The sequence below is a fragment of the Sminthopsis crassicaudata genome, chromosome 2 (assembly GCF_048593235.1).
Source record: "Sminthopsis crassicaudata isolate SCR6 chromosome 2, ASM4859323v1, whole genome shotgun sequence".
Taxonomy (NCBI): Eukaryota; Metazoa; Chordata; class Mammalia; order Dasyuromorphia; family Dasyuridae; genus Sminthopsis; species Sminthopsis crassicaudata.
In genome coordinates, this window is record NC_133618.1 from 237,127,406 (window position 1) to 237,199,494 (window position 72,089).

Consider the following 72,089-nt stretch of genomic DNA (forward strand, 5'->3'; position numbering starts at 1 on the left):
ATTCTAGATTTGGCACTATAGCACCCCTAGTTGCTCCCATGAATGTTTCAAAATGACATATAAGATCCTCCTTGAGTTTCCACCTATTTTTCCAGGCTTACTAGCCCTCTTTGCACAGATGCTGGACTAGGTTTCCTTCTTGCTTTTGTCTCCCTGTTGAACCCTTGAGCTTCCTTCAAGGTTCACAATTTACTTCTTACTGCAGGAAACTTTCCATGTTAGTGCACTCTCTCCATCCTTGTTACCTTGTATTTATTTACTCATTTGTGTAAAATGTTGAATCTTCCAGTAGAATGTAAGCTTCTTAAGGGCTGAGCCCATTTCTTCCTCCCTCTCCCTTTTCACTTATATCTTCAGAGACTGATACAATGCTTTAAACATTTGAAAAACTTAATTTTTGTTGAATTTAATTAAAATGAATTGGACCTTATACTTCCAAAGGAGTGAGTGGGTTTAGTTTAGGTGACTTTATAAATCCTGTCCACATCAAAATCTATGATCCCAGGAACCTGGTCCCTAGAAATATTTGTAACAATATCTCTTTAAGGAGTATTTGTTGAATAAATGACTGAAATACATTCTACCTGGATGACCTCATGAAGCATTATTACCATGGTCTACTGTAGAAGCCCTTAGGGTTGATGACATAAAGGGATTCAGGGCAATGGGAATATAGTATGGCAGCATTTCCTATTTATGATGAATTTTTTTTTAATATTGATGTCTTATAATCAGTGTTAAAGTAACTTCAGTAGGAATTATGAAAATCTAAAAGGTCTAAATAAGGACTTTTTAGATTTTCATAATTCCTACTGAAGTTAGGAGTTAAAAGTTTCTCTGAAGTGTGGTCCTCTAAGGACATGAATCAACAATATGCAAAAATTCATCTTATAGTTTTGTCCAACTTCCAGGATCTTAGAATGGCTCAAGGCTCAGGATGCAGCTTTTATAAATGTTTCTAGCCCTGTCCCCATCTACAGTGTCTAAAATCCCGTAAATTTAGAGGTGGATGGAGACTATCTAGTTCTAGTAATCCAGCCCCTTCATTTTATAGATGAGGAAACCCAGGGACAGAGAAGACAAGTTATTTGTGCAAAATCACACAGTTACTGGTTGAGCCAAATTTAGATAGAATTCAGATCTCCTCATTCCCAGTCAGCTGTGCCACTCAACTGTTTAACTTCTTTATAGTTGGAGGCCTTTAAAATTATTACAGGCTACTGAGTGAGATCCTGCTGAGTGAATTATGAGAGCCTCTGCCTCTTTGCCGCCTTGGATCAGCTGACCCCTTTCTTGCTGGCACTTCTTTACAATCATTAACATTTAAAGTGAGAAAGAGGAAAATAGCTTCCGGATCTTCTCTCTTCCTCCTTCCCCTCCCCTTCCCTGTTTCTCCTCCCCCTCCTCTTCCCCTTTTTCATCCTTTCCCCCCCATCCTCTTCCCCTCCTCTCTCTTGTCAGGTATTGCCATGCTTGAACAGATGTGACCAACTCATTTCCATGGTATAAGGATCACTTCTTTTTAATGAAAGGATTCAGTTCATATAGTCTCTTTTTGGAGCACAGTAGCCTTTTTAAGTAGGCAGTTGGCTTTTCTGGCTAATGAACTCTACACCAGGGTTTTTCCATTTTACCAAAATAAGATAAGATAAGAATATACTGCTGATTCAAAAGGGCTTAATAAAATATGCTCAGCCTAGGTAAGCTCCGACTCATACAGTGATTGCTCTGTTAACTTTCATGTCTTATGCCAGTAGCAAATAAGCATTTCCCCACCCTTACTTTTTTTTTTTTTTTTTTTAATACTGGGGATTGATGGAATCATGAAATTCCTGAGATTTATATGTCATTTTCTCCCATATTCAAAATTAAACTGAACCCCAAACTAAAACTATATAGGTTCTTTCAAAAAAAAAAAGGATACGTAGTATACAAATATGAAGGAATATTATTGCATCCTAAGAAACGACAAACATGAAGATTCAGGGAAGCATAGTTAGACTCATATGAAGTCACACAGAGTGAAGAAAGCAGTATCAGAACAATTTATATAAAGTACACAGTTGAGTCATTGCCTTTATTAATGGCATAATCATACACAAAAGTACAAGCTCAGGACACAGAAACAAATAGAATGTTTGAAAATTATTATTTTATTAAAAGTCAAGCTATAGTCTTTCAACACATAATCTGTATCACAATTGGCAATTTGAGGGCTTAGGTATGTTAATTTTGAATTTTTTTCTTTGAATGTTCATTTTCTTGAATGGCTAAGTTTAGAATTTTTTAAAAAGTTAAAAAATTGTGCATTAAAATTATTGGATAAATATGTATACATAAAAAAAAGTTTTAAAAAAGGGAAAGGGAGAAGGCTAGAAATTGGAGAATGTGTGAGGGTGTAGAAGGGCTAGTTTAAAACTGTGTCAGAACCATATAGATTTACTCCCAGCATGGTGCAGGCTTTTTGACTAAGGGTAACATAACAACCAGGTGTTAGGCCTCAACCCCACTTCAGCTATTGTTTGGTGCCATCACATGGATTAATCCCCTCTGTCAGTCCAGCCAGAGATGCTCTTGGAAAGAAAGGCCTGCATAGCATCACAAATGTCAGATCCTGCTTTGATACACTTTATCTTTCCTTATCCCTTCAGACTCACCATGACTACTCTGCCTGACAAGCCCCCAGAATGCTTTAGAATCCATGTATGTGGACTGACAATCTGGTTGAGAGGGGGAAGGGGAATCTTTCATTTCTTTACTTTTTTTTTTCTTTTTCTTTTTTCTTCTCTCTTTTTTTTTTTTTTTTTTTTTTTGACAGCAATCATTGTTGATCTGATAAGACTTTTCAGGGGATCAAATTACAAACTGTGAGTCCCAGGAGTCAGTGATTCATTAGGAGTTATCCTTTGGTTACAGGAAGTAAACAGCTTCTGAGCTATGCATTTTCCATGTAAATATGCCACAGTCCACTAGTCTTGTCTGAGGTGTGACTTTTTATTTGGAGTGGATGGGGGAGGTAATGCATTATATTGCCTTGGATTTCTAATGCAAAACTACAAAATATTTGGGATCTAAAATATATGATGATAGACAATAATAATTCATATAATGCTTTGATAAGGTTTACTAAATATTTTTTTCATAACTGTACAAATAAGACAACTATAATCCCCTTTTCACAGAGGAAGAGCCCTCCCAGACAAGTTAAGTAACTAGGATCACGTGGCTGCTGTCAGAAAAAGATTCAAATTTGAGTCTCAGTTACCTAATTCCAAGACTGAAACTTGTACTATAAACATCACTGTCGTGTCTATCCACACACATAGTTCATACAAGTTTCTATTTTAAGAAGGCAGAATGGAGTGGTGGATGGAAAGTTAAAAGCTCTCAGAGCCAGGAAGACCTGAGGGTTTGAACTCAGGTCATTTGATGTATTGATTGTGTTTCTAGGCAAGCCACCTAATTTATTTTGGCAATTTCTAAGATGATAAGATGTAGAGAAGGTACCACTCTGCACTGATATCTATCAGTGCAATGGGACTTAACTCTCTGGATACTTCTATACCCATGAAATCACAAGCCTTGTCTCTAATATTCATGCCCACTTGCTGTTTATTTTAAAAAGGAAATGGCTGGTTCATTTCCTCTGTTTATGGATTATAGAATTTACAATTCTTCATTAGAGATGAATAAGCAGATGCAAAGAGTCTAAGGGACTTTCTCAAGATCACATGGGTAATAAAAAAGTGTTTGAACCAAGGTTCTCCAAATTGAATATTCTTTCCACTATATGTTTCATAAATTTTCTAGTGAAAGTCCAGAGAAACAACAAAAAAAAAATGTAATTTTCAGAAGTCTGCCCCAAATCTCAACATGAACTTTGTACTTGAAGATGTTATAGGGAGATTCTGAAAAAATAACATCCATTCTAACCATTTAAAAATCATTTATGAAAATAACTAATCTTTCTTTATTCCCACTAATACATGGCTAAAGTCAAATAATTCTCATTTCCTCTCTCTTTTTCACTTTCATTAATTATAAAAGTTACCACCCTATGCCTTTTTATAACAATTTTTCTTTTTCTACCTAAATGTGTGACATATTAAAGTTGGAGTTTGGTTTAATTTAAATTTATTTTCTGACAATATGTGGTTATCTTATTATTCTAGAATAGAGAAAATGAACATCAAGCCTCTTACATGTTACTATTATGATGTTATCCTGGAAATTGTCCAAGTCAAAGTGATTGATTAAATCCAAATAATCACTTAAATGATATCTTAAGAAGAACTTGTTTTTTAATAATAACAATATACATTTATGAAGTACCTTATAGCTTACAAAATGTTTCCACACTACATGCCTACACTACAATCCTGTGAGGTCAAATTATTATTTTAATTTTACAGATGAGGAAACTGGAGCTTCTCAAGTGACCTGCTCCAGATTATATAACTTGGAAAACCTAGATTCAATCCTAGGTCTTCTGCCTCCAAATTAACACTCTTTTTACTCCATGAGGCATCTTTTATCAAATTTTTGATGCCATCTATTCTTTCCATAAAACAAAACTTTTAGAAATCCTAATATTTAAATATTAGAACAGACTGATTTCTAATTCTCTTTTTATTATTTTATTTTTCTCAGTTACGTGCAAAACAATTTTTTACACTTGTTTTTAAAACTTTCTAGTTTCTCTCCCTTCCTTCCTCTCCCATCTCCATTAGGAAGGCATATGTGAAGTCTAATTCACCCTTAATAACAACCAGTTTAATTAACAGAAACTAAACCTTAAATTGGAAATTGAGGGGTTGCCCATCAATTGGGCTGAACAATTGGGCCCATTAGTAGCTGAACAATTTGTGGTATATGATTGTGAGAGAATACTATTTTGCCATAAGAAATGACAAAGCAGGATGGTTTTTAAAAAACCTGAGTTCATCCACAGTGAAATGAGCAGAACAAGGAGAACATTATATACAGCAAAAGCAATATGTAAAGAATGACCGACTGTGAAAAATTCAGCTATTCTGATCAAGATGACAATCCAAGAGGAATCATGATGAAAAATGCTACTTACTTAGAGAGAGAAAGAACTGAGGAATTCTAAGTACTGGTTGAAACATACTTTTTAAAAGCTATGTTTCTTGTTTTATTATTGTTGAGGGGCAGTGGTTTTGTGTTTGTTTTTGTAACATGGCTAATAGGGAAATAAGTTTTGCATGATTTCATATGTATAATTACTCTCATATTGCTTACTTTCCCAATGGTGGGGGAGAAGTAGAAGGAAGGAGAGAATTTAGAACTCAAAAAGTTTTTCAAAATAATAAATGTTAAAAACTCAACATTTTGATGATATAAAAAAGAAATCAAACATAAAATATATTAATGACTAAAATTAATGACCTATTTTCTTATTGTGACTGGTAATACCTTTCTTTTTGAGAAAAAAACAGTATAGGAGGATTCAGTATACTTGAAAGTTTGTATTTAAATTTAAATCTTTAATAGTGAAAAGTGTACTGCTATTCCAAAAACCATTATTTAAAGCATGGAGGAATAAACTTCTTCAGCCCTTGACTTTTTACTTTAGTTGGCTAAAACTTTAGGAAGTACAGCATACATTATTAGGTCTAGAAGGGATTTTGGAGATCGGATCAAATCTCAGCTGAGAAAAGAAACTAAGTCTCAGAGAAGTAAAGCAGTTTGCTCAGGGACAGGGGGACAAAGAAAGTAGGAGACAGAGTCTTATGCTTTGCCAAAATCATTATTTCAGATATCAAGAAATAAGCTACTTATTATATATGTTCTTCTAGATCTTTTAAAATAATTGAATCCTCTATATTTAAAAAAAATTTCTATATGGAATATTAGAATTATTCAATCAGCTCCAACTTTTAGCTAGTATATTATCTCATTTAATCTAAAAACTTGTTTTTCTTTAAAAAAAGTTACCTTCCTAACACTGATAAAAAGAGTCATCAAGTTAGACTCAAAATAGAAGTGGAATGAGTAGTAAATACACTGAAGTTAAATCATTAATTGATTCAACTACATAGTTGATCTATTATATTCTTTCAATGGAATTTTTTTGTTTAAAGAGGATTATGTGAAATCATAACTAAAGCTTCATTAACTTGGAGTGATTTATTTTTTGGTAACCAGATGTTTGGTTATAGCTGATAAAGCATGAAAAACTGCATTCTTGGCTGTTTATTTTTCAAGGGTGTGTTAGGTAACAATGACAAATATTATGGGGCTGCATTACTCCTCCTTACTGACATGCTTGTGACTGATCTTTTTTTATCAGATGAAGTGGAAACTTACATACCAAAAAAGGAAAATACATTCTAAAGAATATCTTTGTGTGGGACAGCCTGGTAACAACAAAAAACAATAGGTAACAACTAGTTAGAAAAAGATTTTGAAAATATTAGAAAGTCAATTGTTATATTTCTCTTTAAAAGAAAAAAAAAAAAAGGCTAATCCTTCCCCCATTATTTCAGCTCCAGATTAAAAAGTACAATAATTTAAAAAAGAAAATAAAGCCAGTCTTCAAAAAGCTATGTACACTAGAACATCTATATAGCCTTGTAATTAATGAGAATACTGAGAAGGAATTTCAGAATGGAAATTAATTAAAAGGTTAGATTCTATATAATTTCTTATTTGTTCATTATTTAAAAAAAAAAAAAAAGCCAAAAAAAAAAAAAAACCCCAGTAAAAGTCCACAACTCTTCAAATCTGATTGAATAAGATCAGAGGAATTTCATGAAGCAAACAACTAAATCATTTGTGTTAAGCAATGAAAAAAAATCAGGAAATGACAACAGGAAATGTTCTGAAGACAAAATGCATAAGAAGAGCCCAGATCACTGCATACATTATGCAAATCTAATCAAATGATTTTGCAGATGAAATGCAAAGAACTGAGTCACCTTTGTCACTAACAACAGTCAGTCTTATGCCTGCTCTGAAAATTGGAGAAGGATTCCTAATCTAAATTCTGCACACAATTGCTAAATCAAATTCCAGCTCCAGGTGATTAGTCAGTTAACAAATTAAATTACCCAGGCTATAGTTTACCAGGCACTAAGCAGGCAGGATTGGGCAACTGGGTACACAGTTCAATGATGACTTATGCAAAAATGAGCATTGAAAAGCCTCAGGCTTATTTCTTACTCCATAGTATGGGAGCCTATTTTAATTTTCATATCAGTTGGGTCAAAATGTATCAACCTAAAGACATTAAATCAATGCTGAATGCATTCTGTCCTTTGTAACTCATAGATAACAGTATCTTTAGACTATCTTCAATCAATTTACAGCAACCCAAAAATGTAACTTAATCTTTCAGGAATTGCTAAAAAGGAGGTAGAAATGTCAAGGTTTTTCCTAGTTAAAATTTATATAGATATATAGATAGAGATATATAGATAAATCATTTCCAGGAAAGGAAATGGTAATGTTCTGATCATTTTGTTCGATCCAAAGTCAGCTTTTCAAAAGTAAGACTGGTGCTATATCAGATGGGAAGGCTGAGGAGGGGAAAAAAATTAAAAACCCACAGAATTTATCATAATAAGCAAAGAGAAGAATTAGCTGGAAGTAGAATGTATCATGATATCATTGTTTTTCTCTGCATTCTTTTAATGTGAACTTAGTACCCTGTTCTATTATGTAGAAACCCTGACATTCCAAGGTTAGACTAGTTTAACTAGTGCTCTGCACATAGTAGGTTTTTAATAAATATTTGCTGGATTGAATTAGATTCACAGCTTACTTTCTATTTGCAATAAATGAACTTTATATTTGAAAGGGAATTTGTGGGAATTCTTCAGATGTTTGACTTCATCATCATTCATAGCACTCCAGTTAATTCTGTATTCTGTGTTTAAAATGAAGGCTTAACTTAATGAGTCTTGTTTTGGAAATAAACACATTGTTATGATGAATTAAAGACCTGTATTAGGGTGGATATGATTTAGAAATTTTGTAATATATATATAAACACTTGCATCAAACCAGCCAGCCTCTTTTTTTTTTTAATTAACTGATATTAATGTTCAGATACTTTTTTGTATCTTGTTGCTGAAAAAAAATTTTTTTACATTTCAGCATGTTACAATAAATTTATTACTTATATAGGAAAACAAAATAAATCATGATGTTCTCTACCACATATGATGCCAGTAAATAATAACTTCTGGTCTTATCTTTGGGTCTTGTCTGAGCTCAGGTTCCACATGCACTACTTGCCTGAAAGAAGAATAAAGCAAACATGGATCAAATACAGACCACTTATGCTGAGCTATGTAATATATAACACAATACCAGTTAGTTGGAAAGTGAAAAGTTTAGTCAATTAAATGTTTTGGGCTTTTTTTTTTTTTTTTTAAGATATAAAGTCAATAAATGAATTTGACCACTTTCCTTTTCAGATCATGGACCTGGAAGAAAACTTAGACATCATTTAGAGAGGAAAGTGAGACTGAGAGATATTATGATTTGCCCAGGCTCACAGAAAAAAACAAATAAAACTTTTTTGATTGCACCTTCTGTAGGAGCCTTTCTTGAATTCTCCATACCCGTAGCTGCCAGTGTCTTCCCATTTGAGATTGTCTTCATTTCCTTGATATATATCATTATAAAATCCTAATTTTTATATATCTCTCCCTTAAAAACATGAACTCCTGGAAGGCAGAGGTTGTTTTTTTCTTTCTTTCTATCTCTGGAATTTGCATGGGGTAAACACTTAGGTGGGTGGTCAGGTAGCTCAGTGAATAGAGTGCAAGAGTCAGAAAGACCTGAGTTCAAGTTGTGCTTCAGACACTTACCACATGTATGACCCTGGAAGAGTCATTTAACCTTGTTTGCTTCATTTTTTTTTTTTTTTTAATTTGCAAAATGAACTGGAGAAGAAAATGGAAAACCATTCCAGTATCTTTGCCAAGAAAACTCCAGATGGGATCATGATGAATCATACACTACTGAAATGACACGACAGTATCCTCATTGCAAAGGCTAAGTATTGTTTATCAGATTGAACTGTTAAATTAAGTGGAAGAGATGGAACTGGAATCCAGTTCCTCTTAGGATTTTGTTGGGATGGGAATTTTAAGTCCAGAAACTCCTTTCTGTTTTGGATGCAGAACAACTCCTGGGTAATTTTAAAAAGAAGAGTTATAACAAAATAACAAATAAGAACAAGAGAATAACAAAATAACAAAAATTATATTAAAGTCTAGGCTTGGAGCTACTCTCTGGATATAGGAACCAGAGGGTAATGAAAAGACCTTTTATGTAGGATTTTGGACACCAAACATCTAGTCTCCTGTTTACCATTAACTATGTATGTGACTTTAAGGACTATTCATCATGTTCTAGGTAGAGTACTAGATTTGGAATCAGAGAATCCAGGGTTCAAATTCTGCCCCTGATACTTGTTAACTATGTGTTTGTGGACAAGTTATTTTGTGTCTCTGAACTCAGGCAACTCTCTAAGATTACTAGTAATAAATAGGCCAGTGGAAGAAGTTTTGAGACTTTAGAAATTATAATCCTTTGATTAATAAAATACATACTTTCTGTTAATTTAGTAATCTGTAACATGGATAATAATGTACAACCTACTAACCTCTCAGAGTTACAATGAAGATAAAAAAGATAATCAGACAGTCAATGAGTAAGTATTGAGCACCTGCTATATGTACCACATAGTGAATACATAGGATATTATAAGAACAAAAGACATACTCAGTTCTTGCTTTCAAAAAGCATTAAACAGGTGAAATAATTAATATGCAGCATTTTGTAATGATGCCAATAATTAGGGACTAATATGATATAATGTGTACTTAAGTTCTGAAAGCATTAGTAGAGAATTAAGGAGTCCCAGGGGTTTGATGCCATGTTTATGGAAGGGACAGGACTTGAGCGAATGAGTAGGATTTGCATAGGCTTTTGGGAAGGTTGTACCATCCTAAGATTGAGAGCTAGGAACAATTTAAGAGAGCATTTAATGCAACCTCCTCATTTTATAGAGACTCAAGGAAGAGAAATTATTCCATCTTTCCTACTTCCTATCTATGTGACCTTAAGAAAGTCATCCAACCTCTTTGTATCTTAGTTTTTTCATCTGCAAAATGACGTGGTTCTTTGAACTTGATGACCACTAAGGCATCTTTCAACTTTAAATGTATGATCCTAGGATTTGTTCAAGGACTTGCAGCTAGTGATTAGCAGTACCTGGACCTGAACCAACTAGGAAATAGAAAAGCATTCTAGGTAAGGGAAGCAAAATAAATGACAGAAATGACAATAAGTAAGGCATATAGAAATATGGTGAGGAAAACATCCTGCCTTGAAGCAGAGGGTACTAATCAGGAAGCAGTGGGAAATGGAATGGGACAGCTAGGTAAAGAGCAGATAATGAAAAGCTAGGAAAACCAGCTAGGTAGAGGAATTTTGGACTTGATGCCATGTGGAAAAGAGTCATTACATGGGTTTAGGCAGAGGAATAACATGAAGAAAATAACATATTTAAAAATAACTACCCTCACAGTAACATGCAAGATAGGTTAGGGAAATGTGAGAATGTTCTGAAAAGTTTATTTTGATTAATCTTACTAGTATGAACTGTCTACTTCTGCCCTTGGGCTTGGTTTTTAAGAGAGAGAAGTCAGACATAAGGGGGCTGGGCTACATGGCTGGAGAGAATCCTAAAAATAGTAGTAGCCAGCATTTATATAGCATTCTAAACTTTGCAAAGCCCTTTACATGTGTTATTTCATCTGATTCATCCAACTTGATGGGGTGGTAGGAGGAAATCCTACTAGTAAGAGACAAAGACCAACAGGGAGATAGACTTCTTATAGAAGGAGAGAAGAAGCTGTTGCTAAATGGAAACTCAGAAGGTAAGGATGCTTGGTACTCAAGTGAGCCATGAAGGCAGAACAACCCTGGCTTACCCCTTTATTTGGTATTGTGAGTCATATGGGCTATAGGGTTGATTCCTTAATACTCTTGAGTTCTTCCTTCTATAGGGAAACTACCCTCTGTGTTCTTCTAGATTATAGAAATCTCTGAGAAGATAGAGGATCACCACAGAGTAGAGTTAGTTGATTCTTTAGCAATTTTAAATTCTTTCATATAGGGAACACACCTAGGCTAATATTGTAAGTTTAGAGGAATGTGCTTGTTTATGTGTGTGTGTGTATTATATATTGTTAAGTCATTTGTTACTTTATAATCTACTCACCATCCTCCTGTTTGGGGTTTTCTTGGTAGAGATACTGGAGTGTTTTGCTATTTTCTTCTTCTGTTCATTTTACTGATGGAAAAGCTGACATGCCCAGTGTACATAGCTTGTGTCTAAGGTTTTATTGGAACTCAGAAAGAGAAATATTTTTGGTTCCAAGCCTGGTGCTCTATCCACTAAACCATGTAGCTGCCCTTTATATAGTATATACATATTTGACATCTATAATTATAAATCTAGAGGACAGACACATATACACACTCCTCCAGATTTAAAGTAATACATATTATATATATATATAGTATACTTTTGTGTACATTATATGTACACATATGTAACATATTTTATCATAAATCTGAGGATACACACACACACACACACACACACACATATATATATATATATTCCTCTAGACTTATGGTAATATACATTATATGTTTGTATATATATATATATGCATATATATACACACATACACATACACACACACACACACACACACACACATATATATATATATATATATATATATATAGAGAGAGAGAGAATGCCCTTGTATATATTATATACATATGTAACACATTATAAATCTAGAGGATACACATATACATATACACCTCTAGACTTATAGTAATATACATTTATATATGTAGTATACTACTTGTGTATATTATATACATATGTAACTTATTATAAACCTAGAGGGGACATAAACATATATATACTTCTCCAATTTAAAGTAATATGCATTATACATATACATATATAGAGAGCATATCCCTATGTATATTATATGCATATGCAACCTCACAAATCTAGAGACACACATACACATATATTCCTCTAGACTTATATGATATATATTTGAATATATATCTAAAACATACATGCATATGCACACATGCACATATATTCTTTGTTTAGTTGAGAGAGAAGGAAGGGCCACTAAATGGTGCAGTGGATGGATCACAGACCCTGGAGTCAGGAGGATCTGAGTTTAAGTCCAGCTTCGAATACTTAACACTTTCTAGCTGTGTGACCCTGGGCAAGTCACTTAACCCCAATTGCCTTTCAAAAAAGGGGGGAGGGGAAGGAGAGTTGTCTTAATTATTTATGAGCTAAGGTGCTTTTTGGTGTGTTTTATATTGGTATAAATAAAAATCTGTCCAACATTTGATATTTTATTAGCCTGAGTGATTGCATAGAAGCCGAGAGTCCTTTTATAGTGAAGTCAAACTTTAATCTTAGCAGGGGAAATTCTGAGATGTAACCAAAGAGGTTATTGTGAAATACATTCATCAACATTATCCTCGTCTTCCTTCACCCCCCAAAAAAGTATCTGGTTTGTATTAATTCAGACCGATAGTTCAGAGTCATTTAGTTATATTCATATAGATCTTTAAGTGTATAAGGTATGTTTGTCTCAAGTCTGTGAGATAAAATGTGCAATTATTCTTATCCCAGTTTTTAGGTACTGAGACATAGGAGGTAGATTAAATACCTTGTCCATGGTCTCAAAGATAATAACTGTTGGAGCCATCTTAAACCCAGGTGTTCAGACTTCAAGTCTGGTAGCCTTTACCTGCTCTGGCGACTGCCTTATTATCTTTAAATTGGTGGAAAAAGAGAGACATGGTGGGAAGAATGGTGGGGGAGAAGTTCTGCAAACACTCTGCTGGTTAGAACAGTAACATAGTTAGGGTAACTGTTTTAGTTACCTTGCCTTCCCTGCACCACCAAGTGCTGCCTGCCTCAAAATGTTCATTCCTAGGTTTAGTAATCATTCCTTTCAAATAAACCTTTTCTGCTTGACTATTGGAAGGCTCTCTTTCATTATTTTCTGTTGATGCCCTCTTTTTCTCCTTCCATTTTCTTTCATTTGCTCTAGGCTAAAACTCTCACTTCAGAAAAGAGCACTGAAATATGTAGATAAAACTCCATTAGACTAACTCCAAAGGAATGACTTTCCCAATATTTTTTTTTTTTTTTTGTCCTGGAATCAGTTGCCCAGAGGCAATTGAAGGTAGTCAGAACTAGGAATTTAGAGCCCTGGGTCTAAGGGTTGCCTCCTCTGCCTGTGTACCTCTGAGCACATAATGTAATTTCTCTATGTCTAAATTTCCTCATTTGTAAATTAAAGGGGTTGGATTAAATTAAATAATTTCTATAATTCTGATACCAAATGGATAAAAATGTTTTTATTATACAACAACTTTAAATTTATTCATATAATTGAAAAAAAAACACTTATAAAAATACCTAATATTGGACAGCTAGGTTGTACAGTGGTTAGAGTATCAGTCCTAGAGTTGGGAAGATGAGCCTTCCTATATTAAAATCTAGCCTCAGATACTTATTAGATGCGTGACCCTGGGCAAGTCATTTAATCCTGATTGCCTCAGTTGCCTCCTATATAAAATGTCTTAGAGAAGGAAATAGCAAACTGCTTCAGTATCTTTGTCAGGAAAATCCCAAGTGGGATCATGAAGAGTCAGATGTAACTGAACATCTACTAATATTTTCAAGGCCATGTGTTAGATAAATGCTAGGGATGCAAAGATGAAAAATCACAGAGTTCCTGCTTTCAATTAGTTTGCATCTCCAATATAAAAGCTTATAACATTCTGCTTTGAGGTTATACTTTGCAGAAGTGAATGTTGTGTTAGGTAGAAGTAAGTACATTTTTAGGAGTAATACTTTCAAATTAGGCCTTACAAGCATCTCTTCAATATGAACTAAAATCCCATTGTTTGTTTGGGGCAATTGAGGTTAGGTGACTTGTCCAGAGTTACACATTTTATAAGTATCTGAAGACAGATTTGAACTCATATCTTCCTGACTCCAGGGCTGGGACTTTAAGAGGGGAGACAACATGCAAATAATCATGTATGTACAATGTGTGTGTGTGTGTGAGAGAGAGAGAGAGAGAGAGAGAGAGAGAATCAAAAGTCCTGTTATAGTTTTAAACTAATAAAATATTGTTTATATTTTCAGCAATTAAGATTTAAAACCTCCATAAGCCTTTTGACTTATGCATCTATACCCCCAACATGTATCTATATCTGTATCATGTATCTATACTCCCAACCCCCCCCATACACACAGTGTAAATGAAAGGTAGTATCAGAATAATCAGGGAAAATAAGGTTGAATTTGATAACTTCTAAGGTTCTTTCCAACTTAAATTTATGGAGGAGATGACATTCAAGTTGGTCCTTGGAAGAAGGAAGATACTTCAAGAGAAAAGGAACCAGTGGAATCTCATAGAAAGGCAAGACCTAGTTTCCATTCATATCTTCAGAAGACATATTTCACTGTGGACAAACTTTTGTCATATCACTATAATTTTTTCCCCTTTTCAAAAATTGGATAATACCTGTGGAACTGACACCTATAATTGCAAGAATCAAAAGAAATAATGTATGTTAAGTACTTTGCACATCCTTCCCAGATCTATAAATTCAGTTGATATTGTGGTCATTTCTTTTTTGGCTCATCATTCATATCAGCCCCCAAGACTCTCTTTTCCTCCTCTCCTTGCTTTTACTTTTTTTTTTTTTTTTTCCCTGAGGCAATTGGAGTTAAGTGACTTGCCTAGGGTTACACAGCTAGGAAGTGTTAAGTGTCCAAGCTTGAATTTGAACTCAAGTCCTCTTGACTTGAGGGCTTATATTTTATCCACTGTGCCATCTAGCTACCCCTCTTTTCCCCTCTCCTTTCTAAATGTTCTTTCTCTTATTGACTACATGATTTCAATTATCTTCTCAATGACTCCAAGAGCTATACATCCTATTTTCCCTTGAGCTCCAGTCCTACATCATTACCAAATATCTACTAGATTTTTTGAAATGGATGTCCAACAGCATCTTACACTCAACACATCTAAAATGGGATGGATTGCCCTTTCCCCAAACCCATTTTTCTTCCTAACGTTAGCATGTCTGACAAGGTCACCACCATCCTTTCAGTCTACCATATTTATAACCACAGAGTTATCCTGAACTCATCTTCACCAGCAATAGCTAAGAAGAGCTCAGGCAACCATCTGTCTACTCTTTGCCATTTTGTCTCACCCCCCAATACTTTTTTTATTTGTCCATAACATCTCTCCAACCTTTTTCTTCCAGTGGCTATCCCTCAACATCTGTTGCTTAGACTGTTGTTATAATTTTCAGGTTGGTCATCCTGCCTCCAGTCTTGCTTGTCTTACAAGCCATACTCCACAAGCTGCAAAGTGATAAATTGAAGCCTATGTGATGAAGTGACCCAATCGAGATACCACAGATAGTTGGGGCACCTAGGTGGTACAGTAGATAAAGGACTGGACACGGAGTTAAGAAGACTTGATCAAGTTCATTTAGTTTAATAGCTGAGAGATCCTGAACAAGTCACTTAACCTGTTTCAATATTCTCATCTGTAAAATGGGGATAATAATAGCACAGTACTTCAAAGGGTTGTTGTGGAAATAAAGTGAAATTATATTATTTAAGAAGCACTTTTGTAAACTTTAAGGCATGATATATATATTTGGTTTTATTATTATTATTAAAATGCCAATTATTGATGCCAAATCTAGAGCTCATCCCATAAAATCGGGATGATCAACTGTGAATGATTTTGCTATTCTGAGCGATACAATGATCCAAGACTACTCCAAAGGACTGATGATAAAAAATGTTTTCTATACCCACAGAAAGAACTGATGGTGTCGGAATACAGATTGAAGTATTTTTTTAAACTTTATTTTTCTTTCTTTTTTTTGGGGGGGGAGGAGATCTATGTTTTCTTTCATAACATGACTTATGGAAATGTTTTACATAACATCACATGTGCCTTCTCAATGTGGGGAGGAGAGGAGGGAGGAAAGGAGAGAATAGGGAGCTCAAAGTTTTTTTAAAAATATGAAAAAAATTATTTCACATGTAACTGGAAGAATAAAATATGTATTTATAAACAAACAAAAAAAGAAGTCTAACATTTCAAATTAACTATCAGCAAAACAGGAACTTCAGGAATCTGCTTTTTAAATACAATCTTCTTTTCTGTGCTTCCTAGCATCATGCTAATGTGAAAAACAATATCTTGTCTTATTCTTTGGGAGGGCCAGAAATGGCAAGTGTTCCCGGGTGGGTATTGGGCTCTGTTGCTTCTCAGTGTCATCATTCTCTCTCCACAGCTTATGTACATGGGCATCTTCCGTTCTTCTAACTGGTTCCAGGACCTTGGAATTCAGCATGACCCCTAAGGGCTGCTCTAATGCAATCAGTAGGAATACTATATCCAGAGCCAGTCCCCAAATCAAAGGCCTGGATAAATTACAGCTGTTATAAAGAAATCACCTTTTCACCTTGGCCCCTCATATTCTTTCAGTTTACAGTCATAACTCAACAAGACCAGCAACATTTGTCATTAATAAACCTGGTCGGATAAACAAGACTTATGGGTTAACAAGTAACATGGACAGAAATCTGAGAAAGTGAAAAGCTCCAAACAGGAGGTGAAAATGTGCTTGAAAATATTTTAAAGAAGGATTTGTTAGAGTTTGTATTGATTTTGTATTTGACTACATCTTTCTATAACAAATAGCTTTATGACTAAGCAAAGGACAACATCAGCATTCAGATGAAGAGAAATATAGTCATTGACCCAGGCTTAAAAGCATCATGTCCTTTCTCAGCATATACTTCTCCATCTCCCTCACTGTTACTCTGATGTACCAACTTTTATGGGATTGTTAAGGGAAAAAAAAATAAACATTAGACACTCAAATACCTAAGGAATATGTCTTTAAGAAAGTTGTGCTTAATTTCAATTTTCAACAAACATTTATTTAAGTGCCTTCTGTATACTAAGTCCTGAGCTTGAATAGACACAAAATTAAAATTACACATGGACCTTATGTTTAAGGAGCTTTTGATAGAGTGAAGAAGTTGAAACATATCCAGGAATAACTCTAAGACAGAGCTGTCCCAGGATCTTCCAGAAAAGGATGAGAAGATTAGGGGAGAGAAGAAGAAGGGGTAGTTCACTTTTAGCTCTGAGAGATCAGGACAAACTTCAAGATGGCAGTTGAGCTAGCTAGACCTTGGCAGAGAGGAAGCATGTCAATAGGCAGAGATAGGGTGGGAGGGGGAAAGAAGGTTGGCGATTTTCCAAGCTAATAAAAAAGTAATTTTCTTTCTTTATATGTCCGATAGTCATAGACTTAGGTAAAAATAGCTCACATTCACATAGGGCTTTTAAGATTTGATTACACATATTATCTCATTTGATCCTCACTTTGAGCTATTAAGTAAAGTGCCATTATAGTACTAGAGGACAACTAGGTGGCACTGTGAATAGAGTGCTGGGCTCAGAGTTAGTGAGACTTGAATTCAAATCCAGCTTCAGATACTTACTAGCTATGTGACCCTGGACAAGTTGCTTCACTCTGTGTACCTCAGTTTCCTCATCTGTAAAATGAGCTGGAGAAGGAATTGGCAAATCACTCCAATACCTTTGCCATAAAAAACCATAAATGGGGTCACAGAATCAGATTTAACCAAACAACAATATTTTTAAAATGAAGAAACTCAGGCTTGGCAGGTTAAATGAGTAGAATTAAATAAAAGAAAAGATATAAAGGAAAGGGACTCAGGATCCTAGAATGGACAGGGTTCTAGTATGACAGGATTGATCAATCCAAGTGGAAGCTGTTCAGCCTTTCTTGTCTATTGGCAATGGTGGAAATACCTTGATTTTTCTTTGCATCTTTTTTTTTTTTAATTTTAATTTAAAAAAACTTTAAAAATTTTTATTTGCATCTTCAGAATCTCCATAGATTAGAGAAATTTAGTTCTAAAGTTGGAAGGGACATTAAAAATCAATTAGTATATACAACCTTTCCCCTTATTTTACAAATAAGGAAACTGAGACACACCCAGAGGCAGTGACTTGACCAAGCTTTGTTGTTAGTCTTTTCAGTTATGTCTGATTCTTAGTGATCCCATTTGGGTTTTTTTGTTTGTTTTTGTCTTTGTTTCACAAAGTAGTAGTTTCTTCTTTCCTACTCCATTTCCCTCTCCAGCTCATTTTACAGATGAGGGAACTGAGGCAAATAGGGTTAAGTGACTTGACCAGGGTCACCTGAGGCTAGATTTGCACTCAGGAGGATGTATTCTTTTCTCCAGGCTCAACACTCTAGTGCCATCTAGCTGCCACAAGTGATAAGTGGACCAGTTGGAATTTGAACTCGGGTCCTCTGAATCCAAGATCAATTCTGCAAGTTTTGATACTCAGGATCATACCGCCAAATAAGTATTTTGAAGTATAATTCCAATCCGTCCTTTCAGAGAGCCCACCCAGTATTCCATCCTATACACCATTATGCCTTTTTATCATTGAGCTGGAAGGGAACATGACCCAAGCCAGCCTTCTCATTGCAAAATCGCCAGATTGAGAGAAAGAACCCCAATCTCCTGACTCTGAGGGAAAAAGCCTTTCTTTAATACTAGCATGCTATTGTGTCACTCTTTTGAACAACAGACCTCTATGAGATGTAAATTAAGGGAATATTAAGGGAACCATGCTGCCTGCTGACACTCCCTGCTTCAAGCACCAGCCCTCTGAACCTGAAAGAAACCCAAATCATGATAGTGAAGAAAGGGTTAAAGCTTCTTTCTAGCATGACAACTTAGACCTTCATGAAATCTGTGAACCAAGTTAGCCACTTTTCCTTGCAAGGCTAAGAGTAAACAAAATATACACTCCATGGCTACTCTGCAGTTAAGATCCCTATCAGGAGTAACCAGGAATGAAAAGTTATCAGCAGGTCATCATCATAATAACACTATAAAATATGAATATGGGTGATCACAATTCCTTCCAACTTTTTTTTTTGGTAGTAAGAACCAAATCTTACAAATATAAATTTTCAAGAATCAACTCAATGTGTTGCAGATACACAGATATCCTTAGTACCTTGAACACTGCAGGTTTTCTGTAGGGCAGCCCCAAAGATAATGATAGAAAACATAGTTCATTTGTCCAGCTGCTCCAAATAGATTCCTGGTGTTTTGGGAAGTGTTTGGCTTGAAACCCAAACTGAAATGCTTCTTTGATTTTTTTTTTTCCCCTAGAATTCCTGACACTATTTGATCTAATTATTCATAATTTGCAACACAGCCCCCATTGAACTGGGCCTCTGTGAGGTAGGGACAATTGAGGAAAAGCTAAAGAAAGAAAATGGTGTTTATCTGCAGCTTGGTAAAAGATCATGACCAGAAGCAACAGAAAAAAATAATAAATCAATCATTAGTTTCTTGATGGGTATTTTAAATATTTAGCTTAAATTGTCTTCATCTGGACATCAGCTGTTTTCTCTGCAAACACCATAATTTTGTTGGCTACACAATGCTGGGAGCCTTCCCTGCACCAGCTGCAAAGTGCCTTTCGTGTTTTCAATTTAATGTCTTTTGGTTGGTAGTTCACATTAACATGGAAAGAAATATACAACTTGTGAGTTGGGAAAGCAGTTTTTACTCATAAAATCCTTTGATAGTTTAGCCATCTGGTCACAGTGAAAGAGCCTCATAAAAGAGGCCCAAATAAGGTGAAAGGTCATTTGCTTCGTGGGTCAAGGGGGCCTAAGAAGGTTCGCTAGAGTGGACTTTACTAAAAGGATCCCTGACAAATTATTACACATGCCAAGACTTTTTTGGGGAAAGTATTTGATTACAGTGTCCAAGAATGTTGTTGATATTTTGCTGGGGGGGGGGGGTTGTTAGGAGGAGGAAAAAGGAGGCCAGTGGAGGGGGATGGCAAGATACTATGTTTAAAAGACATTTTCCCAATCTTAATATAGGCTGCCGATCTTTATGTCCTCCCTCTTCCCCTCTTCCCTCCTTCCCCCTCTCCACCCCATACCTGCAGACACATTCTGAGCATTTAGTTTAATTATGTTTTCTGTGCTCTGGGCAATATCAATGTGTTCAGAAGCATGTTTTCCCAGGAAGTTGGTAGGACCAGACTTTTTCCTAATGCTTTAAAACAAACAAAAAAATTTTTTTACCCAAATTACCCTAAAGAAAACCTGAACACCCTCAACTGCTCTTATTTTTTGAAGTTTGTAGTGAAATAGAAAAAGGAAACTCCACTTGCAACCCGGTGTTATTTCCTGCGTGCATGTCAGCATAACTAATCATATTCATTGCTTTATTTCTAAGTAGCAATCACAAACAGAAAAGATTCAGAAAAGACCTGAAAGATATGAAAAATCCCTTTTCTCTAGAGGGCTAGAGAAAAACAGGGGAATTAACTTTGCTTTATGAGGTGTTTGATAGTAAACCATTATTAGCAAAAGTACAGTATGGTGATTTTCAGCTACTGGTTTAATGTTCCAAATATATATATATCTTAGATAAAGAAAAGCAAAGTGAAAAAATAGTGAACAGTAATTTCTTTTATTTAAAATTAGAATTAGCTAAGATTTTATACTTAAGTACTTTGTAGGGAGGGATAGAAATAAATTCAGAAGCTTAAATATTTTATGAGTAGGACTAGTTATCTAATCTAAAAACATCTTTATTCACATAAGAATGCCTAAAGGTTTGCAAGATTTTAACTGCACAAGTCTGGGCTGATATGTAAAATCCCCAGATCACAGATATAAGAAGCAAGGCACTTTCCTCAGTCTTTTATCCATGAATTGGGGGAATATGGGTGTTGCACCTGATTATAGTTGACATTACTTAGAATAGGTTGGGGAAGGTCTTCAGATTGGCAGAAAGATACTTTGCCTCCATAGAGAGGATTTTAGGGATGCTCAAAAGGTTTCTTTTGATCCCATTTGGTGTGTCTTCCCTCTGTATTAAACATTACTACACTGATAAATGCATTTACTCCTGGAAATGCTTAAATTTTTGAGTTTACTTTTCTCCATAATCAATTGATTAAGCATATTCAGTGTGCCTAGTACTGTGCTAGATACTGGATGAGAAACAGAAGAAGCAGCAAAAGAAGATCTATTTTCTTAAAAGAGGTGAGAGAAAAGGTAGGAAAAATAAAATAAATTTTAAAAGAGAAAGAAATGGTGGGATGGGAGTTTGGTCAAAGCTTCAGAAAGAGAAAACTGAGAAAATCTAAGACATTAAGTTTCTTGACTTTATAATTTGAACTAAGGATATCCTATATGTGTATATGTAAATATGCCCTGTTTTATGTAAATAAATAAGTCCTGTTTACCACTAACATACTATCAAATCATTTTTGTCCTAGGTCTGGCTCTGCATGGGATCCTGATGCTTTAGCTCTATGGGTCTCAGTTTTCCTTTCTGTAGAAGGGGTTAGCAATCATGCTGTATTGACTTCTTTGAGCTTCTCTGAGGATTGAGCTAAGAGTTCAAAGGGATCCCAGAGCTAATCTACTTCAATACTATTATTTTAGAGATGAGGAAAATTAAGGTTTATCTAAGGTTGTGACTTACCTAAAGTCACATGGGAAAGGACCATCACCAGCAAGATTTGAACCCAAGTGCTCCAGCTACAGCACTCATGGTCTTTTAATCAGATGTGAAAATATTTTCCTTTGCTTCTGGCAAGACTCAATTTTGGTGCTGCCTCCTGCAGGAAACAAGCATTATATTATGTACTTACAATATGTCAAGCACTACGTTAGCACTTAACAAATTTTATTTCATTTGATCCTCAGAACAACCCTGGAGGTGGGTGCCATTATTATCCCCATTTTACATTGGAAAAACCTGATGCTGACTTCTTCAGTCACACAGCTTGTCATGTATAGGGCTGGATGGGAACAGACTTCAGAGCCAGCATTCCATCTACTGGGTCACCATACTGCCTCTCTATTGAGAAGCCTTCTCTGCCTCTGCTGATTGTTAGCGCTTTCACTTCCTGCTCAAATTCTCTCTTACCATCTTAGAGACGTGATGTAGGGGATAAAAAGTTGGACTTGAATCAGGAAAACCTGATTAAGTATCCTGGCTTAGACACAAGTACCCTCTGTCTTAATTTCCTTATATATAAAAATGGGAATAATTATAGCAACTCTTTCTCAGGGATGTTTGAGTCTGATCAAGTAAGATCAGATAATATATGTAAAGCACTCTGTAAATCTTAAAGTGCCATATAAATGCTAGTTATTATTTTAGCAAATTTATACCTATAAGAGAATATAATCTTGTGAAAGGGATTGTTTCTCATTTTGTCTCAAACCTAGCATAATGTCTTACACTTAAAGGATGTTAAATAAATGATTGAATTGTTGAAACTCAAAGTCCCATATGAATTTTATAATGGAAAACTAGGTGTAAGTATCACAATACACTTTCAAAAAGATAATAGCTGTAGTTTGTTTTTGTATCTTATTTGATCATATAATTTGAGTCTTTGAAAGATGGAGAGAGGGAGAATTGTGGAGATTGAATGAGAATCAAAGCATATTATTTTCACCTTTGGGAGGTTTGCTTTTTCTTTCTTATGGTTTTTCCCTTTTATTTTGATTTTTCTTTTACAAAATGACAAATATGGAAATGTGTTTAAAAGTATTCTGCTTTTATAACCTTTATCAGATTGCTTCCTGTCTTGGGGAGAGGGAAGGGAAGAAAGGGAGAAAGAAAAAATGTGGAACACAAAATCTTACAAAAATGAATTCGGAAAACAATCTTTATATGTAATTGGAAAAATACAATATTATTAAACAAAGAAACATATAGAGAAAGAGTAAACATTTAAAATCCCAAGATTGGATCCTTAATTCCCCTTTTCTGGCAGGTGATCCAGCTTGGAGGACACCTATTTAAACTACCTCAGTTTTGACTGACAAGATCTATTATGTGACTGGTCAAATCACTTTACCACTATCATCCTCATTTACCTCATCTGCAGAATGGGAATAACACTACTTGCTCTATTTGCCTTAATAAGGTAGTCAAGAAGACTTCTTAAATTTTAAAGCATCTGAGGCCATTCCATTGTTGGGAAAAAATAAACAAACAGACATCTTAAAGTCATTTAGTAAGCATTTATTGAAGGCCTCTTTCTCAGGGAATGCTATGGTAATATTTAAGAGAGTCTTACCTTTCAGGAGATTACAGTCTTCCCATAAAAACAACTAGAAAATAATTAATTACAAGGTAGGCAATCAATGGGACTGGAAGTAAAACAATCTGGGTTCTGATCCTATTTTTCCCCTAATTAGTTTCCATTTTTCTAGCTCATGCTGGATAATGGGGATTTCATTGAGTTTGTGGGTTTTTTGGGGGTTGTTTTTGTTGTTTTGGTTTTGGTTTTGGAGTCAGAAGGCCTGAATTCAAATCCCATTCAAATCCCGTGTGGCCTTAAATAAGTCACTTAATTTTGATTTGTCCTCAGATTCATCATCCATAAAATGAGATGATTCCTCTAGGTAACTTTTAAAGTCCTTTCAGTTCTGGTTCTATATTTCTTTCTTTTCTTTTCTTTTCTTTTTTTCATTTTAATTGTATTTTATTTTTCCAAATGAATGAAGATAGTTTTCAACATTTGTTTTTGTAAGATTTTGAGCTCCAAATTTTTTTTCTCCCTCACTCTCTCCCTTTCCCAAAACAGCAAGCAGTCTGATACAAGTTATACATGTATAATCACTTCTAACATATTTCCATATTAATCATGTTGTGAAAGAAAAATCAAAAAAAAAAAAAAAGGGAAAAAAACCATAAGAAAGAAAAGTTAAAAAAAAAAAAAAGGTGAAAATAATGTGTTTCAATCCACATTCAATTTCCATAATTCTTTCTCTGGATGCAGATGGCATTTTCCATCCCAAGTCTGGTGGAATTTTCTTGGTATGATCTTATATTCCTAAATCTGTAGTACTTTATAGTAGGAATATTTTAATTTTTCTTTTCTCAAGGTTGAGATTATTTTAGAAAAGATATTGAAAATTCAGAGATATTTAGAAAGAGAACTTTGTGGGACCCCACCCCTCCTACTAACTTCCTTATTTCTTTTTTGGGCACCACCATACTTCTAATCACCAAAGTGTACAATACAAGCTTGAAGTCATTATCAATCCCTCACTTTCCCCTGTTCCACATAGCGAATTAGCTATCAAGTCTTGTTGATTCAATCTTGGCAGAATCTCAAACACCTGTCTCTTCCTCTCCATTTATATCACAATCATGCTAATTTAGGCCCTCATTCCTTCTTTTCTGGATTATCCAACTAGTCTCTTAATTGGTCTTCCTGTATCTTACCTTTCCCTTTTCAGTCCATGGCTTCTAAATTGGTATTCTTAAAATACACATATGATCATCTCATTCTTCTTCTCAAAAAGTTCTAATGTTGGGTTTTTTGTTTTTTTTTTTTCTATTAACTCTAGGATCAAATACTGGCATTTAAATCCCTCCTCTCTTCAAAGTCTCTTTTTAGGCTCTGCCTAGAATTTGCCTTTCAATTTCTAGACAAGCCATCCCACTTTTTGTCTCCCATATAAAACATTCTATTTCTTGTCTATCTCTATGCCTTTGCTGTTCCCATTGGATGGAATATTCTTCCTCCTCCCTCTGTCTCTTAGAATCCATAGCTCTTTTCAAGCTTTAATTCAAATGCTACCTTTTATAAAATCTTTCCTGATTATTTCATTTTAAAGTTTTCAAAAGAAAAAAATAAATTTACATGATGACTTTATTATATGTTTAAAAGGAATATCAAGTTATATATAAATCAGATTTGCAGTTTTATATGCAATCATCTTTTTTATTATACTATGTTGTGGAAATGCTTACTTTATTCCATAAATGATATTTAAAGAGAGCTAATTATATGCATAATGACCACAATAATGTCAAGGAAAATAATGTTAAAATACTTCAGATCTCAGATGAATGCAAAGGTGAAATAATATATCCTCATCTTAGTTGAAGTGATAGCCTATAGGTGCAGAAAGAGGTGCTGTTAAACAAAGTCAACATAATGGCTTGTTTTGCATAACTTTTTTTTTGTTGTTGTTATAAGAGAAGGCTTTATAGATATGAAAAGGGTATTGCAAAACAATAGCAATGAAGAAAAAAGTGAGATAAATTTTTTTTTTTAAGATAGCAAATTCTTTTTACACCATGCCACTGTAGAGAACAGTTAGATGATACAGTGGATAGAGTGCTGAGCCTGTAGTCAGGAAAGCTATTCTTCCTGGGTTCAAATCCTGCCTTAGACACTTATTAGTTGTATGATTCTGGGCAAGACATTTTACCCAGTTGGTCTTAATTTTTTTATCTGCAAAATAGGCTAAGGGAAATGATAAACTATTCCAATATCTTTGCCAAGGAAACTCTAAAAAGGGTCATGAAGGGTCTGATGTGACTGAAAAATGACTAAATAACAACATAGTCAAGAGTATCTATAAAATGTCAAATCCGTCAAAAGAAGACCACAAGTTCATGGAATAGAATTTGAACTGAAGCTTAGAGATTTTCTTATTTAAACCCCTGATCTTTCAGAGACAGAATTAGAGAGAAGTTAGATGACTATCTAAAGTTACATAGGTAGTAAGTAAGAGCTGTGATTTGAACATAGAGGCTATGACTACAAATCTTTCCAGTAGCCAATGTGACTTTAGGAGAGTTGATTTTATTTAAATGTTTTATTATGTATCAACATTTCTCAAACACAGATCCAGGGAATCCTGGTGTCACCTATAATATGAATAGGCTTCCATGATAACATTTAAATTTTAGTTCATTTTTCCTTCTAAAGTATTTAGTATGAAATTTTGTATGTATCAAAAAATTTGTAAAGTAATTTTTTTGGTATGAAATAGTTTTAATGTCTTCAATTTCCTCCCCTCCCCCCAATTTTATCAACCTTCAGATTCTTGAATTCTTTCAATATATTGATTTTTAGTCCTCATATTCCCTGATATAGTAGAAACAATATATATATATCCTAGGGCCTTGCCACATAGGCTTAGCTAGCTTTTCCCAAGGCTCTACCCTAAGCAGGCTAGGCTATTTTTTTTTTTTTTTCCTTAAAAGGCTTTGAAACTGTTCTCAAGACTGAATTGGCTAAACAAACTACAATCTTGGTGATTGATTTAGCTTTATGTTGCTGAATTGGGAATAGAAAAAACTAGGACACTGGGAGTTAACTGGATCATCCTTTAGGCTTTTAACTGGCAGACCATCCATCATAGACTTCGATGAGCAAGAAAGATACACCCAGAGCTATGATGGAGCCTGCTCTAACGGGCTCTTGAGAACCTTGTTTAGTTTTCCCTGAGAGCATTTATACCTGAAAATCTGGGAAACTACAAATCAAGGCTTGCTTTATTATTTTGTTGGTTGCCTAGACCTAAAAAAGTGATGGAGAAAATGTTAATAATTCAAATTAAACTTTAAAGTGTGTTCTGGTACATTTTTGTTTAACATTTACCAGCATATTCCTGGTCATGGCCCACTGAATCAATGAGTGTTTTTATCCTGATCCGAATAATTTTTCTTTTCTAAATTTAAGTACACCGCTTGTTAATTATTACATTTTTATAGGTGTATCAGTTTATTCCAATCAGACCTGAGTTAATATCCTGGCCTGTTACATTTGGCCAAACTAATTTTGTAAGTATTATATAGAGCATTTGTTTTCACTCTTTTTCCTCTGCTTCCCTCCTCTCAGTTACTGTTGGATCAATAGGATAGTGCTTTTGTTATTGTTATTGTAAGTGACTTTTCTTGATAAACAGCAAGTTTCATAGCTGAAGGAGCCTCAGCTATTTCTACAGAAAGTGCATAGAATTATAAAATCCTAGTTTTAGGGTTGGAAGGGAAGAAACTGTGTCAGACACAAGTGAAATGATTCAGCCAGGGATTCTGAGCATCAATGATGTATTTGAACATATAGCTAGGTCCCAATTATATGAATAATGAATCTCCTGAAGTAGTCACATTATTCAGATTCTAATTTGTTCTGGATATTTCCATTGACCCGGATTCAGTTACATATTTTACATAATTATAACTTCAAATACTTCTAATCTGAATATGAGTAATTGGTACTAATGAGAACACAGCTATAAACTCCTTGAGGGCAGGAATTTATAGTACAGTTAAGCGAGTCCATCTTGCTTATTTATATTTGTATTTTTGATGAGGGAAAGGAAAGGGAGAACCCCGTTTGTTGGCGCAAAGATAGTAAGATAATCCTATGAGGTGCAGTGTCCCTGTAAATGAATTTACAGGCCCGAAAACCTAGATTGATAAAAGAGGTTTATTGTAGAAGTTTGGAAGTAAACTCAGTTAGAAAGACGCCAGGGCCAGAGGTGGCTGCTGGGCGGGCAGGGACCCTTACGTGGCTGGAAGGATACCGTGTGTTGGGAGGAAGGGCTCCTGCAAAGAGAGAGCTCCAGCTCAGCTCTTTTATACCTAGAAGGGGATTGTGGGCAGCACCCCAAGTTCTTGGTGGGCTTTTCAGTTAGCTCAGATCCGGTGAGGGCTGGGCCCGGCTCTTCAAAAGGGTGCTTTTGACCAGGATTTGTGAATCAAGGTCAGCCATGGGCGTTGGGCAATTAGAAAGGAATCTTAAAGGGATCTCAACCCCTATCATTTTCAGGATAGCAGAGTGCCTACAGATTTCATTGTGCTTGTGGACGTCTGTCCATGAGCTTTTCTTGGCAGAGATACTAGTGTTTGCTATTTCCTTCTCCAGGGGCAAACAGAGATAGCATACTTAGGAAGTTTCTAGAGATGGATTTAAATTCAGGTTTTCCTGACTCCAAGTCCAGAGCTCTATTCACTGAGCCACTTGGCTGCCTACAAAATAGTCTTTTTTTCCCATTCATTCATTCATTCATTCATCTGTGAAGATCCTTTGGGTCTTTCAAGGTAGATTTTTTTTCTTCTAATAAAAGAATTCTGATGATTCATCACTAACTTGGATTTATCTTTTTTCACTGCTGATCTAGCCAAAGCTTCTTGCATGGACTGGTGGTTAGATGATGTAACATTGTAATAAGGTTAAAAGCTAAATATGTACATGCTAAGTACTATATTTGCAGTTTAATTTACAATTCCCATTCTAGACCTATGGATTTCTTTTCTATTATTATTAATAGTCACAACATTTAGTAAAAACTAATTTGTCACTATTATTTATACCAGTGTTGGGGTAAATGCATTCACTTAATTTAGGACAGGAGTTTTATTTCTCTTCTCTTGGTCTGTTTTTTATTTTTGCACTTTACTTATCTGGATTCTCATGTAACAGTTCTTTCTGATAAGACATTTTGTAGGTCTTCATTAATCCAGCCATAGTTGTAAACTTTCTCTCATTTGATTACTCAAGGGTCTTGTGAGGTTTTCTTTATGCATTGTAGTGTCAGGATAAAAGTGTACTTGGCATATACCTGTAACCAGCAGATAGTGCTGTGAGGTAGGTGAGGAAATAACCTCATCCTTTGGAATGTTTAGGTTTATCCCAAAGTGCGGCCATTCTTCCCCGGACTTTTTCTCACCAGAAGATCCAAAGTAAATGTGTGACCTTCCCTTGGTGCTGTGACTTAACCACAATCTTTACTCCAGAGGCTGAAAGCTTCATTGAAATTCTTTCCACTCTAAACCACTTTAATTTCTAACTTATGACTTGATAGCTTAAAGGTAAATTGTCACATGGTTTATCAATCTTTATTTAGGAGCTTATATGATTTGTTATAAAAAAGGTAAGATTCTCCTCCATTCAGCTCTACCTCCAACTAGGAAGTTTTGAACTGAGGTGCAATCTCAGACTTCTAAGCTTCTTCCACTATAATCACTATAAACACAATTTATATAGAGAAATTAATCTGAGAAATCATGATGATTCATAGTTATATATTGAACAAATTGGGAATTAGGAATTGTTTAAGAAAATGAAGGTTATTTTTCATGACAAAAAGTTAATGTTTGCTCGTTCATTTTAACTTTTATTATGGAAATGTATTTTCTTCCTGTGTTTAAGAGTGTGGTGTGTGTTGCCCTGTACACAAAGAGCCCTTTGGTTTATTTTTGAAATTTGATTTGGGCTGGGAGAGAATCAGAGGGTATTTGGTAACTGTGAATATATGTTCAGAGTTCCAAATAAAATAATGATTTAATTCTCTCATAGTTGCTATTAACCCTAGGACACACTGAACTCTTTCTGTATAATTCAGGCCAGAGCAAGATATCTGGTATTAGGACTTTTTTTTTTTTTTTTTTTTTTTTAATCAAGACATGATATATTTTTTTAATGGTAGATATACCTACCATGACACAGATTGTAATCCCTCTGTACTTTAACAGATGATTTTTCATGATTGTGGTGATTGAAACAATCACACTGAGGATAACCTGTTGAATTGGAACTGAATTGGGCTAAGTTGGGTCTTAAATGATAGACAATCTATTGCTGGATCTGTAATTACTATTTCACTAGGTACTTTTTTTTTTTTTCTGAGGCAATTTGGCTTAAATGGGGTTAACACTAGGAAGTGTTAAGTGTCTGAGATCACATTTGAACTCAGGTCCTCCTGACTTCAGGACCACCTAACTGCCCCTCACTAAGTACTTTTTTAAAACTTGCCCATGCTAGGCACGAGAATACAAAGACAGAAGTGACATAGTTCCTGTATTATAATAATTGTCAATGAATGAATGAATCAGTAAGCATCTATAAATCCCTCCTAGCTCTATCTTCAGGACTTTGACCCCATCCTTCCATACAATTCCCCATTGCCCACCAACCCTTGCTTTTCATCCTTCTTTGGAGGTTTATCCTTCTTTACCTCCCTTCCTCCCTCAATCCCCCATGGTTACAATGGAAACTCCTACAGGAAAGATACTGTCTTCTTTTTGCATATTTGTATGGCCAATGCTTATCTTGGTGCCTGGCACAAAGTAAATGCTTAGTAAATGCTTATTGCCTCATTTTTGTGTCAGGGACTGTAATAAATGTTGGGAATAAAAAAGAAAAGGCAAAAATATGATCCCTGTTCTTAAGGAGCTCATGTTTTAATTTGGAAAATGTGTGAATAATGATGCACATGTTAGTATAGATAATAAACATAATAATAATGATAGTTTACATTTACATAGCATTTTAATGTTTACAAGGCATTAGATAGATAGACAGACTAAGAGAGAGACAGACAGTTAGCTTTCCCTTTACATAAGTTTATTCATGATCCTGCTGCTCAGTTGTGGATTGAATCAGGGGTCCTTAGCTCCAGCCATTGAAACAGTTAGAACTGCTTCTATTGCAGAGCTGGGAGAGGGTAGAATCCTTCTAGGGGAGGGGAAGGTCTATGCAAGAGTCCACTTATATTAAGCTGACACACAGTATGTGAGTGTATGTGTGTACACACACATAGACACACCTCATTTTATTGTGCTTTACTGATACTGTATTTTTAAAAATACAAATTGAAGGTTTATGGCAACCCTGAATTGAACAAATCTGTGCCATTTTTGCAACAGCATGAGCTCACATCATGTCTCTGTGTCACGTTTTAGCAATTCTTATAATATTTCAAACTTTTCCATTAGTATTATATCTGTTATGGTAAATGGGTTGGAAGACTGAAATCTCAGCCCTACAGAGGAAAGGTCATTCTCTCTCAGAAATGTCTTGTGCCTTCAACTTGGAAATGAAGGGACATGAGGAAATGCACATTCACAAGTGTGTATAAGAAATAATTAGATCAATCAGATTCAATCTTCAAAAGTCTAAGAGAACACAACTAGAAGCTGGTGCCAGAAAACAAGTAGTGCAGTAGATAGAACACTGAGACTGGAATTGGGCAGATTCACCTTCCTGAGATCAAATCTGGCCTCAGACACTTCCTAGCTACGTGATCCTGGCAAGTCACTTAACCCTGTTTGCTTCAGTTTCCATATCTGTCAAATGAGCTGGAGGAGGAAATGGCAAAACACTCCAGTATCTTTTCCAAGGAAACCCAAATGGGATCATGAAGAGTTGGGTCTTACTGAAACTACTGAACAACTGCCAGTCACACCCAGCTGAAGTCAGGCAGGGAAAGGAAATAAAGACACTGTCTGTCTCTCTGTGTCTCTGTCTTCCTTTCAGTCTTTGTCTCTGTCTCTCTTTCTCTGTGTCTTTCTCCTTCTCTCTTTCTCCTCTCCCTCCTCCCCCCACCCCTGTTATTTCTCTCTCTCTCAGATGGGGTTGAGGAAAGAAAATTGCCATTGATGACAATAACCTCTGCCCACTGGGTGGGACCTTCTCCCTCTGAGTATGTATTTTCCCTCCTCTTCTTTCCCTAACCCTCCCCCTCAAACCCTCCATCCAACAGGTCTGCTTTTAATTCGATCCCAGTCTCAAACCTTGTGGATATCTCCTTGAACAAAAGATCTTCAAACCCAAGGAGTCTTCTAGGCAGTTCCAGGTCAAGAATTTTCCCCCCTTCCAGAGGTGACATTATACATCTACCTTCAACAAAAAACATTAGAGAAGGACTGGAATGAGAGATAAAATATGGCTCAAATAGCTAAAGATTTAACCAGTAACTTTCTAATCCCACCACTTTCCCTATTTCCTTGGATAAATCAATGTCTCTTAAAAAAACCCCACCAAAACCCTTTTTTTAAAAATTTTTTTTTTATTGGTAGCTTTTGCTTTTACATTGCTGAAATTCCCATCTTCCAATCCTCCCTCCGATGACCTCCCTCCTAGAAAGCCAATCCTCATAGCAAAGAATTTTTTAAGGGAGGAAAAAGAAAAGAATTTAGAAAAATTATCAACCAAGCCTTCTTTCTCTTTTCCAGAAAGTAAGGGCAATGGAGTACTAAGCTTGCAAAATTTCCACAGAGGATAAGAAGATATTTCACTTACTATAAGAATTGAAAACACATTTTCCAAGAGTTTTTATTAATTTATAATAATCTGATTAACTTGTTGACAGATTTTTAACTTGTTATTAACATAGAAATATAATGTATACCATCTTCCTGTGATTGATTATTGTGTTTTTAGTATTTAGGAAACGGTTAAATGCACTTTTTTATTTTAAATAAAAGCAAACCAAATAAGCAATTGTTTTCTCTATTCTTATGTAAACACACTGAAAAAGTGAAAATCTGAGCTCTGGTGTGGGCATCTAAATAATGTCAAAGATATAAGCAAACACCATGAAAATAGCTATTTTTAATACATATTTTAGATGTATCTATTTATGGCCTTTTGCCCACTAGAATTGGGACAAAGAGACTATGCATTTACATGGTTTAATAGGTACTTATTAAAACCAAAACATTTGTTTAGAATTAACTGCATCTATAAATGAGATAAAAATAGGAAATCAGCCCCTATTAAAGAATGTGAAGAATTAATGCTGTTTCTGTAAGAAATTCACTATCACAGTTTGGGGTTCTAGGTGCCTTTATTAAAGTAAGTGCCTCCTATGGGCAGGATAACCACAGAATTTTGCACCCAGAAAGTATTTAACAATACTTGTTGAATTCTAATGATAGTTAGAGTTGGCAGAGGACTTCAAACTCCATCCAATCCACCATTTTACAGATGAGGAAACCAAAAGCCAGAAAAAGGAAATTATGTGGCCAAGGATATATAGTTAAAACCTGAATTTGGAAACATCCTTCCTGACTATAGATGCCATTCTGTGAGCACTCAATTTGGAACCTGAAAAACTGAGTGAGGTTTTTTTTTTTTTTTCTTGTTAAATCATTCTTTTTGATTTCTCTTCAGGTTTCTAAGACTTTCTGAAATACAAATTAACTGTGCCATCTGGAAAACAAACCGTATTTTTTTTCCAGTAAAAAAATAAAACCAAAAACATTGACTTTGCTAATAAACAGATCTCTTAACTAGAATGTAATACTCTTAACCAAATATGAAAACAAAAGAGAATGCTGTCCAGTGGTCTTACCCTTACCTCACACTGCCATTTTCTTCATAAATATTAAACTCCCAACAAGTAGATTATAAAGTTGTCGCTTCATTAAATTCTAAAATAGCTAAAACAAATGACCCATCTGCAAGAGTGTCATATTTCTGAAGGTTGCTGTGATTAGGAATCTCCCTTAAATCTGTATGCTCCATTAAGCTGTTAGGAAAAATAGTTCCAAGCTTTGAGAGACAATTAATATCTCACAAGCTACAGCATTCTTGAATAGGTAGCCAGGATTTCAGTTACACCTGAGCAGAAAATAATACTTTCTAAATGTTTGGTTGAAATACTTGTTCAGAAGTGAAGTGGGGGGTGGGTGGATGGTGACAATTAAAAACTGAGGATTATTTGAGTCAGTCATTTGCAACAGGTAAATGCATGTGATTAACTTTCTGGAGTTGGGAGTTGGGGGAGAAGAAAAAAGAAAGAGGGTGGGCTTGAGAGTGAAAGGTCTTTATGATTTTTCCAGGGTTATGAATACATAAATAACAATGGTCCTGTAAGAAGGACAGAAGCTTTAGGGTTAACCTTTCTGCACATTTGTCAGTAACCTATTGACCCAGGAAAAGATCTTCTGTTGTTGGCTCCTTGCATCAATCATTTCTATAGGAAACATAAACACTTTGCCATTTAGTTTGAAATAAAAACTAGGACAAAAACCTAACCTAAAAAAAAAAAAAAAAAAAAAAAAAAAAAAAAGGACTTCTGTTTTCCTTGGCTTTGCTACATAAAATATTAAAAGATGGACTATTTTTTAAAAATAAATTTTAATTTCTATTTTTACGCCACCTAAATTTCTTATCTCATGGAGAAGTGCTTTGTCTTTGCTTATAACAAAGAATTAAGTGTTCAACAAAAATAATTAGCACATTGAAAAAGTTTGATGTTATGAAGCATTCTTTATCCTGTACAGTCCCCTGATTATTATAAATGATGGTAGGAGGTGCCTAAAAGATGGATTCTTATCTAGAAACTCAGTACTACAAACATTTAAAACAGTCATACATTGGTATGTGGCCACTTTGAGTATTCTTGAGTTTTAAGAATTATATAGGATTTGCTGGAATTGATATGTAATCTCCCCCAAAACCACTGGAGATCAAAAATTCACTTGGGGGTTAGGGAAAAGCAAGATCTAATCTGTTTCCTGGATAAATGTTATATAATAAATCTGTAATCATTGATGCAAAAAGAGTGTTTATGATAGTCATAAATTGGTCCTTCTGTTTGGAATTCAGATAGCACAGCAACATACCTGATTAAGGTTGGGAGTAGGGTGGGAGAAAAAAGAAAACATTTCTTCCTCTTAGGATTTGTCTTTCATCCTGATTGTTTTCTTCCTTATTGGGATATGGAGGTCTGTATGCAAGGAAAATTGAAATGGGAAGTTGAAAGAAAAAAATCAGGTTCATTAATAAAGTCTAATAAAGTTCTATTGATTGGTCCATTCAAATGATCAGATTATAGTTTTAAAGGTATTCATTTGCATGATCAGATTATGAATATTCAAAAAAGAAAATCTAGTTGTTTATAGATTTCTTTTTGAAGATTAAAGTTTAATAGAATCCTATTTTCTTCTTTTTTTTTTCCCCCTGAGGCTGGGGTTAAGTGACTTGCACACAGGGTCACACAGCTAGGAAGTGTTAAGTGTCTGAGACTAGATTTGAACTCGGGTCCTTCTGAATTCAGGCTTCTGAATTCCACTGCACCACCTAGCTGCCCTAATCCTATTTTCTTAAAAAAACAAAAATAAAAACAAAAACCAAACACCATAATCTTTTCTTATAAAATAAATTCCTGCTTTTTCTAATATTGCTGGTCATATATACCCTATTGTTTATTATAAGTCTTAACACAATCTCCAGGGAATCAGGTTTAATGCTCATATTTTTTTAAATGTAGAGAGGAAACTGGCCACAAAGATGTGTGACTAATACTAGTCTCTAACACATACTGGCTTCAGTGTCTGGAATATGATAGGCACTTTGCTGATTGACTATGTGAGCCTCACTAAGTGAATTAACCTCTCATTGTCAGTCTTTTAAAAATGAAATTGAAGAGATGTCAATCTGAATTGCTGGAGGAAATTTCTTCACCTGGAAGTTCCCTATACTAAAGAAAGCACAATCTTTTCTCCTTTCCAGATTTCTGCTATTGTCCCACATAATGCAGCAAGGGAAATGGTGACCATGGAAATACTAAAGATTGGTAAGAAAATTTATGAGGCTAAAATAAAAGAAACCTATGAATTATTGAATGGTGTTTGGAAAAATCTTGGTCCCCAAAACAAGATGACAGCAGGCAATATAGACAGAAAAAAATCACTTGCATCCTTCCAGCTGTAATCTCAGACAAAATTACCTCTTGTATTTTCAAGTTGTTATAGGAAGTATCAAAATTATTTTTAAATAGTATTTTATTTTTTCCTAACACAAGTAGTTTTCAACATTCATTTGTTTAAAACTTTGTGTTCCAAGTTTTTCTCCTTCGCTTTCTTAATTCCCACTTTCCCAAGACAGCAAACAATCTAATATAGATTAAATATGTGCAATTCTTTTAGACATATTTCCTTATTTGTCATATTGTGAAAGAAAATCAGATAAAACAAGAAAAAACCCTGAGAAAGAAAAAAACAAGTAAACAACAACAACAAAAGATGAAAATATTATGTTTTGATCTACATTCCAACTATAGTTCTCTCTTTGGTTGTGGATGGCATATTCTATCCCAAGTCTGTTGGAATTGCCTTGAATCACCCTCCTGTTGAAAATATCCAAATCCATCACAGTTAATCATCACAAAATTTTGTTGTGACGGTACAATTTTCTCTTGTTTCTATTTACTTAGCATTGATTCATTCTGAAATCAGCCTGCTTATAATTTCTTATAGAACAATAATATTTCATTACATTCATTTACCATTTCAGCCATTCCCCAACTGAGGGGTATCCATTCAATTTCCAATTCCTTATCACTACAAAAAGCTGCTACAAACACTTTTGCACAAGTGGGTCCGATCACTTTGGATACAGATGCAATGAAGACATTGCTGGTCAAAGGGTATGCACAGTTTGATACCCATTTGGGTTATCCAAAATAGTTGGTTCCTTCATTTCACAATTTCACCAACAATCCATAGGGTCCCAAAAACTATTTTTTCAAACATGTAATTAGATAGCTTTCATTACATCTTAAAATGAAATGATTGAGTATGAATTAGAAATCATTCCATGCATGCTATTTTTGAAATATTGGAAAAATTCTGATTACTCCAGAACTGTACATTGGTCGACATGAAATTTAAATTTGGTGTTCATGAAACAACAAAAGAAATTGTTCTTGTCAATGTTACTGATGATTATTTCTAGTGGCTCTGGCCATCTGGTGATCCATCCCAACAGAAAGAAAAGTAGTCACCTTAAGTAACGCCTCCAGATGGTGAAGAAAAACTGTGAATGGGTTGCTGAAAGAGTGGAGTTTCTTCAAAAATTGTGAAGTCCATGCAGAGTTGTAGTATTGATGGACTCAACTTCTGACCTTGGTCATTGTGAAAAAATTAAGAAGCTTTGTGGGAACTATAGTACTCCCTGTGATCTTTGAAAAACATCTGCCCATAAAGTTCCAGATGAAACTCTAAAGATAAAAATAGTGTGTAGAGAGGACGGTGTTCCTACTAAATCTATGCTATGTTTGTCAGAAACAATGGTTTTGGACCACTGATGTTCAACAACACTGCATATTCGAAAGTTACCCATCTTCCCTTTCCACTTAATTAGAAAGCTTGGGAGTCTTTATTTTAAAATCCTAGTGGTCTTAGCTGTTCAACTGTACTTACATTTGAGGGAGAAGCTCAATTTGTGGCCCAAACATTTGGATTAAATAACTATTTGATACAGGCTAAACTGTGAACAAACATATTAATCATGTAGGTATCCTTGGAGCAAGCAGATAAACTGAGAATCCAGTTTATAAGAAGAATGCATTTTAAAAAGCAGAGAGAAAAAAAGAAAGATTCTAATTTAGCTTCAAATAATGTTACAAATCTGGAAAAAAATGATTCTAAACAAATCATTGAAAAATGCTAACATTTCTTGTAGTTAAAAAAAGAAGAAACCACAGACATAGTTCTTATACTCAGTTTTTTTTGTTTTTTTTAAAAGTTCATGTTTCTTCTCTTCCTTCATTAATACCTTAAATGGCTAGAAAGCATGAATTTTACTGACAGACTCTTTCAGGTTAAGTATTAAAAGGGTTTTACTTATTTAAATTCATTGCCAATTATTGTATATAATAAAATTTCCATTTAATTTCAATTTGTTTTCAAAGAAACTAAACACTAATTTTTGATAGACTATAATGTCATGATGAGAGAACTCATTAATCTTTTATAGAAAATCAACTGAAAATTTTTATATAATAAAATTATACATAATTCTTTGAAAGTATTAAGAATCTTGGAAAAGTTCCCCTTAAGGGATTTACCACTACTAAATAAATGCTAGGGAAATTTTTTTTTTTTTTTCAGGAAAAAAAAAAAAAAAAAACCAAGGCAAATTTGACTAATAAGATTTTTTTAAGTTATAAAAGTTACTTAAAATATCTGTGTCACTTATTATTACCACTAATAGTAGTAATAATACTACTAATAAGTAATCACATTTTTATTGGTTTTAAATACTGGAAGAACTCTGCATAATGTTTCTGAGTAGTGGTGCAAGTATTTTTGTTTCTGTATTAAAGATGGGGAAATTGAGGATCAGGGATAAAATGACTTTCAAAAACTTTTTAAAAATGTTCAAATCCATGTAACAATAATTTTCAACATTTTTTCTTTTTCTTTTCTTTCTTAATTGTTTTCTTATTTTTTTGCTGAGGCAATTGGGGTTGTCAACATTCATTTTTGTAAGACTTTGTGTTATAAATTTTTCTCCCTCCTTCCCTTATCTCCCCCCTATCACCACCTAGCAATCTGATAGAGGCTATAAATATGTGCAATTCTTTTAAACCATATTTCCATATTTGTTATCTTGTTCGAGAAAGATCAGACCAAAAGGAGTAAAACCATGAGAAAGCAAACAAAGAAAGATAAAAATACTATGCTTCTATCTGCATTCAGGCTCCATAGTTCTCTCTCTGAATGCAGATGACACCTTACATCCCAAGTCCATTGGAAGTGCCCTGAAAGGGATGAAATGGCTTACTCAAAGCCAGTAATTGTTAGAGCTGGATTTGAAGACAGGTTTTCTGGCTTTGTGTCTGTCTTTCCATTGTAGCACAGTGCCTTTCTAGAATCATAGTTTTAGAATTATTATACCTCCTTATCCCCTCTCTCTATTTCCCCCATTTTGATTATCATCACTTTTATGTCTGTCTTAAAAAAAGTTGCAAATTAATGATGTTCTGATTTTTTTCCTGTTTAAATTTTCCCAGGACCACAAATGTTTTACACACACACACACACACACACACACACACACACACACACACACACACACACACACTTCCATATACTAGTGTGAAACGATTTTGAATCTTAAAGTTACACACAGACTCACAGTTAGTGATAGTAGGAAATGGAAAGATCATATAATCCAACTAATCCAAACCTGCTAATCTCCAATTTGTAAAGTTGGAGAACATGGGGCTCCTGAGAGAAGGAACTTGCTCAGAGATCACTTAAGGAGTTAGTGTCAGTGAACTGGCTCAACTCCCTAGGTCACTCCACCTGATTCAGCAGTTCATTGAATTATAAGAGGAATGTGTGCTAGGTTTTCAGTTTTCCAATCTATCAAAGTGAATGTAAAAAAATCAAATAATTAAAAAATTGCCACTAGCTTTGGTCTTTTGATAGAGACATCTTTGTTTAAATGTTTGTAAATTGAATTGTATCTTTATGTTGAAACTTCTTAAAATGTGGTTTGTGATCTCATAATGGGGTCTCATGTGGGGGTCATAGAATTGTGATTTATTATCAGTAAATGTTTGATTTGTATACCTATTTTATATGCCTATATACTTGTGGTCAAGCAAAACAAAAAAAGAAAAGGAGTCATGAGTAAAATAGGAATAATCATATTCATAGTACTTATAATACTGATGTTAATAATAATGATATTACCTAGCATTTGTATAGTGTTTTAAAGTTTATGAAAAGCTTTACAAATATCTCATTTGATTCTTGGGAAGTAGGTGCTATTATTATTTTCATTTTGCAGAAGAAAAAACTGAGGCAGATAGAGGTTAAATGATTTGCCCAGAATCATACAACCTATAAGAATCTAAGGCTGGATTTGAATTCAGGTGATCCTGATTAAAAGTTCAGTGCTTGCTCTATCTCACTAAATATCTACCTCTATCTATCTATCTATCTATCTATCTATCTATCTATCTATCTATCTATCTATCTATCTATCTATCTATCTATCTCTTTACACACATATATACATGTATATATAAACATACGCATATTTTACACAAAACATATATACAGCAACTAGCTGGTATAGTAGATAGAATGTTGTGTCTCAAATCAGGAGGACCTGAGTTCAAATGTGACCTCAGACACTTACTAGCTGTGTGATGCTGAGCAAGTCACTTCACCCTGTTTGCCTCAGTTTCCTCATCTGTAAAATGAGCTGGAGGTAGAACTAGCAAAACTAATCCAGTATCTTTGCCAAATGGGGTCATGAAGAATCAGACATAACTGAAACAACTCATTGAGAACTACTTGTATATGTGTTTATTAAAAGACATATACATGAGGGCAGTTAGTTGATTTAGTAGATAGAGCACTAGCCCTGAAGTCAGGAGGACCTGAGTTCAAATCTGACCTCAGACACTTAACACTTCCTGGCTCTGTGACCCTGGGCAAGTCACTTAACCCAAATTGCCTCAAAAAAAAAAAAAAAAAAAAAAAAAATATATATATATATATATATATATATATATATATAGGCAAAGATGTATACACAAATATATATACAAAATATACACAAGAATATATGTATACATATATGTGTATGTGCATATGTACAATCTGGCAACTATCCTTTTGGTAGTAGTTTATTTTCATTTTTGGGTATAAACAACAGCAATAATCATAGCATTTCCATAGCACTTTAAGATTTATGAAGCATTTTTCAAATATCACATTTGATTCTCACAACCACCTTTGGAAATAGGTACTATCTTTATTTTAATTAGTTAATTGACTCCCTCCCCCCCTTCCCCTGGATCACAGACACAATAGATGTGTGAGGTCAGATTTGGACTTAAGTTTGGTTTCCTACCACTTACCAACCTTGTTCATTGAATTTTAATATTTATTAAGTGTCAGCAGTATGAACACCATAGTGCTATATCCACTGGGAGAGATAGCAATTATATAAATGAGGCTCCCTGTCCTTTTAGTGCTTGTAGTCTAATGGGGGATAACAATAAAATTCATAGTAGTCTATCAAAGATACATTAAAGAAGGATTAAAAAAAATCTATAGGACAGTCTTATTGTTATATAAAGAGCTTAATGTTTTTCTTGGTAAACTCTACCACCATTCAAATGATCAAATTGTAGTTTAAAAATATTCAGATAATGAATCTTCCTTCATGTTAAAAAGTGCTTCATGTAATCTGACATACCACAGATGAGTGAAAATAGGCCACAGCCAATTAAAAATGACAAACTACTTTTAAGTAAAATGTTTTATCAAAGAGGGGTATGACTGGAAAAGGAGAGGGGCAAATCATATTATTCTGCTTCTTAAACTATGATGTGTGTCCCCATAATGGAATCTTGTAACCAAATGCGGGTGTTGTGAAATTATGATTATTGGTAAAAGTTCAATTTGTACATTTATTTTGTATACCTATATACCTCTAGTCACGAAAAAAATTTTTTAGGTAAAAAGGGGCGGTGAGTGGAAAAAGTTTAAGAAGCCCTAGTATAGAAAAGAACAAAGAGGAGACCAGACCATTAATTGGATCCCATTAGAGGATTCGTGTGGAAATATGGAGAACCAGATGAGAACCAGATGAGAAGTTGTAGAGAATTGTGTTCTGAACATTAAAGCATTAGAGTAAGGTCCATTGAAGCAAGAAGCCAAGTTAAAATGTTACTTTATATAATGGTTTTTTATTTTTATTATTTTTTTATTATAGCTTTTTATTTACAAGATATATGTATGGGTAATTTTACACATTGACCATTGCCAAGTCTTTTGTTCCAATTTTTCCCCTCTTTCCCTTCACCCTCTCCCCCAAATGGCAGGTTGATTTTTTTTTTAAGGCTACAATACATACATAATTTTGTTTGAATATATAATTTCTTTCTCTTTCTCTCCTCTCCCTCTCTCTCCTTCCCTCCTTCCTCCATCTCTCTGTCTCCCTCCTTCCCCCTCTCTCTTTTTTTCTCTTCCTCCCTTTTTCTCTGTCTGTCTCTGTCTCATTCTCTCTTCGTGTCACTGGTCTCTCTTCGTTTTTCTCTGTCTTTCTCTCTCAACAACACTAGGAATTTAGTGATATATTTAGCACACTTATTTTACAGAAGCCAAAATTAAGACCCAAAGAGAGAGACAGTGACTTGCTAGCTAGGGAGCTGCACCAATGAGTCTGGTATTTGAGCCCAAGTTTTCTGATTCCAAATTCATCCATGTTTCTACTATGCTGTGCTGTTTTATTTGAAAATTCATGACGAATAGACTTCATTGCCTTATCTAAAAGAATGTTACTATTACTCCAAAATTACTGATGAAGCTGAACCTGTGATTTCATTGACTGGGGACTTGCAGCTGATGAAATTTGTCTTACTAACCCAGGCCCCTGCTTTTTCTGCAACTTAGAATCCTTAGAGTTGCCCAGGGTACGAAGAAATTAAGGAACTTGCCAGGGACCCATAGTATTTGCCAGAAGCAGGACTTGAACCCAATCCTTCCAGGCTCTAAGGCCTGCCCTTTATCCAATGTCTCCATGCTGCCCCCACAGTGTAATGAACCCCAGGGGGCTGCCTAACTAGTCTCTTGAAACACTTTCCCCAAGTGGTTGCTCTCTTTACCTAAGAATAGGTAAAGTTACCTCAGGCCATTCCACCCAGGGATCACTTTCCTTATCTCATTTACCTGCAGACTCTCCGGTCTTCTCCAAGTCTTTTAATTTCAGTGATTTACAACTGATCCAATATTACTAGTGACAGAATTTATTCATTTTTTCATTGATATGTGGTTAGAATAAGAAGAGGAAGAGTGTGCATGTGTGAATCTCTGCCTACAAGTAGGCAACTAGATACATCTAGATAAAGGGGTTGGCTTGGGGAATATCAGTTCTGTACATATTTTGTATCTACAATAATTTTCTGAACATTTTGAATCATCTCAATGATTACCTTTCACTTTTTATCTGGGTGTTTATGGTCTTATAGACATTCCATGTTTTGATAAAGTGAAGTTGGATCTACCAATCCTAACAAATATAGAAGGCACTCTTAACTGCCTTTTTAAAATTGATAACTGATGAATGGAGACAGTGTTGGGTTTAGGGCCCAAAGTATCTGGAACTCTGAATGCTATCATTTACAAGTCAGGTGATCTTAGTTAAATTGCTATGGATTTCAATTTCCACAGGCAAAATGAGCCTCTTTCTTGCACTACTTAATCCATAAGGTTCAAAGGAGAAGAGCTAATAATTATATAGCACTGATAATTGTCAGGGAATGTGCTAATCACTTTAAAATTATTTTCTCCTTTGGTCCTTGTAACAGTCTTGGGAGTTTGGGGCTCTTATTATCTCCATTTTACAGATGAGGCAACAGAGACAAACAGGTTAAATGACTTTTCTAAGGTCATGCAGATAGCGTCTGAGGCTGGATTTAAATCCAAGTTTTCCTCACTCCAGGTCCAATGCTCTCTATTCACTCTTTCTCCCATCTCCTCCCCACTGAGTCCCTGGGATCAAATAAGATAATGTATCACTTTGGAATGAAAAAGCTATATAAATATCAGCTATTATTAGAACATTTTAATTAATGAGAATTAATAAGAATACTTATTTTTCCCAGAGCAAAAATAAATATTTTGATGGAAATGACTGGAAAGATAGCACACTAGAGAAGAGAGATTCCTAAACCTTCATGAAGTTCAACCAGTTACCTGGTACTTTGGATGGAGTGAAAAATCTGACTCAGGAATACCTGACTTCAAATCCAGCCTCTGGTGATCCTGGACAAGTCATTTTACCTATTTGCCTCAACTTCCTCAATTGTAAAATGGAGATCATAGCATTGCCTCCCAGGGTTATTAAGAAGATCAGCTGAGATATTGTGTTGAGATAGTATTTAGTAAAAGTATTTAGTTCAATGACTGGCACAAGGTAGGCTCCATATAATGGTTTTTTTTTTTTTAAATTTTTTTTATTATAGCTTTTTATTTATAAGATATTTGCATGGGTAATTTTTCAGCACTGATAATTGCAAAATCTTTTGTTCCACTTTTTCCCTTCCTTCCTCCCACCCCTTCCCCCAGATGGCAAGTTGACCAATAGACGGTTACATATGTTAAAGTATAAGTTAAATACAATATGCATACATGTCCATACAGTTATTTTTCACAAAAAGAATCAGACTTTGAAATAGTGTACAATTAGCCTGTGATAGAAATCCAAAATGCAGGTGGACAAAAATAGAGGGATTGGGAATTCTATGTAGCTGTTCATAGTCATCTCCCAGAGTTCTTTCTCTGCTTTTAGCTGGTTCAGTTCATTACAACTCTATTGGAACTGATTTGTTCATCTCATTGTTGAAAATGGCCACGTCCATCAGAATTGATCTTCATATAGTATTGTTGTTGAAGTATATAATGATCTCCTGGTCCTGCTCATTTCACTCAGCATCATGTAAGTCTCTCCAGTCTGGTCATTTCTTACAGAACAATAATATTCCATAACATTCATATACCACAATTTATTCAGCCATTCTCCAGTTGATGGGCATCCATTCAGTTTCCAGTTTCTGTAGGCTCCATATAATGTTTATTAGTTTTGATATGACCAAAGATAAGCAAATCTAATACTCTCTAAGCCTGAGTTTCCTCATCATAAAAATGGGAATAACAGTGAATTAAGTGCTTCCTAAACTTTAAAAAGTCACCTAAATATTAGCTATTATTATTATTATGGAAATAGAATTTTATCCATGTAGTATAGGAGTTGGACTGCTGAACTTGGAATCAGGATGACCTGAGTTCCAATTCTATCTCAGACAATAACTTTGTGGCTAGAGATAGAACTCATACTTCTTGGTAGCCAGAGACTTCAGCACCCCTCCCTTCATTCTCATTGGAGAATGGAGAGCAGAGAATTTCTCCCAATGCCTTTAATTAAGAAGGCTCCCAGGATCGCCTTCTCATTATCCATTCTCCTTTGAACCACTTCCAACTAATTTTTTTTCTTTCTGGAAACCTTTCTTCCCCAGTCTCCCTCCTCTTTTCCAGCTCTTATGTCTTGTCTTTTCTATTAGATTGTAAATTCCTTGAGGGCAGAGAGGTGCCTTTGCCCTTGGGTTTTTGATTTGTTTGTTTTATGTGTGTATGTATTCCCATCAATTACAGTGTCTGGCAAATGGTAGTCATTTAATAAATGTTTAATGACTGAATATACATTTCTTCATCTATAAAATGGAGATAATAATAATAACATTTTTGTAAGACTAAAGATGTAACTTACAGGAAGTGCTTTGCAAACCTAAAAATGGTATCTAAATGTTAGGAATAGTAATAATAATATAATTTTATAACATAAGTATAATATATAATTATATATATATGTATAGATAATATATAACTTGTTAATGTATCATGTGTTTATGTAATATAGGGCAAATGACAATTTTAGTATAAATGTAATCTATAATATAATTATTACAAAACAGCATATTATATTTTATGTTATAATTTAATAATAACAATTACTTTGAAACTCAGAGATAGCAACCATTCCTCACCTCATTATTCATGTTTTCTCTTATTCATCCTTTTCATAAATTTTTCATAGAGAATCCACCCAATAAGCTGGAGGTTTTCTTCAGTTATATTCTTGACTACTAGTACATCACTTGGGTTATCCATGCAGTCTGAACCGATGACTTCTTTTAGGCAGTGGAGTCATCATGGGTAAGATGTGAAACACTGAGATTCTTTCCAGTAAGCTATAGATAGGAACACTAGATTAAAATCCTCATATTCCCTCAAAAGCTGAGTGAAATAATAATCAGTGGGCTCAAGCTCGGTCATTGATTTCCATGCATGCAGTTGCACTCAAAACTTCCACAGGCTCCCTTCTCTGAGAGGCCCAAACACACACACACTCCCTTCCTTTTAATTCTGATGAAAGAGCCATTAAAGAGTTTGTTTATGGCTTCACCAAAATCAGCATCTAGTTCAAAGGGGAAAAAAAAAAAGAGGTTAAAACAGTGCAAGACTTTCCAAAAGTTTCACATTGTTGGTGGAGCAGCCTACACAAATGGAAATAGTATTAAAGTTGAGATCTGCATCATAATTGAACCTCCAGATTTCCATTTACAAAAGAAGGATGTAGTCAATAAGAACAAATAACAGCAAGAGAGCCAAGGAGCTTTTAAGAAACTTCCCAACCCCCCATCCCCGGGCTGGCTACTCACATCCATTTCAGCTCAATCACCAAAGATATGATCATGTTTGATGTCTAGGCAATGCTATAAGGAGCAATAGACTAACCCATCTGGAGTCCCTTCCCCCAGATATGAGCCACTGATAAATATCTACAATTGCATCTTTTCATACTTTTTCATTCATTCATTAAAAGCAAAAGCCATTTGAGGAGTTAAAGCATTTCCCCCCCTGCTCTTCACAAAGAAAAGGGTTTTTTGGTGTTTTTTTTGAAGAAGCAGAAAAAAAAAAAAAAAAGCAAAAGGATAAAAACAGGGAGTGGGAAGAAGAAATTTGACACAAATAAAAGAAATTAAGTCAGCCATAATGTCTCTGCTTCATTTTAACCAGGCTGCCCTGTCCTGCTGGGTTGACCATAATACTCTATCACAAGCTGGGTTCGGGTCTCCCACTGGGTGGCTAATTAAAACAATTATAAAGACAAAGGAGGTATCAATGGCATTCCCAGAAGCAAACAAAGAGATAAAGCATTGAAGATTTAAATTATCAATGGCTAATCTCTTCAGTCTGGTTCAGAAGAGGTTTCAGGTCCCCAGGATGCCTAACTCATCTCTTCACTCAGTTTCTGTTTGGTTAAGTGGCGATCTCTTCTGTGACCATTTTGAAATCATTCACTTTAGAGATATCAAAATATGTCAACAATGAAATTATGAGAAAACTAACTGGGGTCCCGGGGCATTTTTGACATTGGTTTTAATGATAAACTTTCCAAAGTGGTTTTTCTCTCTCCTCCCCACCCCCCACAAGGAGACTTTTATCAGCAATATGAAACTTGTATGGGTGATGTGGCTGGCCAAACACAAATTTTAAGTACTAATTCAGAATAAGATGGAAATTGAAAGTAAAATGAGAATTTTAAGTAAAAAAAAAAAAAAAATAAAACAAACGGCTTCGTTGTTTGTTGTTGACAAATTGAAGATTGCCTGAAAGATAATATATCAGAGTCCTACTTTGATGTTTAAAAAGAAAAAAAAGATTTTGTGATGCCGATTTTTCATCCTCCCTAAGATGGATTGCCTCCTTATACCCATAAAAATTGCAACTTTGATTCTAAGGCTTTGCAGACCAGAGAGAAGGCATTTATTCTATCTCTTTCACACTGAAAGCAACTCTCAGTTCTGTCACAGCCACCAGCAAGCGGCTGCATAAATGAGTTTGGGAGCCTCTTATTATGTTAAAGATTTTCCAAAGGGTGGTAACCTGAAAGCCACAGGCTAGTTTGCACACAGGGAAATGTCAGGCAATTTTGAGGAGTTTACAGCTCAGGATGTAGTGCTTGTCAAACATGCTGACCTTGATTAAAATGTGTGAAGGACAAGTCTTCTAATGCCTTTATTAAAATACAATCGGTCTTCTTTGAAGCCATCTTGTATACAAACCATGGAAAGGAAGGGGGACTTTTAAAAAAACCACACATTGCTGAGCAAAGAAAAAAACCCCAAAAAACAAAACAAAAAAAACCCCACTGGCTCCTTTTAAAAATCATGTTTGTTGAATATATCTTCAAAACTCATCCAACCTGGAAGTACCCAGATGTGTTATAATAAGTTTCTAGCAACTTCATTCTTTCCATTAATCTGTTTGCACATCACACTAAAGCTATCATGGATGGGGTATAACAGGCTAGCACTGAAGTCAGCTGTGCTTCTAATCATCAGTAGAAAGAGCCAAATGCTCCAATTAAGCCAGAGAAGAATCTTGAAAGAGGATTGTGAAAGCCATGCTCTATCTTCCTTCCCTTTACGGGAGAAGAAAGTTAACTAGGGAATACAATCCCAAGAGGAAGACATTAAAAAAGGGAAGGCAGATTCACTAGGAGCAAGAGCTCAATCTTCCGATTCATCTTTGTTTCTAACTGAAAGGGAATTGGAACCAAGTTTTTGTTTGTGTGTTTTGTTTTGTTTTGTTTTGTTTTGTTCTTTTAATTTGCCGATGATCATCTAATCTGTGAAAGCCTTGAGTCTATTTCACGCACACAAAAATAAGAGCCTTTCTATCTCCTCTGGCTTCCCCCTTGACTTCCAAGTATTATCTGGAAGAAAAAAAAAATTGAAGTCCTTTTAAAAGATAGTTAATGGGCAATCTGGTCCTAAGAGTTGAGTAATTATTAAATGTATAAATGCTGAGAAAAACAGAACTGAGAAATTTACAATTTAATAAAAAGACAAAATGAATTGCTCATGACTTTTATTTTTTGTATCCAGTTACAAGGATGTAGGGATTCATTTTATGATACATTAAATTGAAGTACTAGTTTGTAAATATAGGATCTGTTTGGAATTTTGCCACTGATGAGTAGTTTGATTTGGGGAGTTATTTAATTTTATTGTTTCTCAGTTTGCTTATCTGAAAAATGGGAATAATAAAATTTGCTTTTGGGTCATTTGATTCTAAATGAAGCTATATAAAAAAAGCGATTTTCACTTTTTAAAAAACACTTAAATTATGTCTTCTTCAACAGATTACTCCCTTTCATTACTCCTATGTTTATGCATCTTCTGTTTCTTAGTTTACTGACTTTAAACATTCTCCAGTCTGCTCCATTAAAACAAAACAACCAAAAAACCCAAAAACTTTCAACTAGAACTACTATCCTTTGAAGCTATCTTTTTTTTTCTCTTTCCTTTTCTCATCAGCCTCATCTTCTCCCCTCTCAGCAAAAGTCTCATAGTTTCCATTTCTTTCACTCCTAAACCTTTTGCAATGAGGCTTAAGTTCTACTCACTCAATTAAAGCCTTGTCGCCAAAGTTACCAATGATCTTTTAATTGCCAAATCCGAAGATCTTTCCTCTATTCTCATATGTCTTGATCTAACTGTAACATTTGGCTGTGTTTATGCCCTCTCCTCCTGAATACTATCTCTCTGTTTTCATTTTTACAATACTGTTCTCTTCTCATTCTCTTATTTGACCACACCAAATGTTCATATGGATTATTTGTGCCCAACTTGTGATAGAACCTTCTGAGCCCATATTGGTCTGATCAGCCACAGTTAGACACACTGTAGTAATTGTCATTTTGGTCCTCTATGAGAACAGAAGACAACAACTGCTCTTTAAGAAAATGGAATGGTTAATGACTTTACTAACCTTCTAGATTGCTCAAGCTCTCCTACTGTACAAAGGAGGCCAGACTGACTTGGGAATCAGAATCAGCCAAGCAGGAGGCAAACTGAGGGTCCCTTAAACTAGACATATCAGAAATCCTTCTCAGTGTTCACTTGCTGAACCCACAACTCCCTCAGCTATGCTGGTCATCCCTATTCCAAACTCCCCTATTTCTGTTGTTCTTTCAGTCCTCCCAGCATTGTAACCTTGGTATTATTTTTGATTCCTTATCCTCCCTCAGCAGTTGTCAGATATTACCATTTTAATTTCCTTAACAGCTCTCACACATATTGACATATTATTTTCATTCTTTCCACTCAAATTTGCCTCAAATTTCTTTTTACAGGATCCCTAAATGGTGCAATGGAGAGAGCATCAGCATCACACCTGAAATTCGGAGGACCTGAGTTCAGATGTGGCCCCAGATTTACTAGCTGTGTGATTCTAGGTAAGAACCTTTTAATTCTTAATCCTAATTACCTCCAATGTTTTTTTCTTACCTCAATCCACCTCCACATAACTGTCAAAGTGACACACATCTGACCATATAATTTGCTTATAACTTAATAAACTCCAGTCTCTCTTTAATGCCTCTAGAATTAAATATAAACTCTTCTGTTTAGCTTTTAAAGCTCTTAACAACCTGGTCACAACCTATCTTTTCAGACTCATTGTAAACAACTCCTGCTCTGGTACTCTGTGATCCAGCCCAATTGGTCTTTCTCTTTCTCTTTCTCCCATACAAGACTCCATTACTGCCCCTTTGTACTAACTTTGAAGCAGGAGTTTGATTCTTTATTTGAAATCTAGATTTGCTTCTTTACAACTTCATCCTATTGGTGCTAGTTTTCTTCTCTGGGGTCAAAGAGAACAAATTTACTTCTTTCTTCCATATGGTTGCTTTCAAGTACTTGAATACATTTAGCTTTCATATTTCCCCAAAGTCTTTTTTAGGCTAACTATAACTGTTTTTTTCAGTTAATCATACTGGAGGATAATTTCAAGGCCTTTTACTACCCTGTTTGCTCTCTTTGGATAAGGATCCACCTTATCAATTTTTCTTAAGATGAGTTCCAGCATTAGACACAATATGCCGCAGTACTGGTGCAGATTGTAACAGGATTGTCCCTTCTTTATTCCCAGAAGTTATATTTCTCTTAATGTAGCCCAAGATTTTATTTGCTTTTTTTGAGCCTCAATATCACTCTTTTGATTAGTACTGAGTTTACAATACATTAAACTCCTCATATAAACTACTATTTAATCATGTCTCACTTACCTTGTATTTGTGAAGTTGATTTGAACTCTAAGGTAAGATAAAAATCTTTATTTAAAAAAATGTACTTAATAAACATAAATTATACCTTATCAAAATACTTTGTCAAAAGTATATTTTTAAAATACTCTATTAATGTCTTTTAAAAAATTATCAATTCATATCCAACCTTGCCCTTCCTTCCCCCCAAGTAAACCTTCCATTGTGACTCATTAAAAAAAAATGATCAAAACACTTGATGCAGAAACCTTTTCTGACAATGTATATGCAACATTCTGTCTTGGTAGTCCTTTCATCTCTGTCATGGGGAAGAGATATGTTTTGCTATCTTTTCTCCAGGATTTTCCTGATTTTTCCAAAAATCAAAATTTAACTTCCTTTTTAGCAGTTTTTTCATTATAATCATTGTATATATATTTCTCCTGCATTTGCTTGTTTTTCCCTCTGTTGGGTCATACAATTCTTCTTGTTATTTTCTCTGACTTTTTTATGTTTTCCATTTTCCTACATAGTAATATTACATTACACTCATCTATTATAATTTTTCAGCCATTCCCTGAATGATGAGCTTTTGTTTCTAATTTTTTGTTACTACAAAGATTATTATGTAAATATTTTTTGGCATCTATTGGACCTTTATTTCTGTCTTTTTTTTTTTTTTTTCAGAAGCTGGGGTTGAGTGACTTGCCCAGGGTCACACAGCTAGAAAGTGTTAAGTGTCTAAGACCAGATTTGAACTTGGGTCCTCCTGAATTCAAGGCTGGTGCTCTATCCACTGCGCCACCTATCTGCCCCCTATTTTTGTCTTTTTTTGTGTGTGTAACCAGAGCTGTACTGGGCATGCCCATTTGAAGTAATATGGAGAAGTTATTGAGGACCCTTTGGAATACTACTTAGTTTGCCTAACTTGGAGTCTTTTCAGTATCCTTATCAGGTGAGGAGGAGTGTCTATATCTTTAAAACTGGTGAAACTGAGACAATTGTTTCTTTTTGGATGGTCTCTCTTTTCTTCAGTCTTTTCATTTGACTCTTTTTGGCCAACTTTTCTTCAGTGGCTTCTGTTATGTCCAAATGTGCATGTTATGAACTGAACTTGGGAGAAGGGAAGGAAAATTTCTCCCTTTTCCCCTCTTTTTTACCCCTGTTCTGAGAAATGGGTCTGAGGATGTTCTGTGGTGCTCTGTTCTGTGGTATTCTGTCCTGGAGTGTTTTTTCTTAGTTTCAGGTACAGGAGAATATTCCCATGGGAATTGAGATTGAGCCTTGGTGTCCTTGCAGTCAGGATTGCTAGTAAGGTGTTATATCTAGCTAGCTCATCATGAAAGCCCTGAGAAGCTAGGGCAACTGAGGGTTCAGCCCAAAGCACTTAGAACTGGCACCTTGCTTTAATAAGAACTGAGTTAAACTATGAACTTTATCTAGTTCTTCCCAGAGACTGAAGTAGTATAATCCATCCTTTTTTCATCTTGCTAATTTCTAGGGACTAAGGTACAGTCTTGTTATTTTCATTTGAATTTCTCTTACTTTTAGTGACTTGGAGAAGATTAAAATTAGCAAATCTTCTTTTGGAAATAATATTTGGGAATAATTCTTAGTGCCATATATTTGTGATGATCTCCTGTATATTTTAGATATTGGACATAAATTTGTGATATTGAATATATTTTTTTCTTTTACTCTGTTTCTCTTATAATGATGTTATTGATTTTATTAATGCTAAAACTTTATATTTTATGCCTATTTATTTTTTCTTTCTTTCTTTTTCTTTTTTCTTTTTTTTTCTTTTCTTTTTTTTTTTTTTTTTTTTTTGAGAGGCAATTGGAAATAAGTGACTTGCCTAGGGTCAAATAGCTAGTAAGCATTAAGTATCTGAGATAATTTGAACTCCAGTCCTTCTGATTCAATTGGTACTCTATCCATTATGCCATCTAGCTGCCCTCATGTTTATCTTCTATAATCTCATCTATCTTTTGCTTGCGGAAACATTTATTCTCTTCTCATAATTATGTGCTATACTTAATCTTATTTTCTTCTACTTTTTTTTTTTAAAGGCATGACTTTTTTCAAGTCATTTGCAAGTTTGTTGTAGTATATGGGATAAGATATTAGTGCAATCCTAATTTCTTCCAAACTTCTTTCCAGTTTTTCTAGTAGTTCTTATTAAAAAACAAAATAAAACAAAACAACAACAGCAAAAAAACAAAAACAAAAAACTTTCTCCCAGTGGTTTATGTTTTGGACACTAATCTACAAATTTAATTTGGTTATGTTTCTTGCTAATTTTGACTATTCCACTGACCTGCTTTTTTATTTTTTTTAAAAATAGATACAAAATAAGAATGTAATGGAATATTATTGTTCTATAAGAAACCATAAAGAGGATGTTTTCAGAAAAGCTTGGAAAGATTTATATGAACTGATGCTAAGTGAAGTGAATAGAACCAAGAGAAATTGTACACAGCAACAAGATTAAGTGATGACCAACTGTGATGAACTTGACTGTTTTCAACAATGAAGTGATTCAGGCCAATTCCAATAGATTTGTGATAGAGAGAGCCATCTGCATCCGCATCCACATTCAGGACCATGGGGACTGAAAGTGGATCACAATATAGTATTTTCACCTTTGTTGTTGTTTGCTTGTTTCTTTTTTTCTTTATCGTTTTTTTCCCTTTTGATCTGATTTTTCTTATGCAACATGATAAATGTGGAAATATATCTAGAAAAATTGCAAATGTTTACCCTATATTGGTTTGCTTGCTGTCTAAAAAACAGAGGAAGTGGGGAAGAAGGAAGACAAATTTGGAACACAAGGTTTTGAAAGTGAATGATGAAAGCTATCTTTGCATGTACTTTGAAAAATAAAAAGTTATTATTAAAGGAAAGAAACAAAACTAAGTACCAAGTAATTTTGGTGAGTATGCTTTAAAATGTAATTCAAAGACCAATAATATGAAGTCTTCAAATGTTTTTCTTATTTCTCTTGAGATTCTAGATGTTTTGTTTTTAACTGAAGAATTGCAAATGTTCTTTTTTTTTTTTAATAGAGAATAGAATCTTCACTTTTAGGTTGGTGAGCTTAATTTTTATTTCTGGGAACTCATTGAGAAAATGAAGAGGTGATTAAAAGGAACCAACATATTTTCCTTTTGATCATCTCAAATTAAAAGATATTTTATGAACATCTCAAATTCAACATATTCAGAAAAACAACTCATTACCTTTTCCTCCAAAACACTTATTTCTTCTCAGTTTCCTATTAGAGCTGTAGGCAGGATTTAATAACAATAGTTCATATTTATATAGCACTTTTTCATTCATAAAGAGCTTTCCTCAATAATTTTGTACCACAAGGTCCTGTTAGGATTTTTATTCCAGTTTTAAAGGTGAGGAAACAGAGGCTGGAGGATGTTGGGGTGTGTGTGGGGAAATAATCCTCCAGCTATTTTGATTCTGATACTGGTTACCTATGTGATCTTGGGCTGGTCCCCTCATTTCCTCAGCCTTAAGTTTCCTTATCTGTAAAAGGAAGGAGCTGGACTAAATGGTCTTCTAAAGTCCTTTACAGCTCTAGATCAATAATTTTTGGTCTGTCAGTCACCAAAGGGAGCAGAAAATGTGTTATTAACAGGTCATTTCCTCTTTTCTGGTCTGATTTCCAAGTGCCTTTACAAACTGAATGAGGAAGCCTCAAGCTAAGTCAGTTAGTGACATCTTAAGGTGAGGAGAAGAACTGTCAGCATACAATAAATAGTCTTAAAATCGATCTTTTGAGATCAGGGACTTAACAAGAACATCTGATTCTAGTCTCCCAGCCTTATTTAATAGGACAGGAAAACAAATCTAACCCTCAGAAGGAAAATGACTTGTTTGTATCATGTAATACTCTTATGTTCAGTCATCATATTTATAAAAATTATAAAGCTTTCTGTTAAATCAGTGTATGTACATCTATTTTTTTTGGGGGGGGGGGAGGATGGTGCAACTGGGGTTGAGTGGCTTGCCCAAGGTCACACAGCTAGTTAGTGTTCGGTGTCTGAGAGTGGATTTGAATGTTGGTCTTTCTGACTCTAGGGCTGGTGCTCTTTCCATTGGTCCATCAGGTTGCCCCAGTTTTTTTTGTTTTTTTGTTTTTTTTGTTTTTAAGTTATTTTAATGCTGTTATTTTGTTTCAGAGAATAATTACTATAGTTCACATGTAACATAATGAAATTTGTAAAGTACCACAACTTCATTTGTTTTCCATAAAGGTAAATGATAGAAAGTGGAGATAGATTTCTTAAAAAGCTTTTCTACCCCACCCTCTCTCCCACAAACCAAAAGTAAGGAAAACTTGGAGAGTTAATAACCTTGTTTGTATCTGGATTTCCTGAAGGAAAAGAAAATGGTGTATATCATTTAGGACTTGTATTGGCTATCTTCTACATTTCTACATGGATTGAATAGAGAGTGGCAATATTAAATTATTGATTTTCCCTTCATCTAAAACAGTGTCAATGTTGAATATTAGGAATGAAGTCACTAAGAAATGGATGACTTATTGTTCCCTGACCTTATCTGGCATTTGAGGGGGCACTGGTGAAGGCCCCACCCTAGTCAAACGTATTTCTTCCCCTCCCCAACTGTTGAAAATCCTTCAAGGATATGCTTAGGTGCTACCTCTTATATAAAGTCTTGATTTCCTTTATTTGAATGTCATATCTACTTACATCTAGGACCCTTACTTTCTATTACATTCTATTTTATGTCATATTTCTTGGGGTACCTGTTCTATTTTTTTTAAACTTATGGAATAAAATAAGCATGTCCATAATATAGTATAATAATAAAAATAGATGATTGCAAATGAAACTTCAAGTCTTTTATGTATAACTTGCTATTAAAAAAATATATGATAAAATTATCATGTAAATTTTTTTATTCTTTTTTTTCCCTCTCCACCCCATTGCTATCCTTAGGCATAAATATATATATACACACACACACACACACACACACACACACACACACACACATATATATATATATGTACATATATATATACATATACGTGCACAGGCATATAAAATCATTCTATGCACACTTTTATTTGTCAATTCTTTCTCTGGATTGCAAATAGCTTCTTCCTTCATAAGTCTATTGTGGTTAATTTGATTGTTTATAATAGTCAAAATGACAGTCACTCAAAAGTTGTTCTTAAAATAATATCACTGTCACTGAATACAACGTTCTCTTGATTCTGCGCATTTCATTCTTCATTCTTTCATGAAGGTCTATCCATGTTTTTCTAAAAATCAACGAGTTCATCATTTCTTATAGCACAGTAGTATTATCTCTCCAAGTAGTTTGGGCAATGGACAAGAATGCTGGGCTTGGAGTGAGGAAGACCTGAATTCAAATTCCATCTCAGAGATGTATTATCTGAGTGATCCCAGGTAAGAAAGCCATTTAACCTCTTTATCTGTATGAAGATAGTAAAAGTATCTGCCTCTCAGAATTGTTATGAGGCTTAAATAAGAAAAAAGTTATTATATAAATTTAAATAATGATCTTTAGAAGACCATTTAGTCCAGTCCGTTCCCTTTACAGAAAAGGAAATTTAAGGCTGAAGAAATTAAGAGATCAGCCTAAGATCACATGAGTAATAAATGTCAGATTCAGAATAGCTGGCAGATTATTTTCCTGTCCCAACATATTCCAGCTTCAGTTTCCTGAACTGTAAAACTGGAATAAAAATCCTAACAGTATCTTGCACTACACAATTGTTGAGAAAATTCTTTATGAATGAGTAAATGCCCTATGAATGTGAATTGTTGTTATTAAATATTGTAAACCTCCAGGGATCATATAAATGCTTGTTACTATGATTATCATCTTAAGAATGGAGGATTAGGACCTTGAGGATTAGGACCATTCTACTTTTCATCTTTCTAGCACAGTCTCAGCACAATGCTTACTATGTAGACATTGCTTAATAAATGTTTGTTCAATTTAGGAATGAAAGAATTGTGTTGTTAATTTATCTTTAAAATTTTAATCTGTGGGAGCTACAAATATAATTTATAGAATATAAAATACACCAGTTAGAAAATGCACTATCTAATTTCTTTCTTGTCATCTATTGACAGTAGTCAAGAGTGGCGATGTTACCTGCCTGTCAATCTTTTTTGGTAGAAAGAGCATTCTTTTTCCAAACTGATAACCAAAAGATGAGGAACAAAAGATGAAGAGGCTGGAAAGTTGAGGGGGAGGGAGAGGGATTTGAAATGCTTTCTTTGGCCATTCAGAAAGTGAAATTTAGCCCTAGTCTCAGTCCACATCAAATTGTAAGCAAGGTGTATGAGGCTCTGCAGGGGCAAAGTAGAAAGAACTTGAAAGAATCAGAGATAATCTAATTCAGTCTCTCCCTTCAAAGAGGAGGAAGTTAGTATTAAATAAATGTGATGTGCCAAAAGGGGCTTCTCAGAGTTTGCAGATTCTCGAGGGTCCCCAAAACACTTTTGGGCCCCCACAATTTTAAAACCATTTTCATAATAATATGCTGATGCTATGTTCCTATTAAAATACTCTTCCCTTTTCCAAACACATATCTATGTAAAGCTAGATTTCCTTTATATACATCACATTTCAACTAAAATAATTCACAACAGACTGATTACAGAAGGGAATCCACCTGTCTTCTGTTAAGCCAGATATTAAAGAGATTTGCAGAAATACATAACAATGTTATTCATCTAATATTTTTCATTTTGGAAATATAATTGTTTTCATAAAATGTGTGGTTTATGTCAACACATAATGGGTTATTATTGTTATGTTTAAATAAACATTTTAAACTATTCATTTTTATTTCTAATATGGTAAATGTTAATAGATCTCTAACCTTCACAAACAAAAGCTTTTTGGAGTGCTCAATAATTTTTAAAAGAATAAAAGGGTTCTGAGGCCAAAAGCACTGACTGTTTGAAACAAAAACTAGTTGGTGGGAAATCAGGGACCAATAATACCTGTGTTTTTTGACTTCCAGCTCACTGCTTTTCTTACAATACCACATTACCTCATAAAGACTTTGGCCCCTGACCAAGTTAAACAGCTGTTTGAAATGCTACTTTGGCTCTTTGTCATGATTCTGTTTGGAATCAGCTGAAAGATTTAATTTTGACTTACTCTTGGTTGTACATATGTGGATTATTTACTCTCTGACTCATCAATAGCAAAGGTTTTCTCTGCCACTCACCACATTTGGGGCACACCTCTCTGCTATTAGCATGGACTTTATCTATTATCTATTTATCTATTAGCAAAGACTTAGGGAGTATAAACTTATATAACAAAAAAGCCACTGGGTGAGTTACTTAACCTCTGAGATCCAGGCTACCTTCTAAGATGATAAATTTCAGGTGTCCTTCCCAGGAATAAGCTTCCTATACCAACTGCCTGATCTTGTGAAGTAAAATAAGGAACTCATACTTGGAGCCCAAATTGCAATGATTTGTATAGGCTACATCATATTAGTCCAGACAATATAAAGTCTTCATCAGTGAGTCTAGTGAGTTCACCTTCAAAATTACCTTGTATTTATTTTATATGAAAATAAACATATAAATACAGCTGTGACAATTAGGTGGCACAGTGCATAGACATCTAGTCATGGAGACAGGAAGACCTGAGTTCAAGTCCTGCCCTACTTGTTTACTGTGTGATTTTGGCAAGTAACTTCTCATTTGTCTGCCTCAGTTTCCTTAACAATAAAATAGAAATAGCCTCTTCCTTCCAGGTTTTCTACATATATAAATTGATTAATAGGCTATATACATATATGTGGAATATGTGCTATATTTTAATACTATATGCTATATAATCTTAGATACAGGAACAAATATAGGAATATTATATATATTGTGTAACATAAAAGTAATAAATAACAATACCATATACTCCATGTACATTTTCCTCTTCTATGTATATTATATGATAAAGCTATATTTGTATAATATAACCTGTATAATATAACATTTATATAGAACATAAAATATATACACTACATACATGTGATATACTATATATATTATACATGTTATGATATGCCATATAATATACATCATACTTTATTTTATATCATATCATATAAATTAATACAAATAATCTATTATAACTACTATATATACAATATCCTATGTATATATTATATTGCTATATATATATAAAACATGCCTATATATTATACTATATATTATAATAAATGCTATGTGATATGAGAAGCTTATGTTATACATTGTATATAGAATATTTACTACATAGAAAATGTACAGTATAGTTACATAGCAAATGCAGAACACAAATATATAATAAAAATAAACACTATAATATGCGTAATATTTTATGTACACATTTTGTGTGTGTGTGTGTGTGAAATGACTTGCTCAGAGGCACAGTGTTTCTCAGAACTCAGAGATAGGACTAGATCCTAGGTCTTCTCGATTCTCTTATTTACTCTATGATATTGCTGTTTTTCTGGACATATAGAACTGTTTTATCTTTTTGATATAAGTGGATCTTCCTTCTCTATACTGCATATTTATAGCATATATATGTATATATAATATTTCTATACACTAGAATATAGGATTCATTTAAATTATATATTATTTCATGTATATTACAGTAAACATAATATATTCATTTAGAAATCTCTCTCACTTATCTCTGTCTCTCTCTCAAACGTTTTATGATTTTGGCTTTCTTCTGTATAAAATCATTAGATTGTTATTAACCTGAGGTCATGAACTCATTTAAAAAATATTTTGTTAATTGTATTTGAATATAATTGGTTTTCTTTGTAATCCAGTACCTTTATTTTTGCTTTTGAAGACATCATTTTGAGAATATCTCTCCTGGTTTCATCAGACTGTCCACTGGGTTCCATGACACAAAAACTTTAAGAACCCCTTGATTCTAGATAATCTCTAAGATCCTTTTCCTTATCTGAAATTCAATAGTTCTATGGAAATAAAGATGACCAAATTATTCCTTCTATCCTCCCTTTCTTAGATTCTTCCTTTGTTTTCAATTCTTGTATGAATTTTCCTGCCTCTAGGGCTTCTTAACATGTATCCCTCTATAATCCTTTCTTTTTAGCAGTTTCTAACTCTTCTTGAAGCTGAAACAAAGCTAATATATGATATGAATGGAATGAAATGAAAGGAAGGAAGGAATTCTCCATTTCTAACCCCTCTTCCATATAACACAATTGGCTATGTGTTTTGTGAAGAATCTTATCCTATTATAAAGCTAAGGGTATTACTTACTGACAGTTAAGTTTGACAGGACAATAGTCCAAGACAAAGAAGACAGGGTATATTTTTGAAATCCTAAAACAGAGAGATAGTGTGAAACAGAAAGAGGAGAGGTGTACACGGAAATCATAAGACATTTCATCATGTCACACACCTGAGAAAACAGATTAGAGACTTATGAGAAAACATTGGTTTTTCTAAAATGATGCAATTTCCCCTGGAGTTTGCAGCACTTTGGGATAAATTAATTTTCTCTCCATTTCTATCCTTCCTCCAACTTGCTCCCTGAATTTGGCAGTGGCTAAGAGTTGGTGAGTCAGACTGCCTTGCGATGATAACATGAAACTGATTAATAACAAGAATGGAATTACTGATACATATTTTTGATAAACAACTCTTAGTATTTATAAACAGATAACCCTTTATTGTATACTTGGTAGCTAAAATAGAAAAAAATTCCATTTTGACTGCTCTCTCAATTTGTAAAACTTCTTTAAAGACTATTAAATTTGGGACATTAGGTTATTCTACGTACTTCCCAGGGTTGTTTCAGTTCAACTTAATTAAGTAAATATTTATAAGCATCAATTATCCATACTGGCTAGAGTGGATAAAAAGAAAGAAAAACAAAACAAAATTTAAGAAATAGTTTCTCCCCTCTAGGGTTTATATTGTCCTTGAGAATTTTGAGGTTACCGCTTTGTAAAACTTAAAATACCTTAGAAGAATAAGCTATATTGTTATCATTATGATTCCCAGAGTCGGAGAACTCTGTGGTTCAGTCTTTATTATTTGTTACCTGGCCTGTTGTAATAAATTCCTAATCTGTTTCTCCACCCCTGGTTTCTTCTCCCTTACAATCTATGATATATCTCACTACTAGATTAGTCTTTGAGATGTATAAGTTAGATCAAATCTCTTTCTTTCTTTAAAGACCATCATTGGTTTCTTAGAGCCTATTGTTTTTTTCCAGTTAACAGAATTTAATTTTTTTCCCCTTTCATTATTCTCAATCCTATTAGAAAAAGGGAAAAAAAAGAACTGTACATATTTAACTTATATGAGATTGCTTGCTGTCTTGGGGAGAGAGGATGTAAGGGAAGGAGGGAGAAAAATTTGGAACGCAAAGTCTTACAAAAATGAGTGTTGAAAATGAATACATGTAATTGGAAAAATAAAATACTATAAAAAAGGGAAAAAACCAAGCCCTTATAACAAATATGTATAATCAAGAAAAATTAATTCCATTTTTTTTTTTTACTATGTTCAAAATATGTCTCTTGCAGTATCTTGACTCTTTCACCTTTCTTTAGGAAATAGATGGCATAATTCTTCATTAGTTCTCTGGAATTATGGTCTTGGTGCTTTTTGTACAAATTTCAAACTTCTTGCCACTTAGTGCTCTCCAAAATCTGGCACTGCCCTATCTTTCCAGCCACTAATTAACTCTTTTTCATTCAATTACAATTCAATCCTTATTAAAATTTATTATTATTATTATTAAAAGCTTGTGTGCAAGACTAGGTACTAGGGATACAAAGAGAGAAAATAAATAGTCTCTTATCCTACGCTCTAAACCAGAGGCTCTCAAAGTGTGATCTGTCAAGCTTGGAAGGTCTCCAAAGTGGAAGAGGATCCATTTCAAAACAATTTTCATAATAATGCTAAGAGGTTATTTGACTATTAAAATACTTTTCCCTTTTCCAAATCCATATCTCTGTGAGGCAGATTTTCTTCATCTATTTCAACCAAAACAACATATCACAACAGATTAAATGCAGAAGCATATATGAGAATCCAGCTGTCTTCCATTAAAGCTGACATTAAAGAGATTTGCTAAGATGTAAGACAAAGCCACTCTTCTACTGAATTTCTTTTTGTTCTGGAAAATATGGTTATTTTCTATTTTAATATGAATTAATAAATAAAATTTTATCAGTTTCATCTTCTAATGCAGCAAATATATAACCATATAAATGAAAGCTCTTAGAGGTCCCCAATAATTTTTAAACGTATAAAGGATTCTTGAGACCAGAAGTTTTACTACTGTTTTAGCCAAAGCTGTCTAGTTTTGACTTCTGAATACATCTAGTACTTTTTTTCACGTGTCTTTGTTCATGTAATTCCTGATTTCTGCAATTCTTGACAGCCAAAATTCTATCCAGTCTTCAAGGCCCAAAACAAATCTTCCTCTTCTGTAGAGCCTACTATACTTAACCTCATTCCAAATCAGAAGTGATTCTCCATTCCCTTAAACTCTCAGAGTACTTTGAATGCATCTTATGAGCATTTTAAACCTTCTCCTACTCTAGGTTGAAAGTTCATATCTTTCTAACTACATTCCATACACCAAGTACAATGTCTTGATCGTAGATCAAAAAAATGTTTGTTTAATAGAAATGAGTTGAAGATTCAATCCATAGACTCATTTGTTTATTTATGGAACAGTTTCATGTGAGGCTCTGGGGTCTTATAACTGAATATAGGGGTTTCAAAATTATGATTTGTTAAGTTTAGTATAATATACACAAATAGTGTATCTGAATTGCTTATGTCAAGAAGAGGTCCTTTTTGATTGGTTACCAAACCTAACCTAGATGTTCATTCAAAAGCCTCTAAGTGATCTTCTGTCTCCATCCTTACTACTTCGCTGTGATGAAGTGAGGAAATAAGGAGTAATCACTCAATAAGGAGAGAGAGACTTTAGCAATCCTCAAGGAGTCCAGACACATGCTGTAGCTTTTGTCCTTGTTATATCTGTTTTTCCTATTTTTAAGTGAAGCAGATTGGAGATGATTATGACCAACTTTGTGCATCTCAAAATGTCAGAAGAGTGAGGGAACAAATGTAGGAGCTGGAATTCACTCCATAATTTGTCAGAAATGAGAGACAGTGAGGAGCAAAGACCCTCAGTAGTAGAGATATGTTCTTATCCATTCATCAGCAATGCCACATTTTGGAGAAAATTTGATAAGATGAATACTATGTAGAAACAATGTTAAGACAAACTATTCTCCCCAAGAAACAAGGTCACATAGAGAAGATATACTCCTAGATGTTGGGGAGAATATTTGTACTTTTGCTCTTACCATATCTTTGGAATAAATGTCTCTTTGTAAAAGCTAATTGATTTTGGTTAAAAGGAACTGGGAGATTAATCGCTAGTTGTTCACAGTGGGAAGAGGGAATACACCACCATTGGGGTTCAAGCTACAGTATTGGAAAAGTTACCCCAGAAAATGGAGGGTTAGCCTTCCCAGCTCTGAAAGAGTGGGTACAAGGTGTTACTGCACATCTATTTCAGTGTTGAAAGAATTAGTTTTGAATGCTTCCCCCCAAATTTTAGACGAAACCTTCTCAAAATAGAAGCTTCAAACATACCCTTCGTCTTGCTAAAATGAAAACTGCAAAATCTGCTTTCTTAGTTATAAGAACTCCAAAAACCCCAAACAAACTGAGTGATATGTTAGAATGACCTAACACACACACTGGTGATGGCTTCTGCTACCAAATTGCAGCTGTTTTAGGAATTATTTGCTTATGGATGGCTCAGGTTATCAAGCCATGAATTTTCATTTTCATTCCCCAATCATACTAGGCAAGTGTGATAATAACATCTGCTAAAGGAGACTAATTATTGCCCAGCTCAGAGGCATAAATAAGAAGAGATTTCTTCAAAGCTGAAAGTCCATTGTTGACCTCATTGTTTTCAGTGCCCAAGATTATCTAAAGAATCACTTCCATCAGTAGGGAGCACTACCAAAAACATTCTAGGAGAATATGTTATTAAGTTTGGATAATATGCTACTTAAATGCAATCTATGGGATATTTTAATCAGGAAAGAAAAGCAAAAAAAAAAAAAAAAAAAAAAAGAAAAGAAAAGAAAAGAAAAATCCATTGCCTTGGTGTTTTATGTATCTTTACAAACTCTGGTTTTAGAGACAAAAGATTTAGATTTTAATTCTGGCTCTGCAACTGACTCATTATTATATTAATGTCACAAGTGACCTGTTTGAGCCTCAGTTTTATTGGATCCCAGATTTAAATCCCAGGAAAAAACTTGGAGATTACACATTACACATATATTGGACTACTTAAGGGAGGGCATGGGGGGAAAGGAGGGAAAATTGGAACACAAGGTTTTTCAAGGGCTAATGTTAAAGAATTGTCCATGCATATGTTTTGAAAAATAAAAAGCTTTAACAAAAAAAAATTTAAAAAAAGAGATTACATGTTAAAGATAGGTAAAGTGAGGTTAAAAGGGGGCGTTTATCCCCTCCTTCCCCAGCCCCCCCCCCAGCTGCTTTCCTCTGTCTTGTCATTTTTGTTTATATCTTGTATCTACCAGGTTATTTACATGTTGTCTCCCCCAACATAAAAGTAAGCTACTTGATATTAGGGACTGCTTTTGTTTGTTTGTTTGTTTTGTTTTTGCTGGTACCCAGCAATTGTTTAACAAATGCCTGCCACTTGATTGATTCTTGATTTCTCAAGATCAGAATCTAGTTAATATAAAAGTCCTTTCTTTCTTTCTTTCTTTCTTTCTTTCTTTCTTTCTTTCTTTCTTTCTTTCTTTCTTTCTTTCTTTCTTTCTTTCTTTCTTTCTTTCTTTCTTTCTTTCTTTCTTTCTTTCTTTCTTTCTTTCTTTCTTTCTTTCTTTCTCTCTTTCTCTCTCTCTCTCTCTCTCTCTCTCTCTTTCTTTCTTTCTTTTTTCTTTCTTTCTTTCTTTCTTTCTCTCTTTCTCTCTTTCTCTCTCTTTCTCTCTTTCTCTCTCTTCTCTCTTTCTTCTTTCTTTCTTTCTTTCTTTCTTCTTTCTTTCTTTCTCTTCTCTCTTTCTCTTCTCTTCTCTCTTCTCTCTTCTCTTTCTCTCTTTCTCTCTTTCTCTCTTTCTCTCTTCTCTCTTTCTCTTTCTCTTCTTTCTCTCTTTCTCTCTTTCTTCTCTCTCTTTCTCTCTTTCTCTCCTTTCTCTCTTTCTCTCTTTCTCTCTTTTCTCTCTCTCTCTCTCTCTCTCTCTCTCTCTCTCTCTCTCTCTTTCTCTCTTTCTTTCTTTCTTTTTCTTTCTTTCTTTTCTTTCTTTCTTTCTTTCTCTCTTTCTCTCTTTCTCTCTTTCTCTCTTTCTCTCTTTCTCTCTTTCTTTCTTTCTTTCTTTCTTTCTTCTCTTTTCTCTCTCTCTCTCTTTCTCTTTCTCTCTTTCTCTCTTTCTCTTTTCTTTCTTTCTCTTTCTCTCTCTTTCTCTTTCTCTCTTTCTCTTTCTTTCTCTCTTTCTCTCTCTTTCTTTCTTTCTTTCTTTCTCTCTTTCTTTCTTTCTTTCTTTCTTTCTTTCTTTCTTTCTTTCTTTCTTTCTTTCTTTCTTTCTTTCTTTCTTTCTTTCTTTCTTTCTTTCTTTCTTTCTTTCTTTCTTTCTTTCTTTCTTTCTTTCTTTCTTTCTTTCTTTCTTTCTTTCTTTCTTTCTGAGGCTGGGGTTAAGTGACTTGCCCAGGGTCACATGGCTGGAAGTGTTAAGTGTCTGAGATCATATTTGAACTCAGGTCCTCCTAAATTCAGGCCTGGGGCTCTATCCACTGCACCACCTAGCTGCCCCTCTTTGTTGGTTTTCCAACCAACTTGTGATGGCTTCTTCAATCTATAAAACCTTGGAGTTAGATCAGATAATCTCTGAACTACCTTTCAGCTTTGACACTATATGAACCTAAAATAAAGGATAAAAATTGCTACCTATATTAAAAAAAACAAAAACAAAAAAAAAACCTCATTTACAGGGCTTATCATGTTTCTGTTAAATTATTTATTGCTCGTTTTATTCTCCTAAGATTTTTTTCTCTTCATGCAATATATATCCAGGGGTGAGAAAATGATATTCTGCTCCACTTACTTGATTCATTTGCATGAGCAGTTTCCTACTCTGAGCAAAAAATCTACTAAACTATTTCTTTGGACATTTATTCCAAGAATTTGAGAAATATTTTTAAATAGAGATTTCTGAAATGTATGTAAGATGCCAATATAAAATAATGAGATTGATTCCACAAGTTGCTAGCTCATACAAATTCCCCCTGGATCCTGTCATTTGCTAGTTGGTGACTTTCTTTTTGGGAGCTTCCAGTTCCTGCATGGGCTACTTGTACTAATCAATTAATAATCATTTAATAAGCATATATTATGTATCAAACGCTGCTAGGAATTGGCTCTACGATTAAAAAAGCAAGTAAGTCCCTGCCTTTGAGAAACATATAGTCTATTGGATGTGGGAGAATGTGTTGCCATATAAGTAAATATACATGGCATGGTCCTCTTTGAAAATGAAGGGCAAACAACAAATACAGCATAAATTCAAATAAAAATAAAGTGAGAAACATAAAAGAATCAGAATTTTAGAGCTAGGAAGGATTTCAAGAAATGAAAACTATTTTTTGTTTTATTTTATTAAATATCTTTCAATTTTCTAAGGTTTTGATGAATATGTAGGCCCAACTCTGCCTGGCTTAATGAGTCTTAAGTTATTATAAACTTATGTGAATACTCTTGTGTTTTAGGTTAGAATATATAATTTTGATCCATTTTTATACCACATACTTTAGATTTTAGGGCTGAAAGAACCTCTAGAGATTAATGAAACCTTTTCAGTTTATAGAGAAGGAAACTGAGTTTCACAGAATGGGAGGGCTTGTTCTGGGTCTCAGAGCCAATTAGTGGCACAGTTAGAACTTTATTTGAAGTCCCTCTGTCTATTGTTCTTTTCAATACATGATAGTAATTTTCCCAAATTATTGCATGCTTTTTTGTGACAGAGGAAAAATAAAAAACAATTAGAGCAACCTAGAAGAAAATCATTACTTACTTTAATCAACAAATAGTTTATATTGTACTTACAAGGCATGCAAGATTAGGCAAGTCTGTAAAATGGAGATAACTTGTAGTGGGGAACTATGACAATAGTTCATAACACCTGGATTACCTTAGAATGAGCTCTAGTAACATGGGAATCCATAGGACTTTTCATTTGCCCTAGCATTTTGTCTAAAAGTCCTCTGGGTCTTGCCATATCTCCTTACCCTGAAGATTGTCATCTAATGTTTTGGTGTAGTCTAAAGATTTCTGGGCCTTGCCATTCATGTGGATTCTGGGCCTCTTCATCTTCCCTGCTGCTGAATTTTAAAAATACATATATTATATCACATAATTAGAGAATGAGCTTCTTGAGGATGATTGATTATTTTGGTTTCTATCTGTATTCCCAAAATTTAGCACAGTTCTTATGTGCACCTGGTATGCTTTTTAAATGTTTTAAATCAATTAATTCACTGTCACTTTACTTCTTTCATAGGGGTTGTTGTGAGGAAAGTACTTTGCAAACCTCAGAATGCTAAAGTAGTTGAATTATTGTTATCATCTAATGCTAAGGAAAAAGGAGAGGGGAAAAGGATGGTATAATTTATTTAACTGGCTAGGTACTCCTATTGTAAGGGTTGATTGATAATGGAGCTGCCACTCTTCCCAGTAATGAGAATTCCCATATCTGTAGCACTCATCTAAGGTTTAGAAAATGCTTTCATCCCAACAAACAATCCAGTACTGGGGGTAACACTAATATTGTGATTTCCCGTTTCATCCAAAGAAGAGAGAGGGCCTCCAGGAATTAAAGTAATTAGCCCACTGTTACATAGCTGGGAAATCTGGGAGCCAGGATTCACATACTTTTGACTTCAAATCTGGATCTCTTTTCACTATGCCTCACTGATTTAAAATAAACAAACCCCCAAAGTGAGATGCCTACTTTATTCAGAAACTTAACAGGGTTTTGCCCAGTGATAGATTTCTAGTTATGTTCCTGTAATCAGTTGGCTGCCCTATCACAACAGGCTTTTGTCAGATTATAACACTGAGCTTTTAGGCTGTTTGGGAGCATTTTCTATATCAGTTTCAGAGGCATCCACCACGTGCAAATTAATACAGGATCCCTTGTTTCGGCCATTCTTCATTGAAAATCTGAAACCTAACAAAAACTGCATTCACAGCGTCAGTGTCTGGGCTCAATTGTCAACCTTACATACGTCCAGCTGCGGTCCTCATAAGCTGCACCAATATTCTGAAGCGTTCCCCCAACCCCCATTAATAAATGGGGTGTAAATGCCCGTTGATGGCATTGTGCTGAGCCTTGAAAGCTATAACCATTCTGTGACTATTCCGCATGGACCCCTTCCTTAAAGAGATTTCATTCACTCCCTGATAGAAGCAGCTTTGTCAAGCTGGGTGCATTTTAATTTTCAGATTGCCCTCTGACTTCCTTTAAGTTTTGCAAGCTGTACATTTATTTTATTGTGTTCCTCCCTCCCTTTTCTTGATCATCACTTTGTCAAGCTATGAAGATTTACATTTAAATGTAGAAGTGGACTGTCCACAGAAGAGTCTTTGAGGCTATTAGCAATGAAGGATAATCAATTGGAAATGGTTCCCTGCAGGGCAATTTCCAAGCAAAGTCATCCCCAAAAACCAATTTTGCTGGCAGCTTTCTGAGATCATGAACATCACTATCCAATTAGAAGTTATATCCGCTGCTGAGCTACGTGATTTACAATGCAGGCAGCATTTAATATTGCTTACTCAAATTGATGTGAGTGATAAATTCTTCATATCCTGGAGGTGGAAAAGGAGAGATTTTCAATATTTTCTCTTATTCCACTAACAGCAGTTATGCTTTTAAGGAACTCAAGTAGCAAATTTCATCATAAATATAACGCCTACAAAGTCATCCTTCACTTTTGTTACAAAAATGCTGCATTAAATACCACTTAGAATTTGGAAAATTTGGAATATGTAGGGATTCTTCTTAAATATTTCTGTCCAAAGCTGCTATTAAAAGACACTTGTGTTTAACTAAGAAATAACTATCATGATAAAATTTGCAATAAGAATTTTGGAATTAAAAAAAAGATAAATTATATCATCTTATATTTATTAGCAAATAAACTAACTCTACTTTCATTTGCAAGAATGTATTTTTCCTCAAAATAACATCCTGGCTTGTTTCTCAAAAAATGGTAAGATGTTTCTGTGGGACTCTTCCTTATGATAAAAGTATAGAAATGGAAAACAAGCTTTAGAAGCAGGCAGCCTGGCTTAAACCTAGTGACATACTAAGACAGAGAAAGAAAAAAAATTTGCAAAAATGAGGTTTGCTACTGCCTGGGCCATTGTACTAATTGAATAAGCTCCTATTTCACCCTCAAGTTATAATCACCAAGGAATAACAAAGAAAACACATAAAGTCAATCAATTCAACATAGTTCTTACTGACACACATTTGGAAGACTAGGGGCTTGGGCAGTTCCTAAATTATATCATTAAAGCAATTTTAAAAAAATTTGCATTCTCAAGCAAATACTTTTGGCATTAAAGGCCATTAAAGGTATTAAAAATATCCCCCAAAATCAGGTTGAGCAGATGGAACAGAGCAATTGATCCTCCCCTCACCCTGACCTCCATCCCTTGTGCAATTTAAAATAGTATAGTTAAAAGTTGATAGAATATAAGGGTTGTTAACTTTTTATTTAATTTTTTTCTTATTAATTTCACTACATATCTGGTTTTTCCTTAAATGAATTATAGGCAGTACATTTAATAATGATTCAGAGTGGCTACTCATGCCGTTTTTGTGTGCAGAATCAAATTATAGACTGGCAGAGCTAGGTAGAAATTGTAGGGAGTGGTGGTCATGTTTATGGTTTAGGACTGCTTTAAACTATCTACTAATTTCGGAGAATAAGGAGATGGAGAAGGAAACAGACCAAGATTTCTCTTGGTTTGTCCAGTAAACACAGAGAAGTTTAACTACAAACCCAAGAAATTCAGACTATAAATTTGCTTGCAAAAGTAACTATATAATGTTTTCCAAAGCCAAACATAATTTGAGGAATTATCTCAACTGTTGCACTTTTGTTCTTTGCATCTATAGTTTGGAATAAAAAATATAGACACAAGGTACAGCTTATAAAGTTATAAAATTGTAATGCTTTCAGGACAGGAATAGAAATGAGTTGTTTTCTGCAAAGGAGAGCACAGCCCTTTAAGTAGTCACTTAACCAGCATTCATTGATTTCCATGAAATTTGAAAGTGTTTGTGCAAACAAGTAGGCTTCACAGTTTCAAAATACATTGGAAAATGTACCATTTGGATTTTCTCTACTTTCCACTGTCCACTGAAACATAGGAGAAGCTCGATTTGCTTTTGTTTCAAAAGCAGGTCCTTCATTATATTTCTGGGAAATATACTAGACTTTATTGAATCTTTTTTGTATGTTTAGAAGACCCACAGACTGGTGTTTCAGATCACTTAATTTTAGACACTTGTGTAACTCTGGCTTCACAATCTGGTCAATTTTGTTGAACCAAAATAATGAGGGGAAAAAAATTTCACATTTTAGACATATGTGACCAAGTTTTCTTTGAGTTTCCACTATATAATTAGGAAACTTTTATTATTCAGATACGCCCTATGTTTATAATGCTACTGTCAGCAATTTTTCAAGACTTAAAAGATAGGTTTGTAATTAAATACCATCTTTCATAAGTCCTTCTGGATGTTTTGTGTCTAGAATAAAGACAGAGAGAAATGGATATACGGGAGAAAAAAGCTTTCCCTATGAAGCCTTTTAATTCACATTGATATCTGAGACATTATTTCCTTGAGGTTTCTGTAGAAACTATTGTCTTATTATACCAAAGGGTCAAATGGATAATTGATAGAGGGAGAACCAGTTGTGTTTAGACTTTCTTTTCAAAATCCAAATATGTGTAAATATGCTCAAAATAAGTTGCATATGGAGGAAATAAAGTTTTCTTAAATTGAAAGGGATAATCTACAAAGTAAAAACATGGTTTTAATTACTACTTACCTCACAGGATTATGGTGAAAAAAGAACTTTGTAAACTGTAAACTGCTATATAAATGTAAGATATGCTGATGATGCTTAGTTTGAATATCCAAGGTTTAAAAATTTGCAACTTAAATTTCCTAGTGTATTAAAAAAAATATTTCTCCAGAATTAAGTCTGTTTAAAATGCATAGGGTCAGGAAGGAAGGGAGGGATAGGAATTTGGTCATAATGTATTTACAATCCTTTTTAGTTACTCCCACATGCAGTTGAATCCTGTAATGAAGTGCAAAAGTTGCACCTGGAATGAGTTGAATACCAATCAGAAAGCTATTTGTGGCCTTTCAGGAAAAATATTCTTGAAAAGGAAGGACTGGTTTTCATGGCTCCAATTAAAATCATTTGACAATTTTACATTGTGTGTTTTTTTGGATACCTTAAATCAATACCCCTAGTTGGGATATAATTGAACTGAGCAGTTCTCAGGTTAGATTTGGAGAATTGTTCAAGGATTTCATCCCCCAAGAAACACGGTATGTTTTAAGCATAATAATAACAAAAAAGGTTCAACTGTTGGCTGCTTGACAGGGTTCTGAAACAGTAGCATTATAACATTCTATAGACTGTTGGGCCTCCAACATTCCTTTGCCTTTTTCTTCCAGAGGCTGTGGGTAGAACTCTCTAAGGAACTTTCTTATCCACGGAAAAGTCTAACACAGCTCATAAAATGAAATGGATTAAGGCTATCAGGAAAAAAGAGAAAAGTAAATTTTACAAAATTGCTCAAACATGTCATCAGTTTAGGAAATGGCAACACACAGCTTGGGGGTGGCCATGGCCTGTCTGAATAGCAGCATTGTATAAGTGAACATGGAGTTGGGAAAATCTAGGTTCAGACATTACCACAAATTCTTACTAGTTCTCTGAGCCTTGGGCAATCTCCTCAAATCTCTTTGAGTCTCAATTTTTAAATTTATAAAATGGGGATAATAGTATCATTTACTTCCCAATTTCTTAAACTGTGGTTTGAGATCCCATAATTGAATGTGGGGATCCTGAAATTACGCACTATCATAATGTTTGATTTGCATATTTATTTTATGTATCCATATGCCCCCAGGGGATCATGTAAAATTTTTTCAGGCAAAAAAGTGGTTGTGAGTGGGAAAAAGTTTAAGAAGTTCTGATCTACTTCACTGGCTAACTGTGAGGGTCTAATGAAATAACATTAAAACACTTTGCAAATCTTTCCTGTATTAAACCTTAACTTCATTAATGTGGGGATATTATCCTTAATCAAATCTCTTATTACACTGTTCATAGAATAGATTCTTACTAGTTCAATTTAACTGATATTTATTATGCTATTGAGAAGCTCTGGAGAATATATAAAATTTAGGTAAGACCAGGTTGCTGTCCTCATGGAGCTTACAACCTCCTAATGGGAAAAAAAAAATGCAAACATAATAAATAAATAAGTATAATATACAATATTGCATGATAAGTGCACCCAGAAAAGTTAAAACAGCCATACTATGTAGGATCTGAGGAAGACAGTCATTAGCTTTAGGAGAGATTGGGGAAGAAAGATTTTTGTTCTAGTGCTGTATTATAAATATTTAATGAATGATTTAAAAAATCAAGCAATCATCAAGCATCTATTAGGCAACCAATCAAGCTG

At 34.4% G+C, this 72,089-nt stretch overlaps 1 pseudogene; it reads left to right on the forward strand.

Moving 5' to 3' along the window:
- The first annotated feature begins 36,205 nt into the window (after positions 1-36,205).
- On the forward strand, positions 36,206-49,371 carry LOC141552734 (bifunctional phosphoribosylaminoimidazole carboxylase/phosphoribosylaminoimidazole succinocarboxamide synthetase pseudogene; annotated as a pseudogene).
- The last annotated feature ends 22,718 nt before the right edge of the window (positions 49,372-72,089 follow it).